Source organism: Phocoena sinus, chromosome 1 (assembly GCF_008692025.1).
Source record: "Phocoena sinus isolate mPhoSin1 chromosome 1, mPhoSin1.pri, whole genome shotgun sequence".
NCBI lineage: Eukaryota > Metazoa > Chordata > Mammalia > Artiodactyla > Phocoenidae > Phocoena > Phocoena sinus.
This window is the reverse complement of record NC_045763.1, coordinates 25,621,727-25,678,798: the sequence shown is the minus strand read 5'-3', so window position 1 is coordinate 25,678,798 and position 57,072 is coordinate 25,621,727. Positions and strand designations below refer to the sequence as shown.

The window sequence follows — 57,072 nt, the reverse complement described above, 5'->3', positions numbered from 1 at the left end:
TTTAGGAATTGATCTAGACCAAAGTGAGGAGTTTGTGAACTACTTTGGGCTCAAAGGGCTGTGGAGTGGTGATGAAATGTGAAAATCTTACAGAAACTCTAGAAAATGCAAATTAAACCACAGTGAGAGCCAGAGCTTCCATCAGTGGTTGCTGGGGGTTAGGCAGAAAGGAGGGATTCCCAAGGGGCATGTGGAAACTTGTAGAGGTGATGGACATGTTCACTCTCTTGACTGTGGTAATGGTTTCATGGATGCAAATATGTCAACACTTAACAAACTATTCATTTTAAATATGTGCCATTTACTGTACGTCAATTATATTTCAATAAAGCTGATTTCAAAAATTCTTTATAGCAGAAGCAGGCTGTAACAATTCTTAATTCCACTGTTAGGTCAAAAGTTTAAGCACCCTCACTTCAGTGACTTCCAAAAAATCCAGTCTAGGATCACTCCAAAGAACACGATTTAGAACTTTGCAACAGGTTTTTATTTTTGCTTTATATCTATTACAGTGTTTGAAACCTAAAGAAATACATTTTCTCTTCAAATTTGGATGTGTATATAAATATCATTTGTCTGGACTCAGCACACTCAATGCCATGGTTTCTTGGCCTGTATCTGCTCTGAAATCATCGAGCTTTGTCTGTCTACCCAGGGGCCCTGAGAACATGGAAAACAATAGCCAGAGTTTATAGTTCTTAAAAGCAAATAAATTCGGAAAGAAAAACTAGTAAGGGAAAAGGTTTGATTCACCTTCCTAGGGTCTATAGCTGGGAACCCAAGCTGTTTTTGAGGGACATCTGGTCTGTCCTGGGTAACTGGGACCTCACACCCCCTTTGCTTCTTTAGTGGTTCAATCAAAAGCAGTTCCCACAAATCTGGCTAAAAGAGCCAATACCCAAATCCAGGGCCTGAGGATTGTCGCCATGGCAGAGTTTTCTCTTCCCAAACCCAGAGGCCGAACATCTGACCTACATAGGGGAGCAGGGCTAGAGTTTAGCGGAGGGGTTCAGGAATGTGCTAATGTGGACATCAGCAGTCAGGCTGGCCCAGAAGTAGTGAGGTTCGCCCAAATGACCTTTATGACACACTACACAAACCTTTCTCCTGGGATGTTCTGGGCCCCAAATTTAATGGTGCCTCTTCTAATTCACAGCCAGGTTTGATTCTGCATGTAGCCCAGGCCTGATGCAAAATGCCCTCTCAGAGGAAAACAGCTTTAATTAACAGACTTACTTGGTTTGTACTGACCTCAAAATTCTTCCCTTACCATGGTCTTCATCTGGGGGTGGGTCTAGGGAACAGCCAATGGGATGACTGAATCCTTTATGAAGGCCTTGGCCAAAGAGCAGCTATTGCCTACCACATGGATCCCCGCAGGGCCAAATTCTCAGCTTGTTGGCTTAACAAAAAAAATACAAAAGTTAAGACAGAAAAAACACTGGACAAGATTGGTCTAAAATGTGCAATCCTAAAACGGCTATGGAAAAAACCTATTCTGAGCAATTTCTCAGTCTCACAATGCACTTATTTCTAGGATAGTCCTACTCGGAAGATGCTGCTACTGGTTGTGAGGCTTTCCTATGGTTCAGTGCACTGAGCCTTGCACCCTTCCCCAGCCTGCCAGGGAGGCAGACAGGCACACACAATCCTGAGGTCCCCAGCCAGCCTCTTCTCCCTATGGGTCCCTGTAGTGCCTGCAAGGACCTGGAGAATCTGGCTCCTTGCCTTCAATTGGGAATCCAGAAGCCAAGCCCACAAGATGAATCTACTGAGGAATATTCAAGATGATGGATACCAAGCTGAGTGAGTCTTGGGGAAAAGAGACATGGCCTGAACAAATGAGCTGAGGCCTTCAAAGAAGGGCCTGTGGGAGGAGGAGGGAAGTACTGCTAGGCGTTCATGTCCTTCCCTTCTATTTTGCTGGAAACGGGTAATTGTACAGTGTATGGGGAGGGCAGGCAGACATGAGAAAATTGAAATCTAGTTCATCCTGCTAGAGTTTTCATATTAAACTCGTTTGGCTTAAGAGAAAATGAAGGTCAGTGCCTGAGAGCCTTCTTTCGCTCTTCCTTAAGTGTGGTAGCAGCTACAATCTGTGCAGTTCAGCTCTAAATAGGGCTCTTGGAAAGAGGCTTCCAGGGAAAAGAAAACAGGAGTAGATCTAAAGGTTCTAGGTAAGGAGGAACACAAAGGGTCCCAGAAAGCTGAAGTCATCAACACCTGTTACTTGGAAGGGTCTTTTGTACCCACTGCCTCAAGTAACTAGGCTGGCCAGGTGAGGGTGGAACCTATGTGGTTCTAACAGAAGGTTGCAGCCAATACCATGGCCGGTCAGTCAGCGGGGATAGCTCAGAACTGAAGGCAGGCTTCTAAGACCAGAGAGCCTGTTAATACTAGAGAAGATGACATGGGGGTGGGACGCCCAGAAGGGCTGGCAATAAAGAATAGCTGGCACTGTTCAAAACAGTATTTGAACACTTGAGCTAAGAAAAAGGCTCCTTGTCCCCTTAATCCACACCTAAGTATCTCCAACCCACCAGAGATCTTAAAATGGACATAGCTATGTGCCAAAGTATTAAGATTCCAAACACAAGTCTTCTCAGGCTACTCCCTACAGCAGGTGGGGGAGCCCCTCCATCCCTGAAACATCCATTCAGAAATCTGTCAGAAAGCTCTGACTTCACCTAGGCCAGGGTCTGGAGTCCAGATGGGGACTGCCCACGAAGAGTGGCTGTCAAGCCTGGGCTAAAAAATATTTTGCTTCCCAAGATGGCCAAAGGAGAGAAGGAGACACAAAAGATGATGTTACTGCCTCTGTGGGCTGGAAGAACTTCACCTGTTGACTGAAAAGGGGATCAGAGGAATACAGTGGGAAAGCACGGTCTGAGGAAGACACTAACAAAGGAAAGCTCCTAGAGGCCATGTTTATCTGAAGAGAAATTTGTCCTCGTGCCCTGGGAGACTTCAGCCTTTGGAGTCCTTGTAGAAAACAGGCTTCGAGTAGTAACCCATGATCAACAGTCTTCTCTTTGGTGCACGGCCCAGATCTGAAGCAAAAGTAGATTTGGGAGGAACAGCTGGGGAAGGCAGGATGTGTATGTCTCACGATAAGAATTTGGTCCCAATGTCAGGGGACTTAATTATTGCTAGAGATGTACAAAGTAGATCTTACTAAAATAAAATGCTCTGCCCTTTGGACAAGGACAAGGGGTGGGGGGTGGCTTTCTTTTGAACTGTAGGAAAATGGTTTTGTAATGGAGTCGGCAGGCCAAGTGAAGAGGGTCCTGCGCCTTGCCTACCTGGGAGAGTGGGGTTGGTAGTTATCATGCCCAACCTGCAGAGCAGCGTCTGACTCACTTAGGCAGTACAGCACTGGTGTCACTTTTCAGTGATAGCCACCAGCCGCAACCACTTTTCTCAGAAAATGCCTCTGGAGTTAGATCTCAACACTGGAAAGAGAGGGCAAATTCAAGACCAGTGGCCAAAAACAACTGAATGTTTTATCTGTAAGCAGAGTGGCATGGATTTCACCTGAGCCAGAGGGGGATGTGTAGCAATGGGAGCAAGAATGGCATTGTTCCTGGGGAAGGGAAAATACAGTTTGGAGCAGGGCACCTCTGCCCGACCTCTGTGGGGAAGCAGGGACAGGGCAGATTGTGCCTTCAGCTCCACCACTGGCCTACACTTAGCCAGTAACTTCCTCCACCCCACCCCCAACACCTGGGCTTTACTATCACATGTAGTCCATTGAAGCACACAGGCAAGCCATTGAGGCACTGCAGTAGCTCTACCCAAAGGGGAAAGAAAAGGCATTAGGATTATATTTGTCACAGGAAGGGTAAAATCCAAACCATGTACAAGGATCCCAATCAGGGAAGACATCAATCACTCTCGAAAAAAGTCCTGAGGCTGCTAAATATCTCAGATAGGAGACACGGCAGCCATCTGTGATAACTTATGTGGACAAAGGTGTTTGAGACTGAATCTGAGGAGGCAGACTGCTTTCTGGGTTTCCTGATGTAAGCAGGATGCTTGCTCAGTGGTAAGGACTAGAGTGGTAGACTTCACCGGGCCCTGGGGCCATCCTTGCTCCCTCCATTCAGGTACTAGGACAATCAGACCAGGCTGCTCTGCTATATAAAGGTTCCAGAGCTAAGGGTTGGTCCCTGGTGGTGGCCCGGAACCCAAGCAGAGAGAAGGATCAAGGTCAGGCTTCCTGAGCAAGAGAGCTTCCACATCTCTTTTTGGTCTTCCTCACAGTATCCCACTTACAGAAATTACAGAGACAGTTCCTCCTCTTGAGACCAATTAAGGTTGACCTGCGTAATATATAGAATATAAAAAAATACAGAACTTTTTGACATTCTCTCCTTTGGAAGTAAAATATACATGATCCAACTACGGAAGAGGAAGAAGAAGAAAGGCCAAAGGCAGGGATCCACTGGCTATCCCAATACATGACACTCTCACTCCAACCTCCTCTGCAATTTATGGGTCACCAGAGCAAGGACTTTCTCCTCAGGAGAAAGGAAGGACCACAGCCCTCTGTCACATGCTTAGGAGAAAATACAGCTACCTCAGAGGTTCATCTCAACTCTGAGGGGAATTTTCAAGTAAACAAATGAAGTTGGGTCGCACCACTGGAAGGTGGGTAGGAAACATGGGATCAGTAGCGACACATGGGAAGCCCCGTCTGAAGGCCTGTGTTCCTCTCCCCTCACTCCCACTGGTGTACATGCCCCAGGAGAGTGAAGGGGATCTCCCAAACTAAAGAGGTCTGGGCAAGGGGTTAAGGGAGGGAGGGGACTTTGTCTCATGGTGACCTCCCCCTCAGCCTCTAGTCCCAGACAATGCTGGCAGCTGGGATTCCTAAAACCAGGAACGCATGGCTCTGGGAAAGAGCAACTGTAATACAAGAAAAATGTGCAAAAGAAAAAAAAATTAAATAACGCAATCCAAGCATACAAGATTAATATTCTGTCCAAGCAAGAACACTTTGTTTTGGATTTCTCCCCTCCCCTCCCACCCCCGACCTGTGGAATATTCCATCTGCTCAAGTACCCAAGATAAGAGTTACAGAGATCAGGGCAGAGGACTGGGAAGGATGAAGGAAGATAAAACGGAAGGAAGTCACCACTAAAGAAAATAAAAATAAAAATAAAAACGGTGCAAAATTGATTACCTCAGTCCTCCTTTGTCTACCCCTGGGCTCCTGGGTTAAAGACATATGTGCAGCCAAAATCTAGTGTAAGGAAGAAAAACCCAACACGTCCCCTTCTTGTCACAAAACCCAAATGTGAGCCTCAGATGGTTCTGTCTGTCCAGAGGGTGCTCCCTCCAGGGAAGGGGGCGGAGCAGGTCAAGAGCACAGTTTCCAGGGCAGCAGAGGTGTGTGGTGGCTGATGGTGGGGAGGGCTGGTTTCCCGCCCACCAGAGGGCTGCCTTTCCGCTGGTTGGTGGTGCTTCCCATCCCCTCCCCTCCCCGGAGGCAGACATTATAGCTGGAAGCCCTCCATGGGGGCCTCAGGCTGCTGGAAGATAAACTGCTGTTGCGTTTCATCCACTTGGGGAGCCAGGCTGCTATCATCATCTTCTACGCCAAAGTAGTGCTCAATGAGGTCAAAGGCCTTCTGGTAGATCTCCTGGTTCTCATGGCTCTGGAGAAACTCAATTTTATCCAAGCCTATGGTGGCAAGAAGAAAGGAAGGAGAAGAGTAAACTTTGAGTGCTTTTCTCTGGGTCCATGAAACAATCTATTTTTTCCTTCCCTGAGTTATGTTAGCATTTATAAACACAAGTAATATGATCAGATCTCTCTTTGATCTGAAAGAGGAGAGCCGAGATCTTTACCTAAAATGACATAACACCAAAGGAAAAAGACCAAAATGTCAGTTATAAACCGGAGAGTCTAGTCCCGATTCTGCTTTTAACCTGGGCAAACCATTACTGTTCTGAATCTCTTGGAGATGAGTGATGAGTCAATCCAGCACTAACAGACCTTGCTAAGGAAACCATAAACAAAACAAAAAGACAACCTGCAAAATGGGAGAAAATATTTGCAACCGATGCGACCGATGAGGGCTTAATTTCCAAAATATACCAACAGCTTGTATAGGTCAATAACAAAAAAACGAACAACCCAATAAAAAAATGGGCAGAAGGGACTTCTCTGGTGGTCCAGTGGGTAAGACTCCGTGCTCCCAATGCAGGGGGCCCGGTTTTGACCCCTGGTCAGGGAACTAGTTCCTGCATGCATGCCACAAGTAAGAGTCTGCATGCTGCAACTAAAGATCCCACATGCTGCAACTAAGACCCAGCGCAGCCAAAAACAAATAATAATAAATAAATATTTTTAAAAAAATGTGTGTTGTAGGTGTACAGAATCTTAAAAAAAAGGGTAGAAAACTAAATAGACATTTCTATAAAGAAGACATACAGATGGCCAATAGGCACGTGAAAAGATGCTCAACATCACTATTATTAGAGAAATGCAAATCAAAACTACAATGAGGTATCACCGTATACCAGTCAGAATGGCCATCATCAAAAAGTCTACAAGGGAATTCCCTGGTAGTCCAGTGGTTAGGACTCAGTGTTCTCACTACCGGGGCCCTGGGTTCGATCCCTGGTCAGGGAACTAAAATCCTGCAAGCCATGCTGTGCAGCCAAAAAAATTAAAAAGTCTACAAATAATAAATGCTGGAGACGGTGTGGAGAAAAGGGACTCCTCCAACACTGTTGGTAGGAATGTAAACTGGTGCAGCCACTACGGAGGTTTCTTAAAAAACTAAAAATAGAGCTACCATATGATCCAGCGATCCTACTCCTGGGCATATATCTGGAGAAAACTGTAATTCAAAAAGATACATACACCCCAGTGTTCATAGCAGCACTATTTACAATAGCCAAGACATGGAAGCAACTGGAGTATCCATCAACAGATGAATGGATAAAGATGTGGTGCATATATATAATGGAATATTACTCAGCCATAGTTAAGAATAAAATAATGCCATTTGCAGCAACATGGATGGATCTAGACATTATCAAACTAAGCCAAGTAGACAGAGAAAAGACAGAGAAAAGACAAGTATCATATGATATCACTTACGTGGAATCTAAAAAATGATACAAATGAACTTATTTACAAAACAAAAAAAGACTCACAGACATAGAAAACAAACTTATGGTTACCAAAGGCGAAAGGGTGGGGAGGGATAAATTAGGAGTTTAGCATTAGCAGATACAAACTACTATTAACAAAACAGATAAACAACAAGGACCTCCTGTATGGCACAGGGAACTATATTTAATATCTTGTAATAGACTGTAATGGAAAAACAAAACAAAAGAAAGAAAAGAACTTGCTGCTAGAAACTCAGCTGAAAACATGCCTTCCAGCTCCTGACTCTACTATCAATTCTGGAGCTTTATTTTTGCATCTGTACCATAACCTACTTACTAGGTAGAGCCTATCAGAAACAGAACTCATCTACTGCTCCTCAGAGGAAATGGAACTGGTCGGATAAAACCTTGCATTCAATGATGACCCCCTCAAAACGCACACCCTCACATATGTATACTATTTCAGAGTTTCTCTCTACTTACGGCAGATGTGAGGTTGGGGAGAAGGCACCTACCATAGGCTTCCTCGATGAGGCCACAGTAGGGATTGACCCCTGAGCCACTGCGCTTGCCCTCTTGCTCTCCGAGCCGAAGGATGTTCTCCAGTCCATTGAGGGCGACTTGCACAATCTTTGAATCCATCACAGTCAGCAAGTCGCACAGGGGTTTGATGCAGCCCAGGGAGACCAGGTACCTGAGGGGCAGAGACCAGGTAAGTTCTAAATTAAGACAAGGCAAGGGAGGTGCCAGGCAGGTGCTATGGGGCCTCTGGGTCTCCCTCACACACATCGATGCTCTCAGCAATTCACTCTGACTGAGCTTTCATAACCACCCATCCTTTATCTCAAACTCATCACCCTCCCAATGCTACTGGTTTAGTTCATTTCCATGTAGAAGGCTGCCATGGATTCCTCCTCTTTGTCTCTAATGTCTCCTTGCTGCAGTATTACCTACTTTGAACACATCATTTCCCTGCCTAAAATTTCTGTAGTCCCAGCTCTACAGTCATAACAATACAATCTGGTTCCTAACCTTTTCTAGCTTCCCCTCTCATTATTCCCTTCCGAGAATATTACATTCCAGTCAAACAGTAAAGGTCTCCAGGTTTCTGATTTTTGTACCTTTACTTATGCTTTTTCCTGTCCAAAATGCCATTTACAACCCTGTATCCTCAAAAGCTTCACTCAGTGGCTCTCCTTTTCTCCTAAGGTTTTATTTATACTGAATATATTCCCCTTCCTAAGCTACAAGCTGAAGGCAAGGCACTTCTCCAATTCCCATCACTCCTACTCAAGTTGATAATGGAAACCAAAATCAAAGAGCATCCTCGCACAAAATAGCTTTCCTATTTGCTTCTCCCAAGTATCACTGCCAAAAATGATTTCCCAAAGAAGCTGCTCTGAATGAGCCATAGCATGGTTCTCTTTCATTTGTATGGATAATTGAGAATTACATAGATTTAAATTCTCTTGAGGGTAGAAAGAGGCAGAGGAGAGAGATGTCTGTGTCATAAGTTTCCATTCTCCAGGAGGGAAAAGAGGTACATGGTTTATAGGAATCTACTTCAGATTCCCATGCTACACTCTAGCAGCTTACCAGTTAAACCCTACTGGACAGGGGCAGACCTATCCCAGAAAAGGCAGTTTAGAGGTCACATGTAAACGGTGAGCCAAGAGGTAGAGTACACATATCACTCAAGACAATGGGAAAGGACTGTGATACCTGATTTGTTCAGGGGTTCCTCCTGATGTGGCATTGGTGATGGCCCAGGCTGCCTCTTTCCTTGTACGGAACTCTGCTTTCTGAAGGATTTCAATCAACACAGGGAAGATATTTGCATCTATGACAGCCTGAGAAGAATTGGGGGGTGGAGGGTGGGGTGTGGGGGAGGAAAGAAAGTCACTTCAAGAAGGATAAGCAAATCCAGACCCCAAACCAGCTAAAAGATTAAGACATCTTCCCCTTCCTGAAAGTTCTTTTCACATAGGTAAGACGCTACAGAGGAACCTGGCTTCTGTTACACAGAATCTTTGACTGATAGCATCCATTGACCCCAATTTCAAAAGGGAAATAAATTTTTTCTTCTAGAGGGCAATATCCCACAATGTCTCATGTCCCCAGGCCTTTCTACCTGCTGCCCCCGACAACTTCCCTCCTGCTTGTTCTACCTGTATCTGAGCCCTGTTGCCAGCAGTGATATTTGAAATGGTCCAACAAGCTTCCTTTCGGATTGACTCCTTGGAGCTGCTCAGCAAGTGGAGGAGGCAAGGGAGGGCTGAACAATTAAGAATGACCTAGAACACCAAAAGCACAGGCAACAAAAGAAAAATTAGATAAACTGGACTTAATCAAAATTTAAAACTTTTGGGTACCAAAAGACACCATCAACATAGTGAATTACACAAATCACAGAATGGGAGAAAGTATATACATATCATATATCTGATAAGGATTAATATCCAGAATATACAAAAAAATTTTTTTTAAATGCAGGTGGCCAATAGGCACATGAAAAGATGCCAAAAGATGCCAAACATCACTAATCATTAGGGAAATGCAAATCAAAACTTCAGTGAGATACAACTTCACGCTTATTAGAATAGTTATCCTTAAAAAATCCAGGCAATTCAAGTGTTGGTAAAGATGCGGAGAAATTAGAACCCGGTACACTGCTGGTGGGAATGTAAAATGGTGCAGCCATTGCACTGTTTTGTGTGCAAAACAGTATGGTGGTTCCTCAAAATCTTAAACATAAAATTACCATATGATCCAATAATTCCACCTCTGGATATATACCCAGAAGAACTGAAAGCAGGGACTCAAACAGATACTTGTATGCCAATACTCAATGCAGCATTATTCATACTAGCCAAAAGGTGGAAGCAACCCAAGTGTCTACCAACAGATGAGTAAATAAACCAAATGTAGCATATGCACACTTGGAATATTATCCAGCCACAGAAAGGAATGAAGGTGTGACATGCTAAAATATGGATGAACCTTGAAAACATTATGCTAAGTAAATTAGCTGAAACAAAAGGACAAATATATATGGTTCGGCTTATATGAGGTACCTAGAGTAGTCAAACTCCTAAGAGACAGAAAGTAGTATGGTGGTTACCAAAGGATGAGGGGAGGGGGAAATGGGAAGTTATTATTTAAAGCGTACAGAGTTTCAGTTTGGAATGATGCAAAAGTGGTGGAGATGGATGGCGGTGATGGTTGAATAACAATGTGAATGTACTTAATGCCAGTGTACTATACTTAAAAATCGTAGAAACAGAAAAAGTTATGAATATCTGTACACACAGGCACATGGGTGCACACACAAACACAAAAGAATGACCTAGAAAATGAGTGTGGGCTTGAGTGAGACTGCTCACCTGTAAGAAATTTGTTAAGAATCCCACAGAATTATGCAAACTACTTAAGACGCAAAGAATACTCAGATCTCTAGCCTTTGAACAGAGAAACACTGAATACTGTGCTCTCAATGGAAGTGTTACTAACAGGAGAGTAACATGAGACATGGGATTCTAAAGGTCTAGGAAGCAGGGGTGAGGTTCCATAGCTTTTAGTATTTCAAAGGTACCATAACTCAAAATCTGTTAACAATTACTTTACAATGTCCCAGGTAGTGAGTCAGGTTATTCCATTTAGTTTTTCTTCAATAGCACTCAATGGATGATGACTTGCTTCCAATTTATAGAAAAAAGTGAAGGCAACCAAGTTGCCCCCAAATAATATAGAAAGTGGCGGAGCTTGAATTTTTCACTCAAGCCTATGCTTTCTCTCCTAGATCACGTTGCCTCCTACCAGGACCAAAGTCTGTGGCGGGGAAGGATTTTGTCCATAGACAGCTGTCCTCCTCCTCCTTACCTGGGTCTGGATGTCATCCCCGGTGACGATGTTACCCACAGCTCTCAGAGCAGGAGAAGCCACTTTGTTATCGTTGTGCCTACAGAGGAGGGCGATCTGGTCAGTAGAGGGCCAGCACATGGCATTCAACTCGGCTGACCACCAAGGCCAGCAGCACTCATGGCTCCAGACCTTTGGATAGGGCAGCAGACTGCTGACTGCAGTTCTGAGTTGGAGAAGCTTAGGGAATCTGTACCCTTTCTAACTGAGATCACTCACATTAGAAGCTCGACCAATCTCCGGCAGACTCCAGAGTCTATGACTGCCTGGATCTTCTCGTTGGGGCCATCAGACAGATAAGAAAGGGCCCAGCAAGCATCTGCCAGCAAGTCTGAGTCGCTGCTGAAGAGTAGGCGAGACAGCACAGGCAAACAGGGGGAGACCTGTTGGAAGCAGAGAGAGAGGGACTCAGGTGAACACGGTTACATCATCTCTACCACTAACCCTAACATCGCTGAGCCCTCCTCTACTTAGTAAGTCTAAGACCTGGAGATTTCCACTACATTAAGCCATCAGGCCCACATTTTCACTTTACCATCCAGGCATATGAGATCAGCTACTTCACTGACGACTGCCTTTTTCAGTTTCCCAAGGATGAGACTCTGAGGGCTCCCCAAAGACTTGAAAACTCCCATATCAAAAATCCTCCAGGGCTTCCCTGGTGGCGCAGTGGTTGAGAGTCCGCCTGCCGATGCAGGGGACACGGGTTCGTGCCCCGGTCTGGGAGGATCCCACATGCCGCGGAGCGGCTGGGCCCGTGAGCCATGGCCGCTGAGCCTGCGCGTCCGGAGCCTGTCCTCCGCAACGGGAGAGGCCACAACAGTGAGAGGCCCGCGTAACGCATAAAAAAAAAAAAAAAAAAAAAAAAAAAATTCCTCCATATGAAGGAAACTGCTTTCACTCAGGAATTGGTAAGAAGCTCTCTTGGGACTTCCCTGGTGGTGCAGTGGATAAGACTCTGTGCTCCCAATGCAGGGGGCCCAGGTTCAATCCCTGGTCAAGGCACTACATCCCACATGCATGCCACAACTAAGGAGCCCACCTGCCGCAACTAAGACCCAGTGCAACCAGATAAATAAATAATTTTTTTTTTTTTTTTTTTTTAAAAAAGAGAAGCTCTCTTACCTTTGCAAACTCTGGGGGTGGGTTCTTGCCTCGGCACAGGTTTGACAGGGCCCAGACTGCATTCCGTGTCATTGTCAGTCGTGTGGACTTGGTAAGTAGCCTGAAGGGGACAGCAAAGCCAGATCCTGAGCAATGATGCTCTTTTCATAGAGCTGTTGCCTACGAACCCCAGGAGCAAATCCAATCAGACCCCTAAGACTCTAGAAGCCTGTTTCTTCCTACCCATAGATTTAAGTTAAGTGAGCCTGTTTGGCCCCAGAGGCCGACCTACATCTTCACAGAGGATTAGGACCAGCTGTGGCTTATTAAGACCATAGCTAATAAGGACAAACAGAGGGCTGGACTGTGAGTAAGCATGCTAAACGTTTAGATAGGACATACTGTGCCCCTAACTGCGGCCACAAGCTCTAAACAAGAGTATTGTTGTCTTTGGAAATAAAAGCTGAAGGTTTAGTGTGAGGGCTTTGGCCATGCACTGTGGAATGATTTTCTGTGACAGGCCCAAGAAGGAGTTATAATAGTAGCCTATGAGATTGTGGCCTCTCAAGAAAACCTCCTTCCTCTGTTTTGGTTTAGATGTAGCTCTATTATAAGGGTACAGAGGAAGGGATGGGAGCATCCAGATGACTCTGCAAGAGGTCTTAGATCTGTGGCTTACAACAGAGCTCTCCAATGTACTGGGCATAAACCCATAGCAAATCAATGCATTCCGTAGAGAAGGTGAGATTCTTCCAGATGGGCTAGTCCTTCCTCTCTCCTCTGGCTCAACAATGAGACAGGTATGACCAACATGAGATTCTACAGTGCTACAAAGTGAGGAAGCACAAGACACAGACCAGTGACACAATCTTCTTACTCTCAAAAGATACTATCTTTTACTCTGGCAATGAGAATGCACTTTTATCATTTTTGTATTCACTCATCGTCTTAAGGTAAACTGCTCCCCAAAGATCTGCCACACGGCTGCCGGAAAGATATCCCAGGTGCAGATGATAATAATTACTCACGTTAGCAAAGGATTAAGGATGGAACAGTTCAAGACGTAATCTCGGCAGACGGAGCTGTCTCCAGCTATGTTTCCCAGTGCCCAGACTGCCTAAAAAAGGGACGATGGAACTGTCACCCACAGAGCCTAGTGGCTTCTGTGAGTACTTTATACTCACAACTACAGAGTGACACCCACCAGTAACCAGGACAAACACCCCATCAAGACCTTAAACACACTAAATAAGCTCAGGTACCTTCCTTGTTAAAACTGAGCACTTGCTCTATTTTAACTCTGAGAGTTCCTGGTTCACTGGGGGAGGCAGGCTGACACTGTACTGCAGCCAGAGAAGCCAGACCAAGACCTCCTTATCCCCATCCCCCAGAAAAGGAGAAAATGATGGGAAAATTGCATTCTTGTAGCCTCATAGGACCAACCCTATATGTAGTAATATAGGAAAAAACCCTAGTACCACTCTCCACTTCTATCCAACCAGTGGAAGAAATGGAAGTTGGGTTTTTATGATCTGTAGGTGCTGAGAAATGGGTATTGTGGTGTCTTTTTTCCAGCACCACCTCTGATGCCCAATGTGTGGAGTTTTTTCTACACCAACAACCAATTCTCTGATACCAACTGTGTCAATTCAGTTAAATTCTGACAGTAACTTGGAGTTAGGGCAGATCCCACAGGCTAGGGGCTCAGTCCCACAAGACTGCCCTCAATTTAGATACTAGCTGCAATTCCCAGGTGCTACCCATACTTCTTACCAACTGGCTATAAATTCAGGAGTTCCACAATCTCCTCCTCAGGTTCAATAATTCACTAGAATGATTCACAGAACTCAGGAAAACACTTTACTTACGTTTACCAGTTCACTGTAATATATACAACTCAGGAAGAGCTAAATGGAAGAGATGCACAGGGCAAGGTATGGGTTGAGGAGTGGGGTTGCACAGAACTTCCAAGCCCTCTCCAGGCACGTCACCTTCCCAGCACACTGAGTGTTCACCAACCCAGAAGCTCTCTGAATCTCACTGTTCAAGCCTTTTTATAACCCAATCTCTAGCCCCTCTAACCTCCCTGGGGAGGATGGGGTGGAGGGGTGGGAAGAGTCGGGGTGGGGTGGGGCTGAGAGTTCCAATCCTCTAATCCTAAATTTGGTCTTTCTGATGACTAGACCTCCCTTCCTGAAGCTATCTAGGGCCCCACCCGGAGTCACCACTAATGCGGTGACACAGAGACTCAAGGTGTGTCCCAAAGGCGCTCTTTAGGTCTTTAAGAATAACAAAAGACACTTCTATCACTAAGAAAATCCCAATGTTTTTAGGAGCTCTTTGCTCTTAACCTCTTAACTGGAGATAAAGACAAAATATACTTTATAGTATACCACTGGTCCCATCAAGAATTAAGCCAGAGCTTCCCTGGTGGCGCAGTGGTTGAGAGTCCGCCTGCCGATGCAGGGGACATGGGTTCATGCCCCGGTCCGGGAAGATCCCACATGCCACGGAGCGGCTGGGCCCGTGAGCCATGGCTGCTGAGCCTGCGCGTCCGGAGCCTGTGCTCCGCAACGGGAGAGGCCACAACAGTGAGAGGCCCGTGTACCGCAAAAAAAAAAAAAAAAAAGAATTAAGTTAAATTTGGGCATTACCTGTTCCTGTACATCCTCAAAATCCGAGTTAAGCAGCTCTATAAAAATGGGGACAGCCCCTGCTTCAATGACAATTTTGGTCTGCTGAGAGGTTCCAGAGGCAATGTTCGTCAGAGCCCAGGCAGCTTCAAACTGAAAGTGAGATTAAAGCCATGAGTGAGAGGTCATTCCAGATGAGCAGCCGTGCCTACTAGCTGGCTCAGCAATAAGCCTCCTGTCCCTGACTTAAAAACAAAAACAAAAAACCACACAAGCCTTTCCCTCTCCACCTTTAAATGATAGGAAGAGGTACTGGCAGTGATATAACATAATGTGGAGGCAGAATTGGGCTTCCATGGTCCCAGGTCTAGTCCTGCACTACCACAGCATCCATGAGTCCTTTGGCAAGTCACGTTTTTATTTCCTGAGCTTCACTTTATTCATCTCTGAAACCAGGATAAGAGTGAGATGGGTCTCTAAAAGTCCCTTTCAGCCAAGTTTCTAGTAAGTTCCAGTGGATTGACTCATTACCCATTTGTGAGAAGAGAGACCCAGAAAAGATAAATGGTTCACCTCAGGGTTAGGAGTGGACTAGAACCTCTAGGGTTGGCCAAAATGTTCGTTCAGGTTTTTCTGTAACATCTTACGGAAAAACCCGAACAAACTTTTTGTCTAACCCAATATATTTATATTTATAATTTAAAATATAACCTCTGAATAATCAGTCTGTCATATTCTGGTATCTTTCCTTTGAGATTGTTTTAGGGAAGAGTTTGTGGGTCTCTTATTTAATTGAGGTCAAGATCTCTGAGGTAACAGCATCTCTTAAATGTTCCCTCAATATCTTGTGTATATCCTAAGAGATGTGTCTGTAGAAACATGCCACTACAATTTCTTGGCAAAAGGGCTTTCATCTGGTAACTCTCCACCCCAGGCCTCACCTGTAATGTACAATTCTCATTCCTCTTCAGAAACTCCACAAACCGATCCACCACTCCTGGAGTATTGATAACTTCATCTATTGGAGGACTAGGTTCTGGAAGAGGGAGAGGAAAAGTCAGGAGAGGCTCTGACTAATGCTTTCACGGGGGTAAGTCCACCATCCTTCCTAGATACTCCTGACTATCCTTCTAAACATTCCCAAACTCCTTTTTGGTGAGGTAGTTTTAACAATAGCTGGTCATGGGGCTGCCCTGGTGGCGCAGTGGTTAAGAATCCGCCTGCCAATGCAGGGGACACGGGTTCGATCCCTGGTCCGGGAAGATCCCACATGCCGTGGAGCAACTAAGCCCGTGCACCACAACTACTGAGCCCGCGTGCCGCAACTACTGAAGCCCGTGCACCTAGAGCCTGTGCTCCACAATGAGAAGCCACCGCAATGAGAAGCCCACGCACTGCAATGAAGAGTAGCCCCCGCTCACCGCAACTAGAGAAAGCCCGCATGCAACAATGAAGACCCAACACAGCCAAAAATAAATTAATAAATAAATTTATATATATATATAAAAAAACAATAGCTGGTCATTTTTGAACTGTATAAAATAGCTGAGATGCCAAAGAGTAAAGCCAATCCTAATTTAACTATGCTCACCTTTGGCTTCCTAAACCTAAGCAAGTAACTAACCTTACTTACCTAAGCAAGTAAAGAATTAAGGGAGAGAAGACCAAGGGAGGAGCAACCCTAGTCTAAACGCTTCCCTTCCAAGACCAGCATTCTTTTCTTGGGAGGAAGAAAAGTCAGGGAATATTTTTCCCATCATACATCAAATTTTTACTGAGCACAAACTATGTGCCAGACATGGTTCTGGGTACTGAGGATACAGTAGTGAACAAAACCAAAAGTCTACACCCTCGTAGAGCTTATATCCTCGTGATGAGAAATATGCTGTTATGTTAGAAGGCAGTAAGTGTAATAGGAAAAAAAAAGAATAGGTAGGGCAGGGTAAGGAGACTGAAAATGTTGCAGGGGTGGGGGGAGCTGCAATTTCTGATAGCGTGTCAGGGTAGGCTTTACTGAGAAAGTAGGATCTGATCATAGAAATGTAGCAGCTGTCACACAGTTATCTGCAAGTAAAGGATATCATGCAGGGGAAATAGACAGTGCAAAGGTAAGAATGTGCCTGGCTTGTCCAAGGACACCAAAGCCAGTAGGGCTACAGCAGAATGAGTGAAAGGGAATAGTTGATGAGGTCAGTGAGAAGAAACAAGATGCTAAAGTCACGCAGGGCCCCCTGCGGAAGACTAGGCTTTGTACCTTTGGAGAGCAGTTTCCGGAATTTCTGTGTGGTTGCTAATTGCAGGTCAGAATCGTCAGAAAAGAGCATCTCCACCATCTCTCTTGTGATCACGCTCTCCTAGAACATAAAACAGGTTCACAACTTTGCAAACCAATACTAGAGCCACATATGAGCCCATAATCCTGTTTGGAATCCTCCTTTCTAAAGACTTGAGGGCAAGAGGAAGGGGTAACAGCAGGCTCAGAAGGTGTTTAATCCACAGCTGCTTCAAGTTGGAACGTTTGGAAGTGATTCTTAACCTCTGAGGCAATTGATAGCTTCCCTTAAATGTTTCCTCTGGTGTTTCCATCAGAGATGAATCCTTACTGACTCCTTAAGTTGACCAGCTACAGAAGGGCCCATGGAATAAAGAGCTTAGCATGGTTGTTGGTAAAGCTAACTAGATGATGTGAACTGACCAATTTCTGTTCTGTAGAAGCAGGTACTTCCCAAGCTTGCCTGGGAAGCTTGCAAGGGTCTTACCCCAGTGGTAGAGCTCACATAGGAGTCCATGAGGAGACTATCGAACATGGCGGCTTCTTCATTAATCAGCTCCACGTTTCTCCGTTTAAAAAGCTGAAAATAAAGAGAAGAGACGGTGGTAAGACTTCTTACCGAAACAAAGAAAACAAAGTATGACCCAATGTTAAATTATGGCATAACTGTCAAGGAATGCTACTGTATGAGAAAATGCCAAGCTTAATATACTGATATGGAAAGATATTCAAGGGCTTTACTTTCTATGTTATAGATTGTTTACATTTTTATAAGCAAAAAAAAATCTTTTAAAATTCCTGTGCCCTTTGTATAAAAGGTGATGCATATAAAAGGCTGTGAAGGAAAGAAATAATGGTAAAGCAAAAGGGTGGGCAAAAGCAGGTTAGCATCTAGACCTGGGCAAGGAACCAATTTGGTGGTGGCGTGTGGTGCATGGTGCATGGCAGAGTGTAGACGATGAGGCATTAATACAATCTCAGTTCTAGGGAGACTAACAAAGAATGGACTCAAGAAAGAGAAGTAAGGCAGCCCAGATGGCTGACAAAATTCTTAAAGGGCCAGGCTTGGGGCTGGGCCTTGACGGCCAGATCTAACAGTGACTACTGGGTAAAAACAAAGGGTTAGCACTAGAATGTTATATTGAAGATATAAATGATGTCCAGGTTGTTCTAAATTATGGAAAAGGAATAAGGGACAGTTCTTTCTCAAAGCTTCCAAAATTTCTTTACAACAAAGGAAGCTGGATGAGCGGCCCACAGAGATAAGCTACTTTCTCAAGAGGAAAGTGACAGTGCAAGGTGGAGGTCAACCATGGTGGCTGGCCTGCCTCCCTGAAGAGCACGTTTGAGAATACTTGGGCTAACCCACTTGTTGCTCCCGTTTCTGCTTCCGGAGCTGAATGCCCTCCTCCTCTCTTCTTCGCCTCATTTCCTCAGGGTTTAGGGCATTGTTCTTATAGCTCTTCATTCGATAATTGTCTTTCCCTGGGCTCGCCATGGTCTCTGGAAGAAGGGAAGATACAAACATATTGGCAAAGGCTCTTAGGAGGACAGCATTTCCTTCTCACTGGCTTCTTCCCCTACCCACCCTCCCCTTCTCAGGGGGACTCACAGGTTCCCAAGGAGGCCTAATAATCTCGGTAACTGCACCTGACATCTCTAGTACCACCCCCACACAAACAACACAGTCTCCTTTAATCATAACAAACTTATTAAGTAAGTGCTATTATAGCAATTGATATAAGCAGAGGAGTTAAAAGGTGTAGGCCCTGGAGGCAGATTGTGTGGGTTCAAATACCGGCTCTTCTACTTGTTAGCTGTGCAACTTTCAACAAGTTGCTTTAACCTCTATGCCTCAGGAGCTCATCTTTAAAACAGGGATATAATAATTCCTATTTCATAGAGCTGTTAGAAGGATTATATAGCTTAATACCTGAGCACGGAGTTGTTAGAAGGATTATATAGCTTAATACATGCAAAATACTATTTAGAACAACAGGCATATGGTAAATGCTCACAAGCTATGATCACTTCTATGACAAGACAGAAAAGTTATATGACTTGCCCAATAAACTCAAATATATTTAACCTACCCAGGTGATATACGTTATTGTGTACCCAATTCAGTGGAATACCATGTATTTTTTTTTTAATAACTCATGTGGCCACCCATCTATATTTTAAAGAAATTTAAAATTTTATTCTGTAATATGTGCTACATACAAAAAGATGAAACATAAAGTTACCAAGCAAAATAATACAATGAGCATCTGTCAACTCACCACTAAACCTAAGAACTAAATTATTAATATGCCTGAATCTAGTAGTAGGGTCTTTCCCTATCCCAGGCCCCTCCATCCCCACTCCAACTCCAGCCAAAAGAAAACGGCTATGATGAACTGTCATTATCTTTGCTTTTGTTTTTATTAATCACATATATGTTTACCTCTAAATATTGTATCATACTATGTTTAGTCTACTGAGAATTGTCGCCCCTCCACTGGGTTTTTGTTTTTTTCTTTTTGCAGTACGCGGGCCTCTCACTGTTGTGGCCTCTCCCGTTGCGGAGCACAGGCTCCGGACGCGCAGGCTCAGCGGCCATGGCTCACGGGCCCAGCCGCTCCGTGGCATGTGGGGTCTTCCCAGACCGGGGCACGAACCCGTGTCCCCTGCATTGGGAGGCAGATTCTCAACCACTGCGCCACCAGGGAAGCCCCCTCCACTGAGTTTTTAAGATTCACCCATGTTTTTGCATGGAGCTGTATTTCTTTAATTTTTCCTATATTTTACTGTATAAACACATCATAATTTATTCGCATTTCCCTGATGATTAGTGATGCTGAGCATCTTTTTCATCAACCTGTTGGCCATTTATACGTTTGCTTTGTAAAAGTGTCTATTCAGGTTCTTTGCCCATTTTTAATTGCATTATTTGTGTTTTTTTGCTATTGAATTGTGTGAGTTCCTTATATATTTTGGATATTAATCCCTTATCAGATATATGGTTAGCAAATATTTTCTCCCATAGGCTGCCTTTTCACTTTGTCGACCATTTCTTTTGCTGTACAGAAGCTTTTAAGTTTTCTAGTTCAAGCTTTCTCGTTTATGTGATCCTACTTATTTATTTTTGCTTTTGTTGTTTGTGCTTTTGGTGTCATATCCAAAAAAATCATTGCCAAGACCAAGGTCTTTTTTCCTGTGTTTTCTTCTAGGAGTTTTAACAGTTTCAGGTCTTACAATTAAGTCTTTAATCTATTTTGAGTTGGCAAGTAACACCTTAGTCTTCACTTCCCAGACCCTCTGAAATAGTCTGCAGATCATACTTTGAGAACCCCTGCTCTAAGGAATGAATTGCTGGGTTTAGGCAAGTAGATGTTAAACTTCACCAGATAGTACCACATTGCCTTCCAATGTGATGCCAATTCACACTAGCTCAGCAATACGTACCAGGTTCCCACTGATGTATATCCTATTACTCAGAATTATCACTTTTGCCAATCTAATGAGTATAAGGTACTTCACTGGGATAATGATTTGCATTACTAATAGGGTTAGATTTTATGTTTATTAGTCATGTTTCCCTTTCTGTGAAAAATGTCTGTTTATGGTACTTCGAATATTTTTCAATTGAACTACTTGTCCTTATTGATTTATAGTTCTTTAGATATTCTAGTTATTAACCATTTGTTAGTTATTTGTATTACAAACATCTTTTAGGAGTTTGTATCTTTTCATTTTTTGCAATTTTCACTTTGGAGCTCTTTAACAAGTTCTTAATTATAATGTAGTTAAATTTTTCTTTAATACTTAGCTTTTTCTGTGTGTCTTGCTAATAAATCCTTTCATGCTCCCAAGGTCAGAAAGATACCCTCTCATGTCTTCTGAAAGTTTTAAAGCTTGCCCTTTACATGCCAGTGTTTCATATACATGAAATTTGATTATTTGTGTATAAGCTTTAGGAAGTTAACACAAAGTCTGAACATTAATGACTTAGGTACATAGGTTAGGAAAAAAAAAAGAAAGAAATCATACAGCAGAGAGAATCAACAAGGCAAAACTTGGAACTTTCAAAAGATGAAAAATAGTCAAGTCTCTGGTGAGATTTCTCAAGAACAAAAGAGGACACAATGTTAGGTAACTAAAGAGACTGAAAAGCGAATATGAGCAACTTTATGCTAGCTAACATGTTTGAAAAGACAAATTCCTAGAATAATATAACTTGCCAAAAGTGACTCAAACAGAATGTGACTAGCCTTATAACCATTAAATATACTGAATCAGCACTAAAGAATATTCCCATAAAGAAAATGCCAGGTTTAAATGGTTTTACAAATGAGGTTTTTAAATAAATAAATTTATTTATTTATTTATTTTTGGCTGCATTGGGTCTTTGTTGCTGTGTGCGGGCTTTCTCTAGTTGCAGCGAGCGGAGGCTACTCTTCATTGCGGTGTACGGGCTTCTCATTGCAGTGGCTTCTCTTGTTGCGCAGCACGGGCTCTAGGTGCGTGGGCTTTAGTAGTTGTGGCTTGCAGGCTCTAGAGCTCAGGCTCAGTAGTTATGGCGCATGGGCTTAGATGCTCCATGGCATGTGGGATCTTCCTGGACCAGGGCTCAAACCTGTGTCCCCTGCACTGGCAGGCAGATTCTTTTTTAAAAAATTAATTAATTAATCAATTAATTTTTGGCAGTGTTGGGTCTTCGTTGCTGCACACAGGCTTTCCCTAGTTGCGGTGAATGGGGGCTATTCTTTGTTGTGGTGTGCGGGCTTCTCATTGCGGTGGCTTCTCTTGTTGCGGAGCACGGGCTCTAGGTGCGCAGGCTTCAGTAGTTGTAGCACGTGGGCTCAGTAGTTGTGGCTCACGAGCTCTAGAGCGCAGGCTCGGTAGTTGTGGCGCATGGGCTTAGTTGCTCCGCAGCATGTGGGATCTTCCCAGACCAGGGTTTGAACCCATGTCCCCTGCATTGGCAGGTGGATTTTTAACCACTGCGCCACCAGGGAAGTCCTGGACTTTCTTTTTTTCCCATAAATGTATTTATTTTATTTATTTTTGGCTGTTTTGGGTCTCCATTGCTGCACGTGTGCTTTCTCTAGTTGCGGCGAGCGGGAGCTACTCTTTGTTGCAGTGCACGGGCTTCTCACTGTGGTGGCTTCTCTCGTTGTGGACCATGGGCTCTAGGTGTGTGGGCTTCAGTAGTTGTGGCAGGCGGGCTCAGTAGTTGTGGCTCACGGGCTCTAGAGCACAGGCTCAGTAGTTGTGGCACATGGGCTTAGTTACTCCGTGGCATGTGGGATCTTCCTGGACCAGGGATCGAACTCCGTGTCCCCTGCATTGGCAGGCAGATTCTCAACCACTGTGCCGCCAGGAAGCCCCCTGGGCTTGCTTGCTTTCTTTCTTAGCACAGGCTCCAGACGCGCAGGCTCAGCGGCCATGGCTCACGGGCCCAGCCACTCCGCGGCATGTGGGATCCTCCCAGACTGGGGCACAAACCCGTGTCCCCTGCATCGGCAGGTGGACTCTCAACCACTGTGCCACCAGGGAAGCCCCCCGGGCTTTCTTTTTAATTGCAGTGAGCAGGGCTACTCTTCACTGCAGTGTGCAGGCCTCTCATTAAGGTGGCTTCTCTTGTTGCAGAGCACAGGCTCTAGGAGCGCAGGCTTCAGTAATTGTGGCAATGGGCTCAGCAGCTGTGGCTCGTGGGCTCTAGAGCGCAGGTTCAGTAGTTGTGGCACACAGGCTTAGTTGCTCCATGGCATGTGGGATCTTCCTGGATCAGGGATCGAACCTGTATCCCCTGCACTGGCAGGCATATTCTTAACCACTGTGCTACCAGGGAAGTACTGGAAAGGACATTCTTTTGATAACAATACCAAAGAAGGATAATATGAGAAGGTCCTATACTTTTCCTATATCACTTATGAACAAGGATACAAAAATTCTAAATAATATTAGAGGGAGGTGGGGGAGAGATAAATTAGGAGTTTGGGATTAACATATACATACTACTATATATAAAGTAGGTACACAACAAAGACCTGTAGTTCACTGTATAGCGCAGTGAACTACACTCAGTATTTTGTAGTAACCTATAATGGAAAAGAATCTGAGAAAAAAAATATATATATATGTATAACTGAATCACTTTGCTGTACAACTGAAACTAATACAACATCGTAAATTAACTATACTTCAATAAAAAATAAAATAAAAAAGAAGATAATGAAATAACATCATTAACTGTACTGAAAAAAACTGTCAAACTAGAATTCTATGCCCAATGAAAACACTTTCAATGAAAGTGAAATAGACTTTTTCAGACAAAAGCTGAGACTCTGTCTCTAGCAGACCTGCGCTAAAGAAATGCTAAAGTTGTTCAAGCAGAAAGGAAATGATACCAGAAGGTAACTCAGATCTTCACAAAAGGAAGAATACTAGAAATGGTAAGAAGTAGGTACATATACAATAACTTTCCCATTTAAAAAATTTCCTTAAACCTAATAAGATAAAATGAGAATTATAAAAAATAATCCAAAAGAAAGCAGGTAAAGAGGGAAAAAACAACTAAGAACATATGACAAATAGAAAACAAACTCATTTCCAGAGTTACAACATTATAATATTCAAATGTCCAGTTTTTAATTTAAAGAAAATTACAAGGCATACAAGGAAAAAGGGGAGTATGGTCCATTCAAAGGCACAAAATAAATGGACAGAAACTTTCCCTGAGGAAGCCCAGACACTGGACAATCTAAGACAGACTTTCAAACTGTCTTAAATACACTCCAAGAGTTAAGGGGAAAATATGGACAAACAACTAAAGGAAATCAGGAAAACAATGCTGAACAAAATATCAACAAGTAGAATGGGGAACCAAAGAGAAGTTCTAGAGTTGAAAAGTATAATAACTAAAATGAAGAATTCACTAGAGGGGTTCAACAGCAGATCTGATCAGGCAACAGACAGAAGTAGCAGGCTTGAAGACAGGAAAATTGAAATTATGCAGTCTGAGCAGAAAGGGAAAAAGAATGAAGAAAAGTGAACAGAACCTAGGGATCCATGGAACTCCAACAAGCAAATCACAATATATGCATTTAGGGAGTCAAAGAAATGGGAGGGAAAGGGAAAAAGAATTCTGAAGAAATAATGGCAGAAAATTTCCCAAATTTAATGTAAGACATGAATGTACCAATTAATCATGAGAAAAATCCAGACCCACATCTAGATACATAATCAAACTGTTGAGAGCCAAAGACAAAAAGAAAATCTTGAAAGCAGTAAGGAAGAAGTGACTCATCACATACAAGCCAACTTCTCATCAGAAACCATGAAGTCCAGAAGGCACTGAGATTTTTAGTGCTAGAAGAAAAAACTGTCAAAAGAATTCTGTACCTGACAAAACTGTCCTTCAAAAACAAGGGAGAAACTAAGAAATTCTCAGATAAAAGCTGAGGGAGTTTGTTAACCACTAGACTTGCTCTATAAGAAATGCTAAAAGGGAGTCCTTCAAGTTGAAAATGAAAGGAAATGAAAGGACACTACACAGTAACTTGAAGCCAGTAAAGGTTAACTACATGGGGAAATACAGAAGCCAGTATTATAGGATTTTTGGTTTGTAATGCCACTTTTTATTTCCTACATGATTTAAAAGAAAAACATATAAAATAATTATAAACCGATGCTATTGCGCATACAACATATAAAGATATAATCTGTGACAGCAACAACATAAAGAGGGGATTGGAGCTGTACAGGAACAGAGTTTTTGTATGCTCCTGAAGTTAAGTTGGTATCAATCCAAACTACATTGTTATAAATTTGGGATGTTAAATGTAATCCCCATGGTAACCATAATCTCTATACAAATACATATACACACACAAAATAAAAATTAAAAATATTCACAGAGGAAATGAAAACAATTCACTACAATAAACCAAATACAAAAGGCAGTAATAGAGGAAGAAAGGGACAAGAAAAGCATAAGGCGTATAGAAAAAAAAGAAAATGGCAGAAGTCCTTCCTTACCAGTAATTACATTATACTTTTTTTTTTTTTTTTTGGCTGTGCCACATGGTTCAGGAATCTTAGCTCCTCAACCAGGAATCAAACCTGGGCCCCCAGCAGTGGAAGCACAGAGTCCTAACCACTGGACCACCAGGGAATTCCCGAGTAATTACATTATACTTAAATGGATTAAACTCTCCAGTCAAAAGGCAGAGATTGGTTGAGGATTAAAAAAACATGATCCAACTATATGCTGCCTGCAAAGACTTACTGTATATCCCAAAATACAAACAAGTTGAAAGTAAATGGATGAAAAAAGATATTTATGCAAATGGTAACCAAAAGAGAGCTGGGATGGCTATACTAATATCAGATAAAAAAATTTAAGTCAAAAACTGTTACAAGAGTCAAAGGAGGACATTACATACTGATAAAAGTATCAATTCATCAAGAAGATATAACAATTATAAATGCACCAACTAGAGCCCCAAAATATATAAAGCAAACACTGACAGAAGTGAAGGAAAAAAATAGTTCTACAGTAACATTTGGAGACTTCAATACACCACTTTCAATAATGAATAGAACCTAGACAGAATATCAATAAGGAAATAGAAGTCTTTAACATTATAAATCAGGTAGACCCAAAAGACATATAGAATACTCCAACTCAACAACAGCAGAAAACGTCTTCTCAAGTGTGCATGGAACATTCTCCAAGACAGACCGCATTAAGCCATAAAGAGTCTCAACAGATTCTAAAAGACTAAAATCAGACAAATTATCTTCCTTCACCACATGGAATGAAGCTGGAAATAAATAACAGAAGGAAACTAGAAAATTCACAAATATGTGGAAACTACAGATTCTTAAATAATAAAGTTGGAGAACTCACACTTCCTGATTTCATAACTCACTACAAAGCTACAGTAATCAAAACTGTGTGGTACTGGCATAAGGATAAACATATAGATCAATGGAATAGAACTGATAGAAAAGAAAAGAAAAAAAAAAGAATTGACAGAATAGAACAGAGTCCAGAAATAAACTCACACATCCACAGCCAGCCAACTGATCTTTGACAAGATGTCAAGTCCATTCAATGGAGTAAGAATAGTCTCTTCAACAAAAGGTGCTTGGACAACTAAATGTTCAGATCCAAAAGAATGAAACTGGATCCCTAGCTTACACCATACATAAAACTCAAAATAGATCAACAACCTAAATATAAAAGCTATGACTATAAAACTCTTAGAATAAAACATAGGGGTGGGACTTCCCTGGTGGCGCAGTAGTTAAGAATCCACCTGCCAATGCAGGAACACGGGTTCGAGCCCTGGTCCAGGAAGATCCCACATGCCGCAGAGCAACTGAGCCCATGTACAACTACGGAGCCTGTGCTCTAGAGCTCGCGAGCCACAACTACTGAGCCCACGTACCACAACTACTGAAGCCTGCATGCCTAGAGTCCATGCTCCACAACAAGAGAAGCCACCGCAATGAGAAGCCTGCACACCGCAAGGAAGAGTAGCCCCTGCTCACCGCAACTAGAGAAAGCCCGTGCACAGCAACGAAGACCCAACGCAGCCAAAAATAAATAAATTTATATATATATAAAATATACAATAATAATAATGGTCAAAATGGTGAATTATATTTTACCACAAAAATTTTTTTAATTGCAGCATTATGTCCTCCATTTAAATCTAACATACAATCCCGGTTTTAACATTTTTTTTTTTAAACATTCTGTATTTGTTTATTTGCATTCATTCATCACAGGGCCAATTATGTTAACTATATTTTCTTATTTTCTGTGTTCCTGATGTTCTGGCACTTGGGGGCCTTACAAACCCAGGAGAGACTGCCACTCCCATGGCTAGCTAATTCCCACAGATAACAATTGTGCCTAAGAGCATGCCTTTGCAAAGGAACCAATCCAGAGCCATATCTACTTTATCTTGTCTGTACATCCAGGAGGCAATATTCCTGTGCTTCAATCATCCCAGGGCCCAAAAAGTAGTAGGCAACTAGAGACTACACTCATAGCCCAAAGCCCTCCAGAATCATTCAAATTAGCCAGTCCTAAACTGTTTACTCTGCCCTGCCTTCACTTTCCCTCTGAAGCTCCAGGCTCTGGCCTAATCCTTCTGCTTGCTCCTGCCCCTTCTGCCTCCTGACCACCCTGGTGTCTTCCTCTGTGACCCTGTGTGACCACTGGTGACCCACTTCCCACCCCCTAACCACCCTGCCCCAACCAGACCTGTGAGTATAATAAACTTCTTCCTTACAAACCTCATTCTTGCTTCCTCCTGTGGCCTCGGGTGACTTTATCATACCTTACTCAGTATTTACATTTAAAAAACAATCTCATTATTTTAAAAAACTGATAAAAGTGAAGGTGATAATGTTGAAGTATGAGTAGAGGGAGCATTACCAACTTGGTTCTTTCTCCCTTTATAGGCATTTCTCATCCTCTAAATTTCTCATCTGAAACAGTTAATAAAAGTATTGCAAAAGGGATGAAAAATAAGCTTTATAGGCACACAGAAAGGGATAATTAACTCTAATATTGCCTCTCTTCTGGAGTGGTTGGGGTGATCATGATGAGAGTTGAAAAAGAAAGCTCCCAAAGGCAAGATTAGGGCTGGTTCTTCAAGCAGGAGATCACCTTGAGGACACAAATGGAATAAAGTACATAAATGTGAGGGGGAAGAGTAGTCTATAAAGAGAATCTGAGTGAAAAAGAGATATAGAATGGAAGTTGAGGAGAGAGCTGAAATAAGGAAATGAAACTTCAGAGAAGGTGCCTCTGTTCATTCTGGAAAGTAGCTAGGCAAACCAAAAGCAGCAGCAGGGTCTTACAAGGTCCAAGTTTCCACATCCACTTGGCAAAGCCCAAGTCCATTTACTGTTTAAAAGTTCTAGGGGGCTGCAGTGGCCTCCCTCTGGGGTCCCTGATTACCCCTATGCCTGGAAACAGGCACAGGACAAATTTCTAAAGGGAGCATTGTGGACTGCTCTCCCCTTTTACCTGACACATGGTTTTTCATGACTCTGAGCCTGGGCTCTCCCAGAGGGCTCTCTTCCTTCAAGAAGAGCTGGCAGTGAAGCTGGAAGGAGAACCAGGCTGTACTTCTTTAGTCACCATGGTGACAAGAAACTATCACAAATATGTGCTTATGAATTCACTGGAGAAGCCAAGCAGGAGGTTAGACTGGAAGGAGGAACATTTGCAGAAGCCCCTCTGGAATCAGCAACCAAAGGAATGCTGGATGCTCATTCAGGGACTATCAGGCAGAGGGGCTTTTTTCATCATGCTCTCCTTTATTTGCTGACTCCAGATCAAGAAATCCACAATACAAATATATCAATACCTTTTCAAGCATCTGACTGTCTCAGGTAGCCTTTGAGTTTTCTTAGTCAAGGGACTCTCTCAAAGTGAATAGTTCCCTGAAGTTGTACCTCTCATTTCTAGGAAATAACTGGCTAATGTTGCCATGCATTTTCTAAGCTTTGAGAACCAAGGAACTAGCAATAAAAATACAAAATAAGTACAGACCCTGTTATGGCCTGAATTGTACTCCATCCCCCACCAATTCATATGTTGAAGTCTTAAACCCTAATACCCCAAAATGTGACTGTATTTGGAGATAGCATCTTTAAAAAGGTGATTACAGTTAAATGAGGATACTGGAGTAAGGCATAATCCAATATGACGAGCGCCCATATAAGAGAAGATTAAGATACAGATGCACTTAGAGGGACAACACCATTTGAACACGAAAACAGCCATTTGTAAACCAAAGAGAGAGGTCTCAGAAGAAGCCAACCCTGCTAACATCTTGATCCTGGATTTCTAGCCTCCAGAACTATGAGAGAATAAATTTTTGTTGTTTAAGCCACCCAGTCTGTGGTACCTTGTTATGCAGTCTTAGCAAATTAATACAGGCCCTAATTGATAGATGAATAACCTGTGTCTCAAGTCACACACTAAGCGAATAGCCAGATTACTGCAGTATTCCATTTAATCAATGGTATGTTTAAAATTTTAAGATTCATAAAATTTTAAAAATTATGCAAATTTTCTTAGAAAAATGGCATACTACATAAAGCCAGCTTTCCTGTGTATGGGATGGCAGTGATATTACGACAGCTGCTGGCTCTAGGACTTTGCAAACCAAAGTCTTACATTCATGGTCTGTATTTAACACTATGAAGTAGTCAGTCAGCCTTTTAAAATTATTTCTCAGGGGAATCCCCTGGCAGTCCAGTGGTTAGGACTCCACACTTTCACTGCCAAGGGCCCAGGTTCAATCCCTGGTCCGGGAACTAAGATCCCACAAGCCACACGTTGTGGCAAATAAATAAACAAATAAACAAACAAATTCTCTTGTCCTGGTGCTAAACTGAGTGGGGGCTCCTCTTTGCAGAGGGCAAGTTTCTAATAAAATGTACCTCCCCAGGCACAGAAAATGAGCTAAACTTAATGCCCCTTCCTTCAGGAATGTAAGAAACCTGATTCCTCCCAGAGTGAAATGGCTTTTTTCAACCAGCCTCTCTTACTTCTCACTAGGAATTCTCTACCAAATGTGCATCAGTGTAAGATTCCTGAGTTAAAACATTGGCCACATGCCAGTTAATTAAAAAGGAAGAGCTAAGAGTGTACTGGGATATAGAAACTCTCTCTAGATATAATCTCCAGTCTTCACAACAATCCTGAGAATCCATTTTACAGATGAGAAAAATGAGACTCAGAGGTTAAGTGACAAGCCAGGAAGCTAATAGTCAATCCTGATCTAGTTGGTCCCAAACTCCAGGTTCTTTTCATTTCCTGAAAAGGGAAGCAATTGGTAACAGCAAATCCATCTATATACCGTGCTGCCAAAGGGAGCACGACAGCAAATCCATCAGAATTCTGGGTTGGGGACTGCTCTGTTACCAATAAACGAATCTGCTCCCATTCCAGAATTTCAGTTAACCACAAACTCAAATGCCTTAAAAGGTAAAGAGGTTAATTTTTTTTTTTTTTTTTTTTTGGGTGTGCTTCACTGCTTGTGGGATCCTAGTTCCCCGGCCAGGGATTGATCCCAGGCCACGGGAGTGAAAGTGCTGGGTCCTAACCACTGGACCGCCAGGGAATTCCCAAGAAGTTAATAATTTTTTTTTTGCGGTACGCGGGCCTCTCACTGTTGTGGCCTCTCCCGTTGCGGAGCACAGGCTCCGGACGCGCAGCTCAGCGGCCATGGCTCACGGGCCTAGCCGCTCCGCAGCATGTGGGATTTTCCCGAACCGGGGCACGAACCCACGTCCCCTGCATTGGCAGGCGGACTCTCAACCACTGCGCCACCAGGGAAGCCCAGCTAATGATTTTTAACGGGACAGTTATAATAGGACAACAGGGATTGGGCTCACACTCAATTTTCATAACACTGCGCCAGCCAAACAAAATTTAATTTTAACAAGGGCTAGGGTAAAATCAGCTGTTAAACAGCCCTTGGTTTGAGGACAAATAATTACATAAACCCCAGCACCATGCTTCTCTTTTTAAAAAATGTTTTCTTACACCAGATCTAGCTGACCTCTACAACAACCAATGAGAAAGATTAGTCAATTAGGAGCATATCCACTTAACAGCTAGGGAACCAGGTTCAGAGGTACTGTGACTTGCACAAGATCATTTAGCTATCAAGTTGTGAAGCTGGGACTGAGATCTAGACCCTGTAATTCCATAGGCCTTCTCTTTTCATCCAACCTCAGAGAACAACTTCTTTTCATTCTCTGATAAGACACATAATTCTATTCAATTTGGCTCCTGGGCTCCTGCCCTTAGACTAGGTTCTATCCATCTTGATCTATTTACTCACAGTCATTTTAACTTAAGACTTACTAGGGCTTCCCTGGTGGCGCAGTGGTTGAGAGTCCGCCTGCCGATGCAGGGGACGCGGGTTCGTGCCCTGGTCTGGGAAGATCCCACATGCTGCGGAGCGACTAGGTCCGTGAGCCATGGCCGCTGAGCCTGCGCTCCGCAACGGGAGAGGCCACAACAGTGAGAGGCCCGCGTACCGCAAAAAAAAAAAAAGGAATTACTGACCACTGACTAATTTTCATTAAATTTTTATCTTGTTAAAAAAAATGAAATAACATAAAAAAACCAAACAGTTACTGGCAATCAATTTTCTAATTAGTGCATAAGAACTGGGAGCAACTGAAAACTAGTACTGGGACTTCCCTGGTGGTCCAGTGGTAAAGAATCTGCCTTGCAATGCAAAGGACTTGGGTTCCATTGCTGGTCAGGGAACTACGATCCCACACACCGCGGGGCAACTAAGCCCGCGCGCCACACCACTGAGCTCGTGCACCTCAACTAGAGCCCGCGTGCTGCAAACTACAGAGCCCAGGCCCTCTGGAGCCTGCGTACCACAACTAGAGAGAGAAAACCCGCACGCTGCAACTAGAGAGAAGCCCGTGCACTGCAACGAAGAGCCCACGAGCCGCAACGAAAGATCCCGCATGCCTCAACGAAGATCCCGCATGCCACAACTAAGACCTGACGCAGCCAAAAATAAATAAATCAATAAATAATTAATAAATCTTAAAAATAAACTAGTACCAAAGACGTTTGCCTAAGAGATTCCCCCCTCCACCCACCATATCTGACTTTTTAGGAATTCAACCTCATAATACAGGTTTTTCTTTTGCAGTGAGTTCTCTCCCTAGACCACAAATCCAACCAACCACAAAACTGAAGTATATCTGACCCTTTGTGAACACCTATACCATCAGAATTAATTAAATCAAACTTCCTCCAAAGTAGATGAAACCAGCTATGATGCTCGGATTGGAAGGGTAGGAAGATAACACACAATACACAAGTGACAGATACAGACACTAATAAATGCAATCATTTTCAAAGATGTTCTTCTAAAACTTACATGGCTGAGTTTCTTATCAAAGATGACAAAAAAAAAAAAAAAAAAAAGATGACAACAAAGACTGGCTTAAATTTTGCCTGTCTTCTTGCTGGTCTACCTGGTAGATAACTGCTGTGAATGCATACAAAGTTGATGGCAAAATTTTGGTACATTTAAAAATGTCTTAAATTGAGGTATAGTTGATATACAATATTATAAAAGTTTCAGGTATACAACAGATTTGACACCGATTTATAACTTTGTTAGCTAAAATCAGCAATGTAGGACTAGTTCCAGGAATCTCACCACCTACCAATTCTTCATACTGAGAATCAGCCAGACACTAATCTTTTCATTGACTACCTGCCCCCCCAAGCTACTGCCCTACTTTTCTGTTCTAATGAATAGGAAAACGATTTTTTCAGCAGAAAAATAGTTTTTTTAATTAAAGAGGACTACCTGCCCTCTTTATTATGAATTATTTAAACACTTAAAGTTACAAATGTCATGACTTGGCACTGCACCCTAATTACTTTAGTAATTGTCTCATAATAACGACCTTCTTATATAACTACAATACCATTTCAAACCTAAGAAAATTAACGAAACACCTATTATCTAGTCCATATGCAAATTTCCTTACTTCAAAATGGCTTTTATAGCTAGTTTTTTCGCCCAAATCAGAATCTAGTCAAGTTTCAGCCCTGTATTTAGCCTTCTATTTAACATTTTATTATGAAAAATGTCAAATATATACAAAAGTAGACAGAATAGTAAATAAAATGAAACTCAATACAACAATCATTCAGATTCAATAATCAACTAGCTGCCATTCATCTATGCTTCCATCTACTCACAGACCCTGGATCATTTAAGGAAATTCCTGGCATATCATTCCAACAACATATATTTCAGTATGTAACTCCAAACAATAAAAACGGTTTTTAAAATTACATAATTATTCCAACATTTGGTCACTTTTTTTTTTTTTTTTTTTTGGCTGTACACGGGCCTCTCACTGTTGTGGCCTCTCCCATTGCGGAGCACAGGCTCCGGACGCACAGGCTCAGCGGCCAGGGCTCACAGGCCCAGCCGCTCCGCGGCATGTGGGATCTTCCCAGACTGGGGCACGAACCCGTGGTCCCCTGCATCAGCAGGCGGACTCTCAACCACTGCGCCACCAGGGAAGCCCCATTTGGTCACTTTTAATCTACAATGTCCCTGTCCTCCTTTCCCCCAACCCTTTTATTTACTTGTGATATTGACTCTCTGAAGAATGCCTTAATGCCTTAAAGAATGCCCCACATTCTAGTTTTGTGCCATTAATTTATACCCCTATCCTGTGTGTTTCCTGCAAAATGGAAGTTGGGTCTAGAGGCTATAACAGATTCAGGTTAAAAATACACTTTCGCAAGAATACATATAGGTGATGTTCTGTGCTTCACACTACATCAAATCAGGAGGCATCTAATGGCAGGTTGCTCAGATGATATTAAATTTGATGGTAATCAGATCTCTCTTCCTGAAAGTCATCTATGTACCCTAAGTCTCCATTCACATAAAATTAATGTGACATGTTTCTTGACTATTACACATTTTATGTGTAAGATATAATAACATAATGAAATAACCAACTTTAAAAAATACGCATTGCCAATACTGTTGAATCTCTGTGTGCTGTTTCACTCTAACTCTTCAAATCTGACTTCCATTCTTCTACTCCAAAGAAACTGCTTTTATCAAGGTCACCGATAACCTCCACATTGCCTTATCTAATGGATAGAAATTTCTGTCCTCTTCTTAACGCCTCAGTAGTAGTTACTAATCCCTTCTCTCGAAATACTCAGTTTTCTTGGCACCACTGCCAACCTCATCCAATCTTCTCAGTCTCTCTTGATGGCTCCTCTTCCCTATATCTACATATTGGTTTCTATCTTCACTCTCTCGAGGTGATTTCATCCATTCCCGTAACTCCCAAATTTATGTCCCCAGCCCAGTCCTTTCTCTTGAGTTCCAAACTCATATATTCAACTACCTATGGAAATCTTCACTTTCGTATCCAAAACTAACTTAATTTCTTACACCCTCCCCCCACTCCCCACCCCAGCAATACCAACAGCATTTACAAGTTACTTAATCCAAATCCTAGGTTAAAAAAAACCATCATCCTTGACTCCTTCCCTTCTCACACTTTTCTGATCTAACCTACTGACAAATCCTGAATGTATCTTGAATGTATTTACCTCTCTCACCCCATACAAGTCACTATCATCTCTTGCCTGGTTACTAAGACAACCCACCCCCAACCCATCACCACACAACAAAATCAGAGCATAGCACTACTCCCATGTAGAAGTAAAATCTTCTTCACAATTTAAGGCGCTGCCTATATCTTCATCTCATCTCATTCAACTTTTTACCCTCAGTCATCATATGCTCCTGTCACAATGGCTCTCTCAGTATTTGGAAACTATCAAGCTGTTTCCAGATACAGTCTTCACATTTCCTGTTTTCTTTCTGTCCACAATGCTCTTCCCTAGCTCTTAGAATTGCTAGGTCCTTCCCCTGTCACACTAACCCAAAGTAAGCTACTCCATTTTTGTCAGAACACCTGTTTTATTTCCTTCGTTACACTATGTACAATCTGTATCTGTTCTCCTGTGTAAGTTCTGCAAAAACTTCTGTTGTATCCCCAGCATCTATGATATATACAAATATTTGCTGACTGAATCACTGTTCAAATATCTAGTCAATACTTACCGAGCACCTACACTGTCCCAGACACAAGGTGTAGCTGTAACAGTTGCTTAACAAGTGTTTGCCAGTAAGTGTAGGGTAAGGGAAGAAATGTACAGCAAAGGAATCTTCCTTGTGACTGGAGTGGAACAGAACTTCCAAAAGCAGATTTTAGAAAGATTTCTTCCCAGAAACCCAGAAAGCACAGGTTTCCTCCAGAACTGGTATGAAGTGAATAGAGACGCTCTGTTGTAAGGACACACACACACACACACACACACACACACACACACACAAACAACTTAAAAAAAAAAAAGACTGCAGGACACAAATGGCTCAGAAAAAGACATTTTAGACAGCTAAATCCAGTGACCTTGTCAGTATTCATTCTATTTGACTTTCTAATTTGTCACTGATGATCACTTCTGCCTTCTTGAAACTCCACCCATGATTCTGAAGGCACCACCCTCTCCCAGTTCTCTCACCTTTCTAACCACTCCTTCTCAGGGTTCATACTGTGTTCTTCTCCCAACGCCAATCTCTCAATGTCAGTGTGTATCAAAATTCTACTTTTGGTCCTCAGCAGAAGCAGCCCCCTTTCCCAAGTGACCTCCCTTAGCTTCAACCTCCACTTTTACACTAAGTACCAAATCTCTGTTGTCACAACCTTTGCCTGTGTGTACTTCCAAATGCATACTGGCTATCTCCACCTCACTTTCTCTCTCCTTAAACCAGTTTCTTCTCCTAGGTTCCCTAGTTAGGAGTTAAGGCCATTACCATTCATCTGGTCTTAGAGTCAGCCATGAACTTTCTATTCCCCAAAGACAACAGGCTGGCAAACTGATCTTCACCTGTACCAAAGATTCTCTCCTTAACCAAACTCTATCCAGGCTCCTCTGAGCCCTTTCTCAACTAGGTTCAACCTTGGCCCATCAAGATTTGAACAAAAAACACTAACATAGTTTCTAACAGCTCAAGGTCACATCACTAGATGACCCTAGCTCCCCTTAAAGTGCCTGCCTGAGAAAATCTCAAGGCTGCCAAATGAATTTACTGTTTCAGCCAACACCTGAATATAGGGTTCCTGTTTCCCAGGCTCTGTGGGAGGGTAGGAGACTACCTTCAATAAGCCCCAGTAGCAAACCCAGTTGGGTTTCATGTGGACCACCTCCCCCTTCCTTGCATTTTGTAATTTTTCATTTCCCTGACTTTACTGAGCTCTCTCTCAACCACACCTCCATTCCCTCATCCTTCCTTTAAAACACCCAGTTTCCTCTGCACAAAGTTGAAATCAGTTCACACTTTTCCCTATTGCAGTGGTATATTACTGATTAAAATCTGTCCTTATCGCTTTGGTGTCCAACTTTATCTGTGTTTATCTTTGTTTACCTGGTACTACAAACTGGTTCCCACTGACAACCTCCAATGGCCATGTTTTAGTTCACAACTCATCACCTCACTTCTAGATCATTAACTCTTTGAGAGCAAGAATGTGTAGCACAGTGCACAGCACATACATACTCTCAAATGTTCTATTCAACATTTTTAAACTTCAGTTTTCGAAAAGATCTGAAGTGGTTTATAATAAATTCAACAAAATAAAAATACTAAACCCAAAAATCTGGAAAAGGAATATACACATATGCATAGAAAATGGGGAAAGATGAATGCAGATCAGCAGAACCCAAGAGTCATTTAATTATTGAAACTGACTTGCATTTTGACATGTCAGCTACCTGTCAGCCAAAATAAAGCAACATGAGTGAGCTCTTACATAATTCTCAATATCCATGATGGTGTCCTTTGAAGCACAAAAGTTTTAAATTTTCACTAAGTCCAATTTATCTTTTTTTGGGGGGTGGGAGACTGCTTGTGCTTTCAGTGTCATGTCTAAGAAACTGTTGTCTAATCCAAGGTCATGAAGATTTACTCCTGTTTTCTTAAATGAGTTTTATAGTTTTAGCTCTTTACATTTAAGTTTCTGATCTAAGTTAATTTTTTAAATTTTATTTTTACTGTTTTATTTTATTTATTTTTTGGTTGTACTGCGCGGCATGCAGAACTTCCCCAACCAGGGATCGAACCCACACCCCCTGCAGTGGAAGCAAGGAGTCTTAACCACTGGACCACCAGGGAAGGCCCTAAGTTAATTTTTATATATGATGTAAGGCAGGAGTCCAACTTCATTTTTCTGCATATGCATACTTATTCTTTGTAGGCAATATATATATCAATAGCACATTAGGATAATCAAAATGAACCAGTGATTCACACAAGTCCTTTCTTAATGAATTTAGCATTAATTGAGATGCCTTCAAAGTTTTTATGATAGAACCAATCTGCTAAACTAACAAACTCCTGTGATATATAAGTTCCTTTCCTGTGTCAAGTTACTTATTTCCATGTCCTGCTAGGAGACCTCCATCAGGCACCAAGGCAGGCAAGGATCATGATGCTCCTGCCAAAAAAATCACACATCTGTGTCCTTGCTGCTAGATGTGAAAAGAAGCAGTCTTCTCAAGTCCAGTCCAGAATGCTTTCCAAAGTCTCTGACCGTGGTGGAAAGTTTTTATCTACTAAATCCAGACTAAAAGCCTTTTGAAAGCTCTTTCAAAAATGCCAAAGTCAGGGACTTCCCTGGTAGTCCAGTGGTTAAGACTCCACACTCCCAAAGCAGGGGGCACTGGTTTGATCCCTGGTTGGGGAACTAAGATCCTGCATGCCACAGGGTGCAGTCTAAAAAAACCAAACCAAAACAAAAATGCCAAAGTCAATCTCTAATCTCTGCAGAGGGTATGTTCCCAGGGAAAATTCAAATTTGATTGGTAATGATTTAGAAACAATTTGCTTAGCTTTTAAGTCTAAGCTCATACAGAACCCCCATTTTATTTATTTTTTATAAATTCTTTTTGTAAATATTCATTCGTTTATGGCTGCACTGGGTCTTTGTTGCTGCACGTGGGCTTTCTCTAGTTGCGGTGAGTGGGGGCTACTCTTCATTGCGGTGCACGGACTTCTCACTGCGGTGGCTTCTCTTTGTTGCGGAGCACAGGTTCTAGGCACGTGGGCTCAGTCGTTGTGGCGCACGGGCTTAAACACTCTGCAGCATGGGGGATCTTCCCGGACCAGGGCTCGAACCTGTGTCCCCTGCACTGACAGGCGGATTCTTAACTACTGCACCACCAGGAAAGTCCCCAGAACCCCCATTTTAGAGGTGAGAAAACTGAGGCATAACTTGCAGAAGGACCCAGTTACTAAGTGGAAGACTCTAATCCAGATCTTTGAAGACTCTAATCCAGATCCTTCTGTCTAAAGCCAAAGCTCTCTCTATTACATATACTCTGCTCAACAGCATACTAGCCACAGGGGTCTCCTTTGTTATTTCTTGGAAGAAGTGTGCCAATGTTTCTTCTTGGATTCTACCACCCTAACCACTGCCTGACTCAATCTGTCAATGACACGTGGTCCAGTTCTTGCCAAGAATAGGGAATACAGGGCTTCCCTGGTGGCGCGGTGGTTGAGAGTCCGCCTGCCGATGCAGGGGACACGGGTTCGTGCCCCGGTCCGGGAAGATCCCACATGCCACGGAGCAGCTGGGCCCGTGAGCCATGGCCGCTGAGCCTGCGCGTCTGGAGCCTGTGCTCCGCAACAGAGAGGCCCCAACGGTGAGAGGCACACATACCACAAAAAAAACAAAAAAAGAATAGGGAATACAAATATCAGAAGATACCAACACAGGGACTTCCCTGGTGATACAGTGGATAAGACTCCGTACTCCCAATGCAGGGGGCCTGAGTTCGATCCCTGGTCGGGGAACTAGATCCCGCATGCCGCAACTAAGAGTCTGCATGCTGCAACTAAGATCCCGCGTGCCGCAACTATGAGCCGGCACAGCCTAAATGAATGAATGAATGAATGAATGAAAAGGTATCAACACAGATATGAATGGAAGTAGAATTCTGTAGGGACTGGCAGTGGTTAGGTAGTCATTTGAAGGCTATTTGCCACTTCAAAGGAAAACCAAAAACAATCATTTGAGTTAATCCTCCTTGTTCTGGTGTAGGGTTTGAAAATCTTTTTAAAAAGTTTAACATTGGGGGCTTCCCTGGTGGCGCAGTGGTTGAGAGTCCACCTGCTGATGCAGGGGACGCGGGTTCGTGCCCCGGTCCGGGAAGATCCCACATGCCGCGGAGTGGCTGGGCCCATGAGCCATGGCCGCTGAGCCTGTGCGTCCGGAGCCTGTGCTCCGCAACGGGAGAGGCCACAGCAGTGAGAGACCCGCGTATCGCAAAAAAAAAAAACCAAAAAAAAAAGTTTAACATTGGGACTTCTCTGGTGGCGCAGCGGTTAAGAATCCGCCTGCCAATGCAGGGGACACGGGTTCAATCCCACATGTCGCAGAGCAACTAAGCCCGTGTGCCAAGACTCCTGAGCCTGCTCTCTAGAGTACGCGAGCCACAACTACTGGGCCCGCATGCCACAACTACTGAAGCTTGCGCGCCTAGAGTCCGTGCTCCGCAACAAGAGAAGCCAGCGCAATGAAGAGTAGCCCCCACTCGCTGCAACTAGAGAAAGCCCGTGCGCAACAGCGAAGACCCAACACAGCCAGAAATAAATAAATAAATAAATTTTTAAAAAAAGAAAAGAAATACTTAGGCTGAGCGAAGGCACTGTGCTGGATAGAATATCAACAGGCACACTGGAATAGTGTGGTATTACTGAAAGGAGCTACAAAGCCAGACAATCTGATTTCTGGTCTGCTACTTAACAAGTGTACAGCCTTGGGTGTCACTTATCTGTATCTCAATTTTCTTACCCTTGCCCTGTCTACCTCAGAGTTACAGTGAAGATCAAATGAGAATACACATGAAAGCACTTTGTAAATAGTAAAATGCTGTGCTAGTAAGGTAGAATTAGGTTTGGTAATATTCTGGTAAATATTTTGGTAAAATTCTGGAATTTCTCTCAGACCTTTTTATGACCAAGAAATACTGCAAACAAGGAAACAGTATGAAACAGTTCTGACAGCATGAGGTTCTCAGGGTGTTTGTTATCTGTAAGCCTGTCAGAACTGTCAATAACCAAGACAATGGGAGAGACTTCTCTATGGACAACTGGATTAGTCCATAATGGGGCCATAAAAAGGCTGCTCATATTCTGGCAGATCCTCACAAGACTGGACTGAAGAATGATCACTCCAGGAAACAAAGCTGATCTATAAATCAGGAGGTCTGGCTAAAAGATCATGTGGGAAAAACAATCTTCTGTACACACAACTATATATTCAAAGCTCAAGGCCTAAGTGAAGCATGGCACACTGAGATACTGCATCAGCCAGATAGCTGATAGTCCAAGTTCTCTAATCCTAATTCTCTCCTAGGATTTACTAGTCCTTTTGGCCCTTGAATCTATATATAAGTGCAATGCTCAGACCTAGGAATGGGGAAGTAAGGGGTGGTGGGAGACATACGAGAGGCCCAGGATAGCTACAGTCCAATTTCTCCAAAAATCCCTTGTAGACTGTGCAGAATCTGGAGGCTCTTACCTTCCTAGCGACACCCCATTGCCACTATCACTAGGTGCTACAAGGAACTAAAATGAATTACTTAAAGTAGGAAAACCAAAGCGCTTACCTTCCATTTCAGTCAATGCAAAAACATTCACTGAATATCTCCCAAGCACTCACACTGCTCAAGGAATCAAGGTGAAAAGAGAAATCCAAATGGTTATCTCCAAACTGACTCAAATAGACAAGTGATTTATTATTCATTTAATAAAATGTATGTGCCAGGCACTGTGCAGAAGCTTCTGCCTTCAGGAAGCTTTACAACCTAGTTTAGTCTCACAGCATCAAGAACAACAAACAGGGCTTTCCTGGTGGCGCAGTGGTTGAGAGTCCGCCTGCCGATGCAGGGGACATGGGTTCGTGCCCCGGTCCGGGAAGATCCCACATGCTGCGGAGCGGCTGGGCCCGTGAGCCATGGCCGCTGAACCTGCGCGTCCGGAGCCTGTGCTCCGCAACGGGAGAGGCCACAACAGTGAGAGGCCCGCGTACTGCAAAAAAAAAAAAAAAAAAAAAAAAAAGAACAAAAAACATAATGAATCTAAGTGTGCAAAGCAATGGTGTCAGAGAGCGGAAGTGAGAACTATTTTTACTGTGTGTTGAGTTCTGAAGTGGTCTTTGAAGGCTAGATGGTTAATATTTCTAAAGGTAATGGTGTAGGGAGGGACCACAGTTTACCAGGAGCAAAGATTAGAGATCAGAAAGCCCAAGGTTGGTTTGAGGGACAAGATCAGTTTGGTTAGAGAGGTATAAATACAAAGGCCCACAAGCAAAACGTCTTTGGGATGTAACAGTGAACTGCTGGCCCCTATTCTGCAGCACTCCGCCCCTCCATCCCCAGTCTTCAGACAAGGAGGGTTCTGCGTGGCCTGTAGGTGAATTACACAAATCTCTCTGACTAGCTCTTCATTTCAACCTTTGGTAACAGGAGAAAGGGTTTTTCTAACAGCCCTTGTAACAAAATAAAAGCAGGATTTCTCTAACCTGTACATATTAATTCAAAAAGGAGGAGCTAGATTTGGGATGCAATCTTCTGAGGAGCCCAGGACAATATGGGGAAGAAGAGCCAGACTGAGAGGCCACACAAAGGGAACCCTCTCTGTCCTCATTAGACATGCTACGGACAGACACTCAATGCTGCCCCTCAAACCCTGTCAGCTCCTTCCAATATGATGTAGTGAGAAAGAGCACTGATTTGAGAGTCAGGTGAGCTGGTTCCAATCCCAACTGAATAACCATGGGCAAATTACCCACTATTTTGAGTCTCTGCTTCCATTACCTATAAAATGAGAATAATAAACTTTATAGCCCAGTATGATTGATGAGGTAACGTGAAAGTGTCTAGGGTCTAAATGCTGAATCAATGGTATTTCCTTTTTCTTCTCAGCACCAACTTTGAAAGGCTTCAATTCCCCATGAGGGCAATTTCCCAGAAGTCAGAGTCAAAGAGGACGACTATATTTTCTTGCTCTCCATTAGCAGGTGGTTTTTCCTCTTCCTTTCTCCTAACACTGTAGCTCCTTTCTCTTAACCTTTATCCTTCTATTCCATCTTCATTCCCTCCAAAGCTAGGCTGTAAGAACCAATAAGCCAGAGTTTTTTGTTTTGTTTTGTTTTTTTTAGGCCACGCCATGTGGCATGCAGGATCTTAGTTCCCCAAACAGGGATCAAACCTGTGCCCCCTGCAGTGGAAACATGGAGTCTTAATCACTGGACCGCCAGGGAAGTCCCGAGCCAGAGTTCAGAAAGGGCCTGTTCTCTACCATTTACCTCACCCCAAGATAAGCAATTCTAACCACGTCTCATTACAATTATTGCTTCTTTGGAAGATTTAAAAGCTGATGACTTTCAAACCTACATCTGCAGTGCATATCTAATACTCAAGGGGTTCCTTCTATCCATGTTCCATAAGCACCTCAAATGCTTAAAAAAAATTTTTTTTAAGTCATCATCTCCATAAACCTGCTCCTCATACATTCCTTATACATTTCATTATCCACAATCCCGTATCTGGAATTCTGAAATCAAAAGAGCTCTGAAAATAAGGTTTTTAGTATATATAACACAAAATACATTTAGCAACAAAACCTGAACAAAATTAACATGAGAATATTTATAGCCTTTATTAATCCCACTCAATTAACAGTCAAATGATTTGCCTGAAAATATTAATATTATTTGACTATACAGGGCTCTATCCCAGACCCTGCTGGAGGTGTTATGCGCTCAAAAGGGTGAAACTGGTTCATGGGGGAGGGGGAGAACTTAGATATTACAATGGTATGTGGCCCTCCAAAGCTCAACCTTACAAATAAAGACTTATTCCCTAGTATCTAATTTTTCTTGCTGGATTTTCTTGAGTATTACATGAGCAGCATTGACACTGACTTCATAAAAGGCAGACAAAAAGTATGCAAGAACTATACTACAAAGCTATGGCAAACAGACAGCCATGACTGGGGGACTTTCTCTTGACTGATGGCTGAATCTTGAAGTCATATGACAAGAGGTGGCCTGAGCATGCCTGTTTTGCCCTGTGGATGTTATTTATGTTTGATCCTCAGTGCTTCTGTGTGTGACATGGGTTTTGATAATTAAATTAAAAATTTACATTTTATTATTTAATTCTACAAATTAAAATGTGTCCCAATTAATTATGCCAAGTGCTAAAAAGAAAAATGTTAACAATATCTGAACGACTATCTAGCAGCTAGTTAAAAGTTATTTTCTCATATCAGCAAAAGTTAAAAAGTTTACTAAAAATAATTTTTTTTTTTAAAAATAATTTTAAGAAACTGGTTTTTCTCTATTGTTTTGTTTTTGCTGGAAAATGAACAACTTTAAATGATTTTTAAAAATCTGATTACACTGTTTCTGTATTTATAAATACTAATTTGCATATGCAATTTGATACATTACAACTTATGTAATAAAAGTTACTCAGCAAATACAGCTATAAAACTTAGTTAAATGTAAACAGCTTTTTAACTTTTAACCTAAAAATCTTGTTTAGTCGCTCTTAACCTTGCACTGAATAAAAAGCAAGCTTTATGCTTACTCATTTTATGTATAAAGCACAGACATACTTACTGTACATAAAAAGATATAGAGTATATCTGCATGTTAAAATTTCATGGGAGGGATGCATTAGGGAAAAAAGATGTCTAAAAAGGCTTCTTAGGAAGGTGATAATGGATGGAAAGGTTGAGGAAACAATGATATAAGGGATTAGGGATCTGTACCAGTATCTTCTCAGCTTTTCAAGTCAGAAACTTGGGAGTCACCCTTGACAACTCCTTTCCCCTTATCCCCATATCCAATCACTAGTAATGGTCAGCTTTATTTCCTATTTCTGGACTGTCTCTGTCTCTTCTTCTCCATTCCTACTGCCATTACCCTAACTCAGATCTTCATGATCTCTTGCCTAGACTTTATAAGAGCCTCATTAACCTGTTCCTTTTCTCTTTACTCCAAACTTCTTGAAACAGTTTGTCTCTCCTCTCTTATTTCTTAGCCCACTCCAATCTGCTTCCATGCTATCAAAACTGTTTTCGTAAAAGACACTGATCAAGTGCAAAATGCTGAATTCAATAGACCTTTTCAGTCCTTATTTTTCTCGTCCTCTTGGCAGCACTCAATCTTGATAGCCATATCCTTCTTCTTGAAATACTCTTTTCCGTTGGTTTATGAGACATCAATCACTACTTGTTTTCTTCAAATTGTGGCTGCTGATCCCCTTCTTCCCGCACCTTAAAGCTAATGAAACTTGAGGTTCTCTTTTCAGTCCATCTCCCATGATATACATTTTTCATAGGCACTATCAGTGATTCCCATGGTCTTAGTTACCATATATAAACAGATGATTAATCCTCTATCTCCATCCCCAGACCCCACGCTTGAGCCCCAGACTTCTCTATCCAGTTGTTTTTTGGACAGCTTCCCTTGGAGGTCACAGAGATACCTCAAAAATGTCCAAATTTAAACTCAACTCAGTTAAAAGCATCACTATCCACTCTGCTGCTCAAGGCAAGAGGCCTAGGAGTCATGCTTAATTCCACCCTGCCCCAACCACTTTCAGCCTCCAGATGAAACCAATAACCAAGCCCTGCTAATTCAAATTCCTAAATCTTATTCTCCACTGTTACTACCTCAATCTCCATCAACATCTCTTGCTAGGACTACCACACTACTTAAGAACAAACTACCTCAAGAACCTCCTGGTTGGAATGTTATTGCAGTCTAATTCATTCTCCCCAGAGCAGTCAAGCAATATAAATAAATAAATTTGATCACGTCACTTCTGAGATTAAAACCTTTCAATGGCATTTCACTGTTATCAGGATAAGGTCCAAATATTATTCCCCCTATGCTACCAACCCACCTAGCCTACCAATCTTTTGCTTGTGAAGTAATCATTTCACCCTTGCACTGACAACTATCCATAGATCAGCTCTCATTAGCTTAAAGGCCTTCCCTGATCCCCCTACGCCGGGGTGGATCCCCTTATTATACAAATCCATAGTACTGCGGACTGCTCCACTCAAAATATTTATCATTTTATAACGGTCTCCGAAGTATGCGATACAAAAATCAACTGGGACATAGGAAGAAAAACATACACATATGCTGTAACTAACACACATATATATGTATATAAATAACATATACAAATGTTACATATATATAAAAATAATATATACGAATGTTACATATATATAAGGCTTACCTTTATTATGCATTAGCCTATTAATACTGGCAACTTTTATCTGTTGGTCAGGTGGCCAAGTTTTCCTGAAGGAAGACTGGGAGTTATACCAATCAGGTGAAGACACTAGTTCATTCACATTTATCATACTGCATGACACTGTAGTTTGTGTGCCTAGTTAAGTGGATTTACAAGATAGCTACTTTTAACTAAATTAACATTCACAAAATAAATAAACAGCTTAGAGTCCTATCAAGAAACTGAATGAGGGCTCCCCTGGTGGCACAGTGGTTAAGAATCCACCTGCCAATGCAGGGGACACGAGTTCGAGCCCTGGTCCAGGAAGATCCCACATGCCGTGGAGCAACTAAGCCTGTGCGCCACAACTACTAAGCCTGTGCTCTAGAGCCTGCGAGCCACAGTTACTGAGCCCACATGCTGTAACTACTGAAGCCTGCGTGCCCAGAGCCCGTGCTCTACAACAAGAGAAACCACTGCAATGAGGAGCCCGCACACTGCAACAAAGAGTAGCCCCCACTCACTGCAACTAGAGAAAGCCCGCACACAGCCACGAAGACCCAACGCAACCAAAAATAAATAAATTAAATAAATAAATTAAAAAAAAGAAAATGGGGCTTCCCTGGTGGCGCAGTGGTTGGGAGTCCGCTGCCAATGCAGGGGACACGGGTTCGTGCCTGGGTCCGGGAAAATCCCGCATGCCGCGGAGTGGCTAGGCCCGTGAGACATGGCCGCTGAGCCTGCGTGTCCGGAGCCTGTGCTCTGCAACGGGAGAGGCCACAACAGTGAGAGGCCCGCGTATCGCAAAAAAAAAAAAGAAAATGAATGGAAGATAATGTTAATAATGCAGGAAGAGGAACAAAGAAACAGCAGAGCTGATGTCTCTGGAAGTAAAAGCTCCTAAGTACCAGAATTTCACCTGCCACATCACAATAAAACAAAACAAAATAACATAATGACCAGCTAATCAGATCTAAGTCAGCCAAAGATTTAAAATTATCTAGAAGATTATTTAAAATATGGACTTACACTCTCTCATGCACCTTACTCTGAATGTATAATATGCTTAAAAATAATACTTACTGAATACACAATGCTATCATGATCAGCAAGACATTTAAAAACACTTGTCTTGGGCTTCCCTGGTGGCGCAGTGGTTAAGAGTCCCTTTGCCAATGCAAGGGACACGGGTTCGAGCCCTGGTCCGGGAGGATCCCACATGCCGCAGAGCAATTGAGCCTGTGCACCACAACTACTGAGCCTGTACTCTCAGAGCTCGCGAGCCACAAATACTGAGCCCACGTGTCACAACTACTGAAGCCTGCGTGCCTAGAGCCCGTGCTCTGCAACAAGAGAGGCCACCGCAATGAGAAGCCTGTGCACCTCAATGAAGAGTGGCCCCTGCTCGCCGCAACTAGAGGAAGCCCGCAAACAGCAACGAGGACCCAACACAGCCAAAAATAAATAAATTAAATAAATAAATTTAAAAACACTTGTCTTAATCCTTTTATAATAAATACGGTGTATATACTTCTTGGCCTTGCCTCACGGCTTGCGGGATCTTAGTTCCCCGACCAGGGATCGAACCCGGGCACCCTGCAATGGAAGCAGAGTCCTAACCACTGGACTGCCAAAGAATTCCCAAAATGTGTTTAGATTTTAAGAGTTAACTTGTAACATCTAAAAATTTTTAATCTGTTATGAAATCATATGAAAATTCAGATTTCCAACCTCAAGGGGGAGAGGGATTGTGGAAAGGGATGCAAAATTATGCAGTAAGGCAACACTAGACCTACATTCTGTCATGGCAACAACTGGCTGGACCTCATCAGATTGCATGGGACTCTAGTTGGCCCGCCAGTCTACATTTGGTTGATTTTACTCGATTACCCATTAGAATTTAAGCTCTAGGATTTCACTAAAAATATATATATATTTTTGTCTGTTTTGTTCACTGCTGTATTTCCAGGGCCTAGAACAGTAGCTGGCACACAGTAGGCATTCAGTAAACATTTGCTGAAATTAACAAATAACAGTTGCCTGCCTAATCCCTAAAAATGTTTCTGACAAGTATTCATAATATGTTTCTGCCTTCCCCTAAAAGACAAATTGATTTATCTTTTATATTTAGCACAGGGCCTGACACATACTAAGTACTTTACTTGCTCACTGTATGACTAATAGCAATTAGTTATCACTTACTGAGTACTCACTGTGTGCTAAACACCATGTTAAAACACTTTACAAGCATTAGCTCATTTAATCACCCTAACACTCCTATGAGGCAGATGCTATCACCCCTGTTTTAAGAGATGAGGAAAATCAATCTCTGGAGATTAAGCAATTGGTCAAAGCTCTAATTGTATTACAGAATGAAATAACTGTAACACAAGATAAAATATGAAAAGAGCTATATGAAAGGCAAGAACAAAGCGCTACAGAATTCAGGATAGTTCACTTCCAGTTTGGAAGGCATAACACACATATTTGGGAAATGTCCCTGAGGGAGGTAGCATTTAAACTAAATCTTGTAAAACAGCCAAGATTTTCATAGGAAAAGATGGGTGGGGAAGGGATTGCTTTTGTCACTTTCTCTACCAGGAAAGGTGAAGTACATACCAAGGAGGTAGTCTGAGTAGAATGCAGGATATGTGGATAAATATTAAATCGAATAAGACTAGTAAAGTCAATAGGAAGGCCTTGAATACCATACCCTATGGGTTATGATTTTATCCTGTAGACAAAAAGAAGTCCATGAAGGTTCCTAAACTAAGGAGAAGAGTGACAAGACCAGAAGGGTGTTTTAGCAACATTGCTGCAGCAGAACTGGTCATGGTAAGGAGGCTATGGAACAGATTTAGAAGGCTCCTGAAGTAACAACACCTTTACAATTTACAATATTTTCTGACATCTAGTACTTCACTGACACTTCACTAACAACATTAATAAATAGTATTATCATATTTTCACATCAAGGAGCCTGAGACTTAGCAATTTTAAAGACCACAGAATTAAGTCTTTGTGGGACTATGCTGTGAGAAAAACATACACAAAACAATTTAGGGAAGACATCAGTAACAGGATCACAGTATCCAACAACTGCCAATATAGGAAGGGAAGAAAAGAGTAAGGAACCAAAGATAGGTAAGATTTCTATCTTATGCCCTAGTGTCTGGGCCAGTGGTCCCACCATTAACAAAAATGTAGGAAAGGTACAGCAGGAAGGGGAAGTGAGTTTGATGCTTGTGGGACACAGTTCAGTAGCTCTCTAAGTTGCTGTTATGAACTGTGGGGGGGGTGGGTGGGCAAGGCTGGAGGGAAACTAAGAAATGGGCTAAATTACTTCCTGACCTGGAGGCATTATCAGAAAGGTTCTGTTACTTGCAGCAAACCAGAAGCAGCTTTTAGTATCCTAGAGCCCAGTGACAGGACAGTTCCAAAAACATCATGAAGAAATCAGATTCTTTCCGTCTTCTCGACCCTCACCCTTAGAACCGCCTGCTCTTATTTCTAAGTTCTGCCTCATGATCCCAGCATTGCTAATGGCAATTTCAGAGTCAGAAAAGGGATCTTTCCTTTCCAGAGGCAGAACACAGCCCTTAATAGCCCATATTTTGGTTAGAACCATACTACCTGAGTATTGCCTCTATTTACTAGCTGTGACCTTGCTTAAGTTACTGAACCTCTCTGTGCTTCAGTTTTCTCAACTAGAATGTGAGAATCTTGAGAAATAAATGAATTAGTATTACAGTACTTAGTGCCTAGCACATAGCAAGTTCTATGTAAGTGTTCGCTATTATTATAGCTTTGCTATCTCTTTGAAGCTCTCACACTTTGGTGATACCTGGGTTAAAATATAAAGTGGCAAAAAAACAACAGAATAAAACTTGGCAAATAAGGAACTCTTTTTCAGAAGTCCTCCAGGCTTCCCTTCACATTCATTAGCCAAAATCTGCATCACATGCCCATACTTAAATCAATCACAGCCTAGGGAGATAGAATTACAATGATTGGTTTAGTTTATATCAATCAAGACCTACCCCCTGGGGCTGGGAAGGTGCTGCCAGATTCCTGGTTAGCAGGATGGCAGGAACAGTGATAAAAACGACCGGTGTCTGCCAAGACTTAGTCTTGAGAGGCTGCGGTCTCTGCTAGGGAGGGTTAGAAAAAGTAACTTCCAGAGCTGCAAGCCTCAACCCCACAGGGTTCCTAAGAGCAATGAAATCACTGCAAAGGTCTGTTAAGGCTAGTGAAGCTTGGCACAGGAGAAATAGTATAGGATATAGGCCAGAGCTCGAGGAGCGTACTCTTGAGAGGCAGTGAAACACAGCAGGTTCTAGATTCATGGAGGTGTGACGCAGGCCATGTTAGTGTTCCCAGCCCTAGGGCCTAGATCACTAGCCTTGGACTTAATCACCTAATCTTCTCAAAGCCTGTTTACTCATTTATAAATGGGGATAACCCAAATTATCTCGGATTTGATGTTAGGATTAAATGTAAGGATACATTTCACCCCGTAGTATAAGGATCAGAGAAAAAAACAAAAATAACCAACCCACACACAAAAACCCCACAAAACAAAAACCCCAATGGCCTGGTGTTCAGAAAGACAAGGTGCAAGGCGGGATGGGGGTGGCGGGGAGGTACCTGAAATGGAGTGGCAGAGAAGAGAGGAGGCTGCCTGACTCTAGACTAAAACTCCCCTTCAGGACCCTGGTCAGGTTCTGTTGCTCTATTGAAGAACTTTCATTTCAAAGTTTACCAGAAAAGGATTAAATGTGATCACACCTGAAGTCTTCTTAGAGGTTTATGTGCAGCAAAATGGGTAAGAATCTCACTTCTGGCTTTGCTGTAACTAACTGTGTTATATTCTCTGAGGTAGTTTCCCCATCTGTAAAAGCTGAGTAAATCGCTGTCAAATTTATTTCACTGGGCTTAATAAACTAAGTATTAGCCCCTTCCCTTTGAGGCAGCAGTGTTCCTGAAATTGAAGGCCAATACAAAATCTATAACATAAAAGCCCCTAAAATTTTTCATTGATTCATAAAGTTGCAGCTACAAGGACTGGCCTATCAGTCTTAATGGAGGATTCTGGAAACCAGAGTACTTAAAGGAAAGGAACAAACATTACTGAAAACATTATTGAAGGTGGAAAAGAATCTGTTCTGATATTTATAGAGCCCTTACTAGTCTCCAAACACTGTGGTATCTTATTTAATTCTCAAACACCTCGATAACTCTGCCCCCTCCCCTCTTTCTAGAGATGAGGAAAGGAAGGCTCAGAAAGGAAGAAAATAACATTTATCGTGGACTGTACTGGATGTTTTCCATATGCATCACTGCATCTGACATTTAAGTGACTTCTCTGGATGAGAGCTACGAAGTAGCAGGCAGGATTATAATACCAGATCTGATTCTAAAGTCATTGCCGTGCAGCTCAAGGGAGGAATTTATGTTTCCTCAGGATCAGGTTTCTTACAAAACTCAATCCCAGAATCTCAATCCCCACCCCCAACACACCCACAATAGTTGGGGTTAGCAATTCACTTTGCAGTTTTCCAGTTTCTTTCAGATTAAAGATTTCAAAGTGGGCCCACTAGCAAAAATACAAAACACCTTTACAACTCTGCCTAGGATTAAAAGCTTTCTTTCCCCCTTTTCCAGCCCAATCACTTGGGGGCCAGGCCATAAAGAACAACAGCTATAAACTAGGGCTCTGGAGCGATCAACCTGGTTTAAGCCACTGACTGTGTGACCTTGGGTAAGTTACTTTACCTCCCTAAGCCTCAGTTTCCTTATCTGTAAAATAGGGATAATAGCAGTATCTATCTCAATAAATAGGTTGTGCATATTAAATAAAACGTGACATGTAAGCAATCAGAGCAATGCCTGCACACAGGAAGAGCTTAGCAAATTTAATAGTTCTCATTGCTGGAGAAGAAGTACCACTGATGGTTCTGTCCCTAAGTCCGAAGACTTCGCCATCGTATTCTCTCTGAGCACAGGCCTTGCTACCTGGAGTCCCTTTAGAAAGAGCAACAGGTCGCTCCTTTTCTCCTAACCAGGGCCAGGCCCAGAAACCTAAAGCCCCCGACCTATACATGACTACGAGATCTTGGCACTGGTTTTCTACCACTACGAAGGCTGTCACTCTGAACCCAACCGAACCACCCCATTTCCGCCTCGGCTCGGCAAGTTCTCCCGGCCTTCAGCGGCCCAGGCTGCCTTCGGCATGGCTGCCCCTGGTTACAGGTCTGGAGCTGGCTCGCCTGGCGTCCCTTCGCCAGAGAACTCTCTCTGCGACGTAGGGAGGATTTCCCTGAGTTCAGGGCAACCAGTGAATCCAGTTAAGAGGCGCGTCGGTCAGACACACGCCGGAGAGGGCTGCCTTAAACGCCTCCCGGGCCTGCCACCGGGAGCCCGGCCCAGACCGGAGGGTCAGCCCCTTTCTAACCTCCGGGAACGCGTGGGGTCCGGCCCAGGGCCACCACGTGGGGGCTCCAGGAGTGGCAAGGTGTTCCCGAAACCAGCCCCCAAAGACTGCTCCCCGCTTGGGCCCTAACCTGGCCCCAAACTGGCCTGAGCGGCGCTCCCGGCCTGGCTTCTCCCCTCAACCCTATTTGGAGGAGACTCAGACATCCTCTGCAGACTGCAAACAGGCTCTCGCCAGACTCCAAGCCCCGACACTGCCTCAGCCCGAGTCCCCAATTGCCTGGTTTCCTTACTCACCCATCGCGGCTCCGCTCGCTCTTACTTGGCGGCGGCGGCGGCGGCAGCTTCGGCGGCAGCTTCAGCAGACAATATGGCGGATCTGCAGGACGGCAGCCCGAAACGGACAAACAACTTAACAATCCCGGGAAGAAACGCGCTTTCGGCCCCACCGCCTAGTTCACAGCGACGACCACATTTAAAGAGACCGCAGCTACTAAAGGCGGGGAATAAGGATGGAATATGAAAGGAGTGGGTGGAGAAAAACTGGGAGGGATACCTACTAAAGAAAGTTAAGTGTGCTTAGGATTTCTCAGCTTTTCCTGCTATTTCCTTTTTGTAGTGAGGTCTCCCCCCGTAGAAACTTTTTCTTCCAGAAAGGTATTCCTTCCTTTTGTAGTTAAAACCACCCATAGACCCTGAGCTGGATATATGAATAAGGAGTCATCTGGAAAGGTGAAGTGACTTGCTCAAGGATATAGCGATAAGGAAATGAAGAAGTCTAGAGTAAACCCGATTACAATCTTATTGGGAGATACAAAGTGGAAAAATAATGAGACCGGTGCAGTGCTTTATAGTTGACAGAGCTATTTCATTTAGCCTTACTGCAAGCTCTCTGAGGGCACAAGTCAGTTCTATAGTGTTCATCACTGATCTCCAGCAGCTAGCACAGCATCTGGCACGTGCTATGTGCTCCATGAATAATTGTTGAATGAATAAACAAATAAATGAACAGATCTGTGAGTTACGCAAAAAAAAGGGATATGATCTCCCTTTTTAGAGATGAGGAAATTGAGGCTCTGAGGTTCATGCATCTTTTTTTTTTTTAATATTTATTTATTTTGGCTGTGCCAGGTCCTTAATTGCGGCACACGGGATCTTTAGTTGGGGCATGTGGGCTTCTTAGCTGCAGCATGTGGACTTCTTAGTTGCGGCATGCGAGACCTAGTTCCCCGACCAGTGATCGAACCCACGTCCCCTGCATTGGAAGGCAGATTCTTAACTACTGGACCACCAGGGAAGTCCCGTTGTCGTGTGTCTTTTGAATCATGAAACTTATGGCTGGTACACATTAGACCTCCCTTTTTGCATAATAGGACTCCGGTCCTTCTGTCCCCGACCTCAACACACAGAGGAAGGCTATGTCTTCAAGTCACTGGTCCCAAGAGGGAGCTATCTTTTGGAAGCCCAGGTCCTGCCATAACAAATTGCCACCTCTAGTTGTGGACCTGGCCCAGAGGGAAACAACTCAAAAAGCCAATTCTAGGACTCCGGGTCAGGAAAGGGAGTGTTATCTTTCTCCTCCTACTGCCACTGCTCAAGGTCAGACCTCTTCATTCTCTGTTGGTCTATTTTACCTGCCTCCTTACTGGTGTGCCTCCAGGTTCTCCCATTTGCACCCATTATCTCTTTAAAAGCAGAGACCTTATCATGTCCTCTGCTTAGTGATTTCCTACTAACGGCCTTAGGTAATGCCCAAACATTTCAATCTGACAGTTAGGCTGGTCCTTACTGGCTTCTTGGGCTACTCCCTGCCAGGCAACCCAGGCTCCATCCATATTTGGGGAACCACATTCCCCCAAATATGCTCCTATCTTCTTTTGTGCCTTTGCATATGCTCTTTCCTCTGCTTGGAACACAATGCCCTCCCTTCCCCCTTGACTATGAGGTGAACTACTCACTTTCAAGACCGAATACAATTTTCACCTTCTTGACAAAGCCTGTCTTTCCAGGCAGAGTCAGACTACCTGTCCTTTCTGCTCCCCGGTGCCCTGGACACACATTTTCCTCAGCAACTGGCAATCTAGGTTGTTCACAAGGTCTCTCTCTCTCCTGGTTGTCTATGAAGGGACAGTATCTTCCTCATCTTTGTTTCTGTCCCAGTGCCTGGCACAATGCCTGCCTCAGCAGAGGTACCACAAACATTTGCTGCAGTGTCTGCCTCCTGTACACCACCATTGGAGCATCTGCATAACTTGTAGCCAAACAAGGGCTCAGGGGACACAGGCAGACTATGACCATGTCTCCTCTCCTGCCAGCCCCTGAGCCCTCCATCCTATGCTCCACAGGAGCCAGGTGGCCTTCCAAGCGGCTTTGTTTCCATTCAAGCCCTTGGCCTTGCTCACACACCCTCCCTAGCCTAGAGCCATGGGTCCTCCCTGACCCAGTCCCTGCAGACCTTTCCAGATCCAGCCCACCTCCCCCCAACTTTCCTTATCTTTCTTGCTCTAGGAACTGCTTTCTGCTTACCTTCTCCAAATACCCCAGAATGCTACTGCTCGGCTTGAAGCGCCTTTACCCCCTCTTGTCCACCTAGGAAGTGGCCGATACAACTCAGACTATCCCCTCCTCCAAGAAGTCCAGAGAGCATTAAATGTTCTCTCCCCTGTGCTATTCTGTACCTTGTAACTGTTATACCCCTCCCAGTGTAGTGACTTGTTTGTTTCTGTGTCTTGGCATCTTCACCATGTACCTCGGCATCTGACACAGAGCAGGGTCTCAGTGACTGCGTGCTGGGAATCAGTACATCACATTCTGCTGGGATAGTAGTGTTATCTTTCAGAGGGTTTTGGGACCCAGCACTACCACTTCCTAGCTGTGTTACCTTGGGCAAGTCATGATAGATAGCTCCCTGAGCTCCTGTTTTCATCTATAGGAGTGACAGCACCTACCTCCTAGGGTTGTCATAAAAACTGGATTAAGACAAGGCCTGTCATACACGTAGAGCAGCCTCTGGCACACAGCGAGCATTCGGCCAGCAGCAGCTACCATGCTACGGTGACCTCGGGTGTCTCATCTTTTCTCCACTGGAGAAGGCAGAGCTCACAGGGGCCCCAGAAGCCACACATGGGGTGTCCTGGCCAAGAATCCCACACCTCTGCTCTCTGCCTGACAGGCAAGAAAAGGAGAAAGAAATACAGGACACAGGCTTATTGGGAGTATAAAAATAGGACTTTTTTTTTCTCCTCATAATCACATCAATTATCAAAGAAAAACAGTATGTAACAAAAATACAAAGCTCTGGTGGATTTTTTTTGTCTTTTTTTTTTTTTTTTTTTTTTTGCCCCCCACCCATCCCTCCCCAACAGCCGCTTCCCAGGGAGCCCCTGGCTGAAGCCTGGATGCTGTCCCTGGGTCGCCCTGGGGCTCAGGAGAACCGGTGGTCTAGGTCCCTCTGGGGGTTGACCGAGTACGAGTAGGCCTTGCCCAATACCAGGCGGTCTCGCAGCAGCTTGAAGAAGGCGTAGTAGTTGCTGAAGAGGATGAGCGCCAGTGAGATGGTCTGGTGCCACTTATCAGAGGACATTAAGGAGTACAGCTGGTAGACGATGACAGCGCCCTCCAGCAGCAAAAGGATGTTGAGGATCCGCAGGGGTTTGCTGAAAAAGAACTGCCCAGGAAAGAGTAGGCATGGACTGGAAAGTGGGCTCCAGAAACCTGCCTCTTGGAAGGGGGTTCTGGGTAGGCCAGTGAAGGGGTCAAGCTCTCGGGCCCCATGCAGACTTGGGTGGGGAGGAAGACTTCATAGGGCTGGGCGTGGACCTTGCCATCTCTCTGCCTTTGTTTGTGGTTTTCCTTCTGTCAAGACTACTGCTTCCCACAGAAGCTGTTTAAGATCCGGATCAAAAAAAAACAAAAAAAAGATCCGGATCAACTTCCACCTCCTCCCAGAAGCCTTTCTTGAGAAGTCCTACTTGTTCTCTCAAACTTTTGCTGGTCGAAAACCAACACCTTATTATATGTGACTTCCTGGGTACTGTCAGGCCTGAACAAAGTAGAATCTTATGACAGAGGCATGGAAAGTTATTATAGACTCTACAGCCTGAGTCATTTACTATTTCACGTGTAGCATCCCCCGCTAGGCCGGAAGCTTCCAGGGGACACGGAGACACATCACTCTTACCTGGTGTCTACAGGGCAAGGTAGAGTGTAGAGACTAAGAAAATTTTTCTGGTCAGTTTAAAAGAATGATCGTGTCCAGGGATCTTGATTCTGCAGGGGCCAAGGTACCTAAACCTCAAGAGCTGATTATAGGATGGCAGGAGAAGTGCCAGGATACAGGAGTCCGAGAGACCAGCACGCCAGGCTCAGCTCTGCACCTGACAGGCTGCAGGACCTTGGGCAAGTCCCTTCCCTGTCTGAACCTCAGGTTTCTCTACTGGGAAAAGAAGAGGTTAGCCCAGATCAATGATTTCTCAAACTGTGTTCCTCAGAGGCCCAGGTTCCAGGAGGTCTTTTAGGGGCTACCACAGTGGTCAGCAGGAAGTGAGGGGAGTTCCAACCCTTTCAAACAGAGCAGCGCCATGAAGTCCTATATACTGAACTTTAGTTTGACTGAGTTGGAGAAAAGGATTTTAACAGTAAAATAAGTAAATAAAATGGAAACCACCAGCCCAGATGATTTTGAGCAGCCCTTTCCATTGTACTGGGTCCATGAGTCATTACCATTAGTTCCCAAGTTTCCCAGTAAGGCACCCTTGGAACAAGTTAAACTCTCTAAGCTGATTTCAGTACCTGAAAACCAGGACAGCCCTGGTATTTCTTTCATACACAAGGTTCTGGTGAAGACTGAATGGGAGGGTGCATGGAAAGTGTTTACCACAGTGCCTAGCACACAGTAAGGAATGACGAGTGTAATTATTTTCACCACCAACAACCCCTCCTTTTGTTGTATCATCTTTTCTACCTCCACCCAATGTTTTCAAAGATCTGGTACCAAGTGAGCTACAGTTATGAAGGGATCATTTGTATGGCCGTCCTTGGGCTGCACATGTGCATTGTCTTCTTTTGGATTTGGGAATATCGAAATAGGCCGCCTCTTGCTATGACATCACCTTCCTGCCCAGCTGATCCTCCTGCCCTCTAGATCAGGCCCCACCCCTCCTTCCCAGGGGAGGAGACTCACGTGGACACCGGAAGTGGGAGACATCGGAGGGGATGGCCACGTTGTAGTGGCCCACTGCTTTGTAGACGTTCTTGCTGTGCTTCACCAGCACGCCCTGTGGCCACATGCACTCTTCAGTCCACCTGGAGGCACAGCCCGACAAAACCCCCTTATGCCCAGCTCACCCCACACAAGGGTGATGTGAGAAGACTGGGCATGGGGTGACCACCAGGGCTCTACTCCCATTTCTGTCACTTAGACACAATGACTTTCCTTTTCTGGGTCTTAGTTGCCTTTTCTGTAAAATGGGTAAGAACTGTAAGAAATTCACTGCACTGGGAGTCGGAAGGTTCGGGGCTGACATTCACGTCTCTGAGGGATTTCAAGAAAACCCTTTTCCCTCCCTGGGGTCATTTTATTCATCTAGCCTCCCAGCAGTCCACCACACAGCTGCCCGAGTGGTCTTTGTGAAACACCAAGCCAA

At 43.4% G+C, this 57,072-nt stretch overlaps 2 protein-coding genes across 3 annotated transcripts in view; both read right to left on the bottom strand.

The window, feature by feature from the left end:
- Positions 1 to 469: 469 nt before the first annotated feature.
- On the bottom strand, positions 470 to 51,832 carry KPNA6 (karyopherin subunit alpha 6). Of its 2 annotated transcripts, none has more exons than XM_032640259.1 (14): positions 51,725 to 51,832; positions 18,425 to 18,558; positions 17,543 to 17,635; positions 17,038 to 17,137; positions 15,725 to 15,819; positions 14,805 to 14,936; positions 13,179 to 13,267; positions 12,172 to 12,271; positions 11,266 to 11,429; positions 11,008 to 11,086; positions 9,297 to 9,422; positions 8,851 to 8,978; positions 7,644 to 7,822; positions 470 to 5,686 (listed from the first exon to the last, which is right to left on the bottom strand). In XM_032640259.1, exons 1-14 carry the CDS (start codon positions 51,726 to 51,728, stop codon positions 5,499 to 5,501), a joined length of 1,611 nt encoding a protein of 536 aa, XP_032496150.1. In that variant the 5' UTR covers positions 51,729 to 51,832; the 3' UTR covers positions 470 to 5,498. The 2 variants fall into 2 exon arrangements, with proteins under 2 accessions (XP_032496150.1, XP_032496140.1); XM_032640249.1 differs by lacking the exon at positions 51,725 to 51,832 and adding an exon at positions 40,343 to 40,364.
- Positions 51,833 to 54,645: 2,813 nt separating this feature from the next.
- Positions 54,646 to 57,072, bottom strand: part of TMEM39B (transmembrane protein 39B) — an 18,937-nt gene continuing 16,510 nt past the window's right edge. The window contains 3 exon segments of the mRNA XM_032634771.1: positions 54,646 to 55,224; positions 55,608 to 55,614; positions 56,610 to 56,731. Coding sequence (XP_032490662.1) covers positions 54,852 to 55,224; positions 55,608 to 55,614; positions 56,610 to 56,731 — 502 coding nt within the window. The 3' untranslated portion in view covers positions 54,646 to 54,851.

Bases quoted from the DNA above. Each gene is read 5' to 3' on its own strand.
- KPNA6 (XM_032640249.1), bottom strand. The intron at 11,430-12,171 runs GTAAGAGAGCTT...TGCTTCCAACAG, and splicing joins CACCCCCAGAGTTTGCAAAG to GTCTCCCCCTGTTTGCCTGT. The intron at 5,687-7,643 runs GTAGGTGCCTTC...TTGCCACCATAG, and splicing joins CCTCATCGAGGAAGCCTATG to GCTTGGATAAAATTGAGTTT.